Source organism: Bidens hawaiensis, unplaced genomic scaffold (assembly GCF_021521415.1).
Source record: "Bidens hawaiensis isolate Kalapana, Puna unplaced genomic scaffold, B.hawaiensis_p1.1 tig00007257_1, whole genome shotgun sequence".
Classification (NCBI taxonomy): Eukaryota; Viridiplantae; Streptophyta; class Magnoliopsida; order Asterales; family Asteraceae; genus Bidens; species Bidens hawaiensis.
The window spans coordinates 552,804-624,892 of NW_027491501.1; the positions used below are offsets into that span (position 1 = coordinate 552,804).

The window sequence follows — 72,089 nt, forward strand, 5'->3', positions numbered from 1 at the left end:
TGTTCTTTGGGCTGATAGAACAACACCAAAGAATGCAACAGGTCAAACACCCTTCTCATTGGTGTTTGGCTCAGAAGCTGTAATCCCTACGGAGATGGTGGTTCCTACTGCCAGAACAAGCATCCGTGATCCTCACGCCAACAATGAAATCCTTCTCCAAGATCTGGATACTGTTGATGAGCTCAGAGACCTAGCTAAGATCAGAATGGCAGCATATCAACAAAGGGTAGCTGGGGCATACAACAAAAAATCAGGATTCGAAGATTTCAAGAAGGAGATCTAGTTTTTGAGGAAAGCCTTCCAAAACACAACTAATCCAGCAGATGGAAAGCTAGCACCTAAGTGGGAAGGCCCCTACTTGGTCGAGTCAGAAGCCGAAAAGGGGGCATATCACCTGCTGACTATGGAAGGCAACAGGTTACCAAGAGCATGGAATGCTATTCATCTCAAGAAATACTTTTTCTAATCAGGATCAAGTATCCTCAGAAGGATCAAGGATCCTGAAATTGGTAATATCTAACCGATCACTTATTCATTTCATATTCTTATTAATTTAAGGTAATATATTTTTAACGTTTGTCTTTTTCCAAGTTTTAAATAACAATGCATATTTCAATAAGAGATTCAATGTCTAAGAGGTTGGCCACATCTCCCTCACACTTAAGGTACTTTACTATTTCCCTTGGCCTAGCCCACGATTAAGGTATGACCCCCGATGGTCATATCTTCCAAGGTTTAAAGGTTTTCACCTTTATTATAAATTAGAGTTTCTACACTCTCGCCTAGAGCGCACGCTATCCAATGTATAGTCCAGGGCAGCGGGACCAGTACACGTTTAATGGCTGACAATTTCGTTGTCTTCGGCTATATGGAGGATCCTACGATTTATGGTACACGTACCATACCACCGATTTATAACGTTTTCACGTTATCTCACGTTTGGGCTAAATCCCGGTTTGGGCGAGTCCCCAGTTAACATCCGTATCTTTGGGCAAGTCCCCAGATTGGGCTTGTCCCCAGTTTTTTGGGCTTGTCCCCAGTTACACGGTCTTGTCCCCAGTTGCACGGGCTTGTCCCCAGTTTGTTGGGTTTAATCCCAGTTAATATCATAAGTTATTTGCATCAGGTATCCTAAGTTCAATTACAAGGATCACAGAAGGATCAACACTTATGGTAACTTAATGGTGTTGGATATACAGTCGGAAGGGAAGTTCCCAAGGAAACTCCATTGATATATGACAATTATATCCAGCTTGTCAAATTCCATCTGTTTTGCAGGAAGTTTGATTTCAAAGGCAAAATGACAGCTGTGATCTTATCACAACCGCCATTTTGGGGGCAATTGTTAGTACACGGAAATTTGACACTGTGGATATGTTATCCTGGCATATAATCTGGATCAATTATCCTTAGAATATGTAGCAGATCCTGTTAGGATCAATGATCCTCAGTACTTATTATTTATTAACGATTTTCCTTTGTTATGTTGATATTTTTGGTAGGTACAAAGGCTAATGACCAAGTCAAAGCTGTAATCTCCCAATCAAATTAATATACCGCGTGGATAATGAAGGAAATAATCACAATTAAGGAATGGCTTGATTGGTGGCTAAAAATAGGAATATTTGTTATATTATTTTTGCATAAATTGAAGCTTGATCAGCTAGGACAAACACACTCTGCTCTCTACGAAATTAGCATTATACACACACTTAGACATCATTGTAATTGCTGATCATAGCTTCCAACCCTTGTAACACCCTTTTAGATTAATAAAGTGGTGATAGACGATTTGTCATCACCCGAGGTTTTTATGCCGACGATCCGACCAAGATCAAGGGCTTTTCCTCATAACAAATCACAGTGTTCATCTATATTTCGTTCATATATTCATTATTATCATCATAGCACTAATCCTCACATAACAAATTTGGATACATTATCCTTAGTAGATTTGTTTCCAAAACAGTAGCAGCGGTGACCTTTGAGCCTTGGAAGACAGGAGTTTGCTTCTTGCTCCCGGCAGCACTGGTCCTTTGTACCCCACGGGTGGATGAGGTAATGGAAATGTGGTTTTTAATGAGAGAGAAAGTGATGAAGGCACGGTGAATAGAAGCAGAAGATTTTTGAGAGGCCATTGGTAATAGTATAGGTATAAAAGGTTGAAAATTGATGAGAAATATTCTGGATTAAAGCACCAATTGCCCCACGGTGGGCGCCAAATTGTTTTGGTCAAAAATCGGTTTAAGAATAATGTAACAAACTTTGTTAGGTGAGGTATAGTGCTTGTATAACAATGGTGAATAGGTAAATGAAATAAGGATGAACAAAGAGATTTGTTGCGAGGAAAAGCCCTTGATCGGATTAAGGATCGCCGACACAAAAACCCCGGGTGATGACAAATCGTCTATCACCACTTTATTAATCAAAAAAGGTGTTACAATGGTAGAGCTTAAGATCAGTTACAATAAAGCTAAGTGTGAACAAGTGAAAACTAGAACAATCTCTGCGAGCGAGCTGTGATGATTGTATGTAAACAGTGTGTAGGTTGTGTGTTTTTCCTAAGCCGATCATAAGCTCAATATATACAAAAATATAAGCTAACTATAAGTCCTATAATCTCGCCACTTCTCCATGATCCATTGCAGCTCTTTGACCACGTGCAAAAATTCATGGACTAGCGGATAAATAGGTGGACTGAGTCTTTAAAATGTTAAACCTGTTAATCACAACACCATTCAAATAATACAATTGTTAGTAAACAATTAATACCGAAGATCCTTGATCCTGCACAACCTGGAACATATCCTAAGGATATGTGATCCGAAAGTTATATAAGGATAACGTATCCTCGGCATAAAAATACATGCCCTAACACTACTCACTGCAACTAAACACAAAAGTAGCATTAGGCAAACCTATTATGAATTTCAGTTGGAAAGATACAACATGAATTTGTACAAAAATCATGAATAATAAAAGGTAACTGAAGCATAATTGAGTGCTTGAACTAAACAACACCGTTATAGTCGTCCACCTCCCCTCCTTCCAATACTCCGCATTGGCGTCCACCACCTCTTGAAATCAAGTTTTTATGCCGCCATGAACCACACAGTGCCATCGTCTGTGTTTTTTTTCGAAGCACAGGAAGTTGTGGTCGTCTAAAAATGACCACATACGGGTCGTTATCAGGTATAGGTTTGGAAGTTTACCTTAGCCATTGAGATCCTCATGGAAAAGGACATGCATCTTCCAGTTGCAAAAACAAACACTAAATCAGCAATTGCAACTTCAGCAGCAAACGTAATAATCAGTAACTTCAAACCCAAATTTTGACACTTAGAAATTTTCCCCGGTTGATTAATAATTTGATCATCTACGTTTGATAATATAATGAAAAATGAACTTACTTGTATGTGGCACCCGTCTCATTGATTATTTCTCTGCAAACTCTCAAATTAAAATTAACTCCTACAACACTGAACAACCAACCAAATAAACTAACAAAAGTTGTATAGTATATATAAGAGTTTATTCGTTTTTTTATCTGTAGATATATATTTTTCTAACCATTAATTTCTCATGTTAGTCACAATGATATATATCCAAGAAAAATAAGTAAATACCATTGTTAGGGCACATATTTTTGTGCTGAGGATATTTTATCCTTATGTGACTTATGGATCAGTTATCCTTAAGATATGAGTTCCAGGTTACGCAGGATCAAGGATCCTCAGTACTAAATGTTCACTAACGGTTTTATTCTTTGAATGGTTTTGTATTTAGCAGGTATAACGGCTAAGACCAAGTCTACCCACTAATTTGAAGTTCAATGGAAATAGCACGTGGTCAAAGTGGATGCAACGTTTCTATGGAGTAGTGGCGAATTTGTAAGGATGTTAGTTAGCTTATTTTTTGTATTTATATTGAGCTATATCGGTTTTAGGTAACACACAATTTTCACAGTATACTCGCATATATTATTCTAGCTACAATTACTCACACTTAGCTTTGTTGTATTAACCGATCATTAGCTCCACCATTGTAACATTTTTACTTGATTAATATAGTGGTGATAGACAATTGTCATCACCCGAGGTTTTTGTGCTGGCGATCCTATTACTATCAAGGGCTTTTCCTCGTAACAAATCTCTGTGTTCATCCTTAATTCGTTGTAACATCACGAAAATATCGGATCAAAAATGCCAAGTTTTTAAAGTACAAGGACCAAAATTGAAAAATCTGATTTCTTAACATATTGAGATACGCGATACCCAAGACACAATGTCATCGCGTATCACGATGACGTGGTATAACAGGCGATGGCACGTGTCTCCACGTGGCACCCGGTTACACGACAAGCCTAGTTGCTGTTAGGACTGATATTTTCAATAATGAGTATATGTTATCCTTAAAGATGTGTTTGGATCAGTTATCCTCTTGAAGAGTTCCAGAGCCATGTCAAAGATCAAGGATTCTCAGAGGTTGGTATTATTAACAATTATTTCATGTGTGTAGGTTATTTATTATTCAACAGAAAATAACGACTCTATGACTTAGTCTACCTTAACTTTCGCTACTGGAAGCTCCCAGCACATGGTCAAATGAACGTTAGAGGAGTTATGGAAGAGTGGCGGATAGTTACGAGTTATAGTTATTTGTAATTTCTTTTATAAAATCGAGATAATGATCGATTAGAGGACACTTGATTTCACACACACTTAGAGCAGAACTCATAATTCTCTCTATACACTAGCATTTCATTGTAACATCGATCGTAATCTCCAAACACGTGTAACCTTTTTTGTGATTAATAAATTGGTGATTGACGAGTTGTCATCACCCGGGGTTTTTTTCCTTTGATCTGAACAAGATCAAGGGGTTTTTCCTCGCAAAAAATCATGTTGTTCATTCCATTTTTACTCATACACCCGTTGTTATTAGCATAGCACTATACCTCAATTTTACGGATTTGGATACATTATCCTTAACATATTTTTATCCAAACCAGTCGCGATACGCGATGTCCTCCAGATAGGCCCATCGCGTATCGCTATCTAACATAACATAATAAAAAGATCTTTTAATCCATCGCTATACGCGATGGATCCTTTGCAAGACCTATAGCGTATCGCGATGGGACATCTCATCAACGGCTATAAATAAGGACACTAGCCTTCATTTCTTACTCACAATCATCACTCTCTCACTAGAAAACTTTCGCGCTCTACCTCGTAAAGCGTGCCACCAAGACGACGTTCTAACCTCGTAATATGTGCCCAAAACTGACGTTGTCTCATAGTATGTGCCACCCCAGGACGAACCGACACTCCGCCTCGAAGTGCGTGCCAACAAAGCCCGAATAACGGCGTGCCTCGATTTACGTGCAAGAAGGTGTTGATTAAGATTATTCAAGAAACGTGAAAGCGTTGAAGTGCTTCTCGAGAATCTAGGGAATATAACCTAACCAAGGAAGGGATAATGCCCGAATAAAATATTAATGTAATATTAAAAGGCTTAGACCCTAGTCGAGAGTATACTCGATACCTCGAGAATAAACAAAAGAAAATATAAAATAAAGAAATATAAATATGAAGTAATTCTTTGTTATTAATATTAATTAAGTTTCTCAAATAATAAGTAAAGAAATTAAGTATGCGTTTCTTCGAGAAGAAGAAACGTAGTGTTTAGAAAAGTTAACAAGTTAAACTAAAGGTTTTAAACTTGTAAAATAAAGGAAAGATGTTTTGAACTAAAGGTTCATAAAGAAAATATAACCGAGGTAAAGATTATATAAAAAGAGACTAAAGGTCTTAAGCTAGATTAAAGATCTAGTAATAACAAAAGGTTATACTCGTACTATAGGTCCGAGATAGCAAAGACGACCCGATTAGTGAAGTGAAGATGATCCTTTTTAAAGGTGAATACGCCCCAAACTTGTATAACTTGTTTAATCGAGTCAAATTAAATTTATTTCACGAGATTACGTATCTATAAAACATTATGAACAAAAGTAATCGCTGGCCCTTAGGCAGTCGTGTACGTTTGTTTGGATCCTTACATATGTGGTTAGACGGTGGGCACACCGCGCCACACCTGGTTATATACCTCCACCACGATGGGCCATACCTAATTTGTGTCCGAGAGTGGGTAATCATGTGTATATTGATGGTAGCTAAGTAATCTCGAACGCTGCGGTGTTTGCTGAGCGGTTTCGAGTAGAGCTTAAGTTTGTAATTGTGATTTAGTTTTAACTGGATTATTCCTAAGCTACGATGGGTCGAGACCTAAGTTATGTCTTAAGGTGTAGTTAAGTAAATAAAATATTTTTATGCGTCAGCTTATTAACCAGCATGTGTTGCTTACGTCTTTTCAAACTGTTTTACAGGTAACGAAGATTAAGTGCTTGAAGAATCGAAGTCTTCGATAGGCGATTTGATGGCTTAGATCATTTTGTTAAAACATTAAATATGTAAATGGTGGTTTGTTAAACAAGTAATCTTTTGTAAATATTAACCAGGAATTTTTAAAACCGTGTTTTGATGATATGTAAATATTAATATTTTAATCCATGCTAATATATTTCCGCATCAACCCGTAACTCTGATTTATTTACAAAAACGATACCAACTGTTGGTCACACGCCTAGGCCTAAGATGGGGTTGTGACATTCGTTTACATAATTACCGTTGTTATACAAGAACTCTACCTCACAAATACAAATTTGGTTACATTATCCTTAAACCGATTTTTTACCAAAACAATTTGGCGCCCACCGTGGGGCAAGTGGTGCTTTAATCCAGAAGATTTATCATCAATTTCAACCTTTTCAACCTATATCATTACCTATGGCCTCTCAACAAACCTCCGCTTCAACTACCATGCCTTCATCACTTTCTCTCTCATCAAAAACCTCATTGCCAAAGCCTCCTTCACCCGCTGGAGTACAGAGGACCAACGTTGTTGGGAGCAAGATGCAAACTCCAGCCTCCCAAGGCTCCAAGTCCTCTGCTGCCACTTATGTTGTAACTTCTAATAATGATGTTTCTGCTATGTTTTCACATGTTAAGGCGTACATGGAGTAGCAGAATAGGACCAACCAAAAGATCTTGCGCGAAATTGAAGATCTTAAGAAGACAAAGAGACTAATGGAGGATCAGACTCCCTTGATGCCTAGGATGTTGGACTTTACCACTCCAGGATCCGTGGCTCAACATGCTTAAGGATCCTCCATCCTTTAACAAGGATCATCAATCTTCTAACTAAGATCCTCTATCCTTCAACCAGGATCCATGGGTCAGCACACTCAAGGATCTTCTATCTTCCAACCAGGATCCTCTATCCTTCAACCAGGATCCATGGGTCAGCACACTCAAGGATCCTCAATCTTCCAATTGGGATCCTCTATCCTTCAACCAGGATCCATGGGTCGACACGCTCAACAATCCTCGATCCTCCAGCAAGGATCATCCATCCTTCAATCATGATCCATGGGTCAACACGATCAAGGATCCTCGATCCTCCAGCATTCAGCCATGATCCTCTATCCTTCAACCATGATCCTCTGGATTATTTCATCAAGGATCCTTCAACTTTCAGCCTCAAGGATCCTTCATGCAAAGTCAAGGATCCTATGGACTTCAACATCAAAGGTCGTTCGAAGACCATGAGGGAGATTTCATCCCTATGCAGACTATTGCCTCCGGTGGACCAACTATTATATCTGACACTTCTTATCCTAGATACTCTTCTGGGATACCAACATTTAATCAACAAAGAGGTAACCTTTATAATCATATATCTTTAGACACTAACCTTGGTTCTACGCAGGATACAGGTATCAATCTAGCCATGGCCAAGGAACTACAGAAACTGAAGGATATGATATCTAGTGTTCCAGGAGTGGTTCAACCCATTCCTGAGATTCCGGAAGGAAGTCATAGGCTATCAAGGTTTGCTCCACCAATATGTGATGTTGAGATCCCGAAGCACTTCCAAACCCCCAATATGAAGGTTTACGATGGCTCAACCGATCCAGAGGAACATGTGGCTCAATACAAGGAAAGAATGGAAATCAATCACATTCCGGAAAGACTTAAGGAAGCATGCTTGTGCAAGTGTTTTGGATCCACGTTAACTGGATCCGCTCTCAAATGGCTGCTAATTCGTTCTCCTTATTATGTTACGTCATTTTCACACTTAGTTAATTTGTTCAATAGCCAGTTTTCTTATAGTAGAAAATTTGGGAAATTAACTAGTGATTTATATCGTGTTGTCCAACCTCGTGATGATTCCTTAAGGGTTAAGGGATTTTGTCACCAAGTCTGGAAGGGAGGCCTTAGAAATCCCAAATCCTGACATGGCTATTGTTGTTGAGGCATTCAAGATGGGGTTACAAAATGACTCCCCATTTTATGGTGATTTTGTTATGACCCCATGCAGGACATTATATGAAGTCAGGAACACGGCGCCTAGATTCATAAGACAGGAGGATGATAAAAGTATCCAAGAACGATTGGCTACTCCAACAAAACAGGAGTCACCCGACAAAAAAAAGGATCCTTCTACATAAACAACAATCCCAAGCCGTATTCAAAGTTCAACAACCAAAATGTTCGTGCGGTCGAAGAAGACAAAGATGATGATGAGGATTATCCAAGAATTTCTGAATATTGCTTTTCTGTTGATACTCATGGCTTAATATGTGCCATGAAAGATCTTGGAGAAAAAGCAAGATGGAATTGGAAGAATGAGAAGTCAACATCCTTCAAGGATAAGTCCAAATGGTGTGCATTCCACGAAGTCTTCGGCCACATGACCGATGACTGTATCGGTCTAAGGAGGGAAATTGGGTATCTTTTAAGCAAGGGTCACTTCAAGGAGCTGATGTGAAGAAAGAAATCAAGGATCCTAAAGATATCCCGCAGAAAGCAGCTCCACCACCACCTGATGCACATATTATAAATTTTATCTCCGGGGGTTCGGACATCTGTGGAATCTCATTCTCCTCGGCGAAACGACATGCCAAGGAAACCAAATTGGACAATGGTGAAAGACCCATCAGGACTACCATTTTAACCTATCAAAGGATCATATCCTTCGACGAGGAGGATCACATGCACCTTCAGGATCCTCACCAAGACAGTTTGATTATCACTTTATTTATTGCTAACCACTATGTTCGCAGGATACTCGTAGATGGCGGGAGTCAGTGAACATCATTTAGGCGGGCGTACCTAGGAAAATGAATATCCCCGAAATAGAGATGACACCGAGATTGTCTGTCCTCATTGGTTTTAGTGGAGAAACCAAAAACACATTGGGGGACATCAAGCTTCCTATTTACATTGAGAGAGTCAATTCTTTCCAAATGTTTTTTGTTATATTAACTTGTCGTGTTGTAATGTGATTCTTGGAGGCCCTTGATACACGAGATGAAAGAAGTAGCCTCTACCTACCATCAATGCATCAAACTTCCAACCCCTTGGGGAGTAGTGAAGATTGACAGTGACCAAGCGGATGCAAGGAACTACGATACTTCCTCTATGAAGCCAACTACAAAGCAAACTATCGCATAACAATCAAAGCACAATTCACGAGAGGTGTTGGAAGCCCGGGAAAAAATATTTAAAAGAAGTATCCTTGGACCCTGAGAATCCAGATGTAAAGGTGTATATAGGACCCAATATCCTCAGTAACATTGAAGAGGATTTGCTATCCTTACTTAAACAAAGGATGTCCATATTTGCCTTTAAACACTCAGATATGACAGGTATATCTAAAAAAATTATTACACATAAGTTAGGGATAGATACTTCTATCAGGCCTGCCCACCAAAAACGGAGGAAATTTGCGCCTGAAAGAAATATCATTATCCAAGAAGAAGTCGAAAAACTTCTCAAATCAGGTATGATAAAAGAGGTAAAGTATCCAAGATGGTTAGCTAATGTAGTGGTATTTTCTAAGAAAAATGGAAAGTGGATGGTATGTGTCGATTTTACTGAGTTAAACAAGGCATGTCCCAAGGATCATTTCCCCTTACCACACATTGACTCCATGGTGGATGCTACAGAAGGACATGAAATGCTCACTTTTATCGATGTTTCTATGGATTTCAACAAACTCAGATGGAACCATATGATCAAGAATATACAACATTCATGACTCCTACATGCATATATTGTTATATTGCTATGCCGTTCGGATTAAGAAATGCAGGGGCAACATACCAAAGATTGGTCAACATGATCTTCAAGGATCAGCTAGGAAAGACCATGGAAGTCTACATAGATGACATGGTATTGAAGTCAAAGAAAGCTGAGGATCATCTCAAAGATCTTGAAGAAGCATTCAACATCCTAGGATATATGGTGACTAAAAGGGGAATAGAAGCAAGTCCTGAGTAGCTTATAATTAATTCTTGCTTTAATTATGGCTTCAACCAAGTTAAGACATTGTTTTGAAACACATATTATTAATTTAAGGACTAACTATCCTGTTAAGAATATGCTTAGAAAACCAGAATTGTCAAGAAGGATGGCCAAGTGGGCTGTGAAGCTGAGCGCATATGATATTCAGTATGAGCCTAGAACAACCATTAAGTCACAAGACTTTGTGGCTGATTTCAGTAGTGACATGCAAAAGGAAGCTGATTTAGAGGTTCAGCAACTAGAAGAAACCAAGGATCCTTGGATCCTCTTCCCAGACGGAGCATCCAACGTAAGAGGAACAGGATTGAGTATACTACTTAAGGGTAATCTCTTACTATAGGAATGTCTTCAATCTTTTGCCCTTCAGCTTTCGTATCCACAACGTTTACCAAAAATGCTGGATAACCCTTGCGTTACATCTTGCGTGTCTTCATAATACTGGTAAGCTTAAGTTCTGAGTTACCTTGCTCTCCTTGAATAGTCAATGTTTCACCACTTGGGAGTGGTAAGCGGATCAACTTTTCTGAGCAAACGATTTCGGCTTGATTCTTGGATAACCAGTCCATTCCCACAATGACATCAAAACTTCCTAACTCGACAGGTAATAGATCGATACTGAACGTGTGGTTTGCTAAGAGGATACTACAATTTCGCACGACTTCATTGGTTTCAATCGTCTTCCCGTTAACTAAATCTATAGAATATTTTATATCTAACTTACTGGTTCTATTCCAAGGAGGGGTTCAAATTGTTTGGAAACGAAACTTAAATCGGCTCCGGTATCGAATAATACATAAGCGTAGTGTTTATTAATAAGAAACATACCGGTAACTACTGAGGGATCTTTCCTGGCTTTCTTCGCATTTATCTCGAAGGCTCTACCTTTCACGTTCTGATTTCTGAGCTTCGGACAGTCCTTTCGATAGTGCCCCATGTTTCCACACTCAAAGCATCCGGTATTCGGTTTTCCTGAACCGGACGGAGAGTCTTTACTGAAACAGTACTGAGTCTGGTGTCCAAACCGATTACACTTATGACATTTCCAACATTCCCCACTGTGACTCTTTCCACACCCGTTGCATTGATTCGCGCCTTTACTCGTGTTAGCCGTAAACATTCTCCCGGAATTTGGTTTCTTTCGGAATTGCCCTCCGGAGTTATTGATCCATTTCCTTTTCTGGTCGGCTGGCTTTGGAATTGCTCCAGAATCCTTTTTATCCAGAATGGAATCTGCCAGCTTCTTACCCGTAACTTTCAACGTTCTCATTCGTACGGCATCATCGGTTAGAGTCTTTGCTAATTCTCGGGCAGATTGGATGGTGGTTGGCTTCGAGGAAGTAACCATGCCTCGAATTTCAGGCGCTAAAACCCAAATGTATCTCTCGACTCGAACATACTCTGGCGTAACCAGTCGTGGTACCAGTCTTTCCAGTGCATTGAACAGAGAAGTATACGTTCCGATATCTGCACCTTCCATCTTTAGTGTCCAAAACTCATATTCGATCTTTTGAAGTTCGTTTCTAGGACAATATTCTTTTAGCAACAATTCTTTCAACTCATTCTAAGTTAAATTATAAGCTGCATCTTCTCCCATGTTTTGAATTAGTGAATTCCACCATTCCAAGACTTCGTCCTCGAATGAACATACTCCGTACATGATTCATTGTGCGGGTGTGCAATCACTAATTTTCATAACCGACTCCATCTTTTCTATCCATCTTACTATTTCTTGAAAAGTTTTATAAGTGCACCCGGGCACGGGATTTCCTGTTTTAATATGGTTTGCTAATTATTTTACTAGTTAAAATGGAAATTTTTATAAAAAATTTTCGTCCTTTACAAAAACAATTGTACCGCTTTGCGTTCCAGTTCCAACATCGTTTCGGATATTTCGGTCAGCGGTTCGGTTCATGTTTTGTTGTTCGAGCGCCGCATTGACATGTTGCACGATAAGTTGCGCCAACCCCTCTTGTGATGTTGGCATTCCGGTTGCTTGGCTAGTAGCGATTCCCCTTGTATGTGGCGCCATGATTCTTTTACATAAATAAAATAATTTAGTTTACAACATAATACTTAAACATGATTAAAATGTTAAACAACCATAATGTCCCAAAAGACTAAGGTGGGGTACCTATTAATATTACACATAACAAATTGGTATAATATCTATTATACCTAATACTCTTGGTTTCCCCTACCAAATAAAAGTCTACAAGTCTTAATAACATACATCAACAAAACATTCATGACAACAGGCAACAATAACAACCCTATTGGGGGGGGGGGGGGGGGGTCTCATAAGGTAATTAACTTGAGGCTCCAACGCCCCAATCCTAGCTTCCAATACCGACATCTTTCGCTCTAGATCCCTCATACGGTTATCCATGTTGCACACGAATTTTGACAACTCGTCGATTGCCCAACCATTGTCCACCCCTTTTTGTTCCGCGTAAAACAAACGAGTATCGTGGTTGCACAATTTCACTTCGTGCACAGCCACTTTCTTGTCTCGTGAGACGTTTTGTTCATCTACAGTCAACTCTTTCCCCATTCCATAGGGCGGTGGGGGCGTCTCTATGGCGAGCGGAACATTAAAGGCGGGATCCATCACATAGTCATCCATAGACATTTTTCGGAGCTCTCACCATGGTGTGGGCCCTGAAAGATGGGTATGGGATGAGACAAACCAATAGGCGGTGAGGGATCGGTCGGGGCTACGGGTGCTCCATGGGTTCCGCTCTCTGAATCGGGGACATCAACGGCGTGAGGTGAAGTCATATGTAATATAAAGTCCATACTTAGTAATATAAATATATAATCAATTAAATAAATATACACATATATATACTTACACTTTTACCTTGTTTCGCGAGACGGGATCGAGCGTGTGTTTGAATATTTAGTTATAGTTTAGAAATTTTTAATTTTTCTAATTCACTATAACGATTGGCTCTGTTACCAACCTCTGTCACACCCCAAAAATCTCATAATAATAATTTCAGCAGAAGTCTTTACAACTAAACAAATTTTCGGGCGGTGACAGTTGTTGTAACGAATAGCCAATCATAAAACACAACGTTTAATATATATTATATTAAACATATTATTTAAATATCAGAGTACACATAGTTTTTATTATTTAAAAAAACAACCATAATGGCCCCACACAACACTTTTATTCAAACACCGACGCCTCGCTCCACGCCTTCACACGAAACCGTCATTTACCTGCAAAACATTATCAAATAATATTTGGGTCAACACGAATGTTGGTGAGTTATTCCCGAGAAAAACTTATAATATAAATATAGACAATTTATATATAAACAACACATGAATATAATAGTGTACGGCCATTATACTCCCAACAATACCGATCTTTACACGGCACAATACAATAACGAAACCCGCATTTTACCTTTTAGCACAAAAAGCGTTAGTTGTAAACTAGCTAAGATTACAACGCGTGTATGACTACCAATTTGATAACTCGAAACGTACCATACTCGAAATATTCCCACTTTTAACCCAACGTGAATGGAAGTGGAGGGCGTCACCCCGATAGATCTACCAACATTTCTGTGCCCTCTATTCGGTTAACAGTTATTTAACCAAATTGATTCATCCCACAATAACGACAATTTGTAAAGTATAATGTGCTTTCAAAACATATATATATAAATACGAAAATAAGTATACAATATGCTTTTCGGAGAAAGAACTCACCTTTGAATCCGATGTTTGTATAAACGCTCGTGTCCTATATTAGTACACGTTCGTTAATTTTAAGTTCGAGTTTGACCAAAACTGATTAACTATATATATGTTTAACCAATATATATATATATATATATATATATATATATATATATATATATATTATTCTAAAAACCCACACAAGCACACAACACATAAAGTTTACTACTTATAATTCTATAAATACACACTTAAAAATATACAAAGTAATAATCAACTAATAATTGTTTTATTTAATAATTTAAATTAATTATTAAAATTTATAAAAATTATTACCTTTAGTTGCTGGAGTGTATTGGAAAATTTAAGTTATTATTTTATTTAAAATTTTGACTCTATTATAATCGGTTTTGTCGGTTTTGCCGGTTTCGTCGGTTTTGAGCTTAAAAACGAACCGGTTGTTATATTGTGAAAACTTTTAGTTTTAAATTATCTAAAACACTTTTTATATAGTTTTTAGTCAAGTTTTATTGGTTTTTCAATAAAAATGTTATGGTTTTTATTTTATTGCCAATTTCTTAAAATTTCCAATTTTTAACGTTTTCGTGTCGGTTTTTGTGACACGAACCGGGTTGGTTTAAGTTTTGCTATTCTTGACTTTTCTTATACTTTAAATTATGTTAAATATAAGAATATTATGACTTTAGGAGCTGTTTTAGTTCAGTTCCAAATATTCATGTCAGTTCACTTTAAAAGTCGAACTTTCCGACCGTTAAAGTCACCGACAAGCTATTTAAGTCACAATGTCAAAACCAAACCATTTGGTACAGCAAATATACATATAATAACAAGTAATATATCATCACATCCATGTTTGATCATCTAGCACCAAGTATGCACAAAAAACAAATATTTAACTACACATGCTCAAGCCTTAGCTTAAGTTTTCAACTATACAATAAACATGTTATTTCTACAATCTCTACAAGGTGTTTATGTACCAAAATTTTCAGATCTTAATAGCCCATATTAACCTCTTATTTCAACCCATTATCATCCTTTAAACAAACACATTCTTGATTCTTTAACAACAAAGTTTCTATTACTAGCAAGTAGCAATTTTTAACAACCTTATTATCATACCAACAATCTTTACAATAGAGTTTACTAAAGTAATCCTAATAACAAGTCTTTAATTATACACACAAGATTATGTTTACTTATCAAATCATCTTACAAAATATCTTGTACAATTTACAAAGTTTCTTTTATTAGTAAGTTTAACACAAACTCTTGTTTATCTAAGTTATCATGTTTCATGCATCCTAGTACTTCTATTAGATTTTATTCTTTTCCATATGTCCCATTCAATCACTTAGTTTGTCATTTTCAATCCATATCGAAATCAATACAAGACAAGTATGGGCTTTATGATCAAAAATCAAATTTTTGTATTACTTGCATGTGTAAGTAACTTTTCAAAATAATCAAATCTCTACACTTTTGTAAACCCTTTTTCCAGGATCCTTTTTTTACCTTTTCAAAACCATTATTAGTATTACTTACAACTTTTCAAGTAATCTTTAATAAATCAACCAAGTGGGTTTTCAAAATTATCATTTATTTTTAACCATTTTAACATTTAATCAAGTTAACAACCTCAATCCAACACCCAAACCAAAACCCACGGTTATAGTGGGTGTTTTTACCCATAACCCATTTCCAATCTTTTGACCATTTACATATTTACTTCCATTATTAAAACAATACTTAACCCATTTGTTAAACAAACTTAAGTAACATCAATATGGACAATCTATACAAGCTAAAATACAACCATAACAAGTCCTATAATCAACAAAACCCATCTTATACATCCACATGCAAACTCACGGTCACACACATGCATGCATACATCCATATTATATTTGCATGCACACTATCAAGCATACTAAAATCAAGCTTTAAACATCAAATAACAACTAATATACACAAATCTTGAAGTGGGTTACCTTGGATTTTCGGATTTGGTGTCTAAGGAGGTGATAATATGGCCTTAAGTTAGTCTATGACTCCTTCTTTAGCTTCCTAAACTCCTATTTTGCTTAAGCTTCCATCAAGAACTCCTAATCTTCAACAATGGTGGGTATAATAATTTGAAAAGGTGAGATGGTGAATTGATGGTGGTGATATACGTATATATGGAGAGAGAGAGGAGTATAGGATTCATGAATTGTATCCTAGGGTGTTGTGTTGGAGTGTTATAGTTCTTACAAGTAACCTAGTAATCATTAGGTGTTTTTGAATAAAACAATGCAAGTGGGTTGGGGTTTGTGTGTGGGTGGGTCGGCTGGAACAAAAGGGGAATTGGAAGAGTTTGGTGGTTAATAATATTATATGTGGTATTGTTTAGGTGATAAGGTTTAACGTGTCTCGTAATTTATCTAGCCAAACGACTTCTGTATCTAATAATATTTATCATACGTTGAGCGGAATTAGATTACAGTCAATGTCTGCCTAAAAACATAATTTTCTGAGAAACTTGATGTCGGGTCCTTACGGTGTCCTCTACTGGCTTTCGGTTACTTATTTTCTAATTTTCGCGATTCGAACCTTCTAAAATTAAGTTTATATACTATCTCTAATATTCTAACATAAAATTAAATTTTTCGAGGTCATCTTGACAGGTTTATGAATTTATCTGTTTCGAGATATTACCCGGTATCAATCTGTACAGTGTCAGCTACACGACAAAATTTAACTTTTTTGGGTTCCATATTTTAAAACTCAACTAAAATCAAAGACTTTAGGTAAAAATATTATTCCTATATATTTATCTTACTAATTAATACGCGATTACGGTTAAGATAATTACCAGATTAGTCTAATTTTTGGCGGTTGTCACATCCTTCATCCTCTCCAAAAGTTGGATTTTGGATCCTTCCAATCAAGAAATTCCTCCAAGATGGAGATATCCCTACAGAGGAAAACTCTAAAGCCTTCAGAATAAGGGTGTCACAATTCATTATTTTACAAGATACTGTATATAGAAAGTCTCTTGCAGGTTCCTACTTGTGATGCATTGAGGATCCTGAAATACAAGAGGTGCTTCAAGACTTCCACGAAGGTGATTGCGGCAGCCCTACAGGGGGAAGAGCATTATTCTCCAGGATTCTTAGGACTGGATACTTCTGGCAAACGATGAAGAAAGATGCTATGGAGTACTCAAGGAAGTGTTATGCATGCCAAAAACATGGAATATTCTTCACCAACCAGTGGAACCTATGTATCATATATCCTTTTCATGGCCTTTTATGAAATGGGGAATGGATAGTGTAGGCAAGCTACCCAAGGCACCAGGTAGAAAGGTCTTTATGCTTGCTATTACAAACTACTTCTCTAAATGGATTGAGGCAGAAGCATTCGTGCAAGTCCAAGAAAGGGAAGTTATATCCTTCATTAAAAGAAATATTATAACTAGATTTAGTATCCCATCTGAACTTGTTTGTGATAATGGATCCCAATTTATTGGGAAAAGAAGTACTAACTTTTGTGATAGTTGGGGTATCAAAATGATCACTTCTACACCAGTTCATCCTCAAGCCAATGGTTAAGCAGAGTCAAGCAACAAGATTATCATCAACAACTTGAAGAAGAAGCTAGGATCCAAGAAAGGCAAGTGGGCTGAGGAACTTCTTTATGTTCTTTCGGTTGATAGAACAACACCCAAGAATGCAACAGGCCAAACACCCTTCTCATTGGTGTTTGGAGTAGAAGGGTATGCTATGTATTGCAATAATCGATCACAACCCGGTCAACACACTGGTTTTCCACATCCAAACTTGCAAAATCTTATAAATAAAACTGAAATCATGATAGACATATAAACCATAGAAATTAGAGAGATAATATTACCAGTGATGAATTGCTAATAGTTTGATGAAGACAACAAAATGTTGTTTTAATATCAAGATTATTATTATAAGTTGTGTTAATTAATTTTCTGGAATTAAAACTTAGGAACCCTAATTATAATTGGGGAAGATGAAGTGATAAAAGTGATAATATATAGTTTAGCTTGTATAGCTATACCAAACACTAACTTAGTTCAACTGGTTGTTTTGGTGGATTGTTAAACCGGAGGTCTCGGGTTCGAATCCCGGCATTTACATGGTTTTTGGATGATTAGAGAAATCTGCTATTTGACTCCCTGGAAAATAACGTCGCGATATGGAATAACCATTGAAAAAGAATTTGCGAACTGTGGACCACTGTGAAATTTGGGCGGGTCAGTCTGTGCCCATCCGTTAAATGTTTCCGTTAAAGGCCGTTGATTTGGAGGGTATTTTAGACTTTTTACAAATATAAATTTGGCCGGTCACATTTGTGCCCCTCTGTATGTTATTTTTTTTAAAAGCTTGAAAAAACCAGCTTGCCGGGAAAAATGACAGTCCGACCACCGGGTATTATCTTCTTCCTCCTTCCTCCATACTCTTTCCCCTTTCTCCACCTCTCATTCCTCCATCTTTCCTTCCTTCGTTCCTTACCCAACACCATCACCAACATTTTCTCCACATTTTCCCCACTTTATCTATATATATACACCACACCATCACCATCACTCGAATACCAACACCATCACCGACGCAATAACCAACACCATCACCGCGCCATCTCCATCACCATCACCGACGCACACATCACCATCACCAACACCGACCGACTCCGCCACCACCGACGCCGAGCCGACACCGCCATCCACATCCGACGCCGCCATCACCGATGCCACAACCGCCGTACAATGGTTTTGGTGTTCTTTATTCGGTTCAATTGTTTAATCGGAGTCCCACTTGGATTGAGTCTCTGAATCCGGTTTCGGATTCGGAGAATTTCCATCCGTGTTGTTGTTACTTTCGCCGGTCAAGCCCGGTTGGCCTTCCGTAGAACGTGGAATCTTGACCCACTTCTCCTACCGTAGTGTATAGGGTCGGGGTCGGCGCGTAAAATCCCGAAGATTATAATTCGGGTGTTTTGATATATGTGTTTATGTATTGTGTTTATGTTTATGTGTTTATATATTGTGTAATATATATAAAAGAATGGTTGTGTTCATTGTGTGTTCGGGCTCGGGTTTGGGGTTAACTAAAAAACGAGTCTGTTCGGTGTTTTCGGGCGTATAGTTTACTAGAAAACGGCCCGTTTCGTCGTTTTTGAGCTAAAATTTAAATAAAAAACGGCCCGTTTCGTCGATTTTGAGCTAAAATTACAATAAAAAACGATCCGTTTCGTCGATTTTGAACTAAAATTACAATAAAAAAACGGCCCGTTTCGTCGTTTTTGAGCTAAAATTACAATAAAAAACGAGCCGTTTCGTCGTGTTTGAGCTAAATTAAAATAAAAAACGGACCGTTTCGTTGTTTTTGAGCTAAAATTAAAATAAAAAACAGCCCGTTTCGTCGTTTTCGGACGAAAAGTTTACTAAAAAACGAGCCGTTTCGTCGTTTTTGAACGAAAAGTTTTCTAAAAAACTAGTCGTTTCGTCGTTTTCGGACGAAAAGTTTACTAAAAAACTAGTCGTGTCGTCGTTTTCGGACGAAAAGTTTACTAAAAAACGGCCCGTTTCATCGTATTCGGACGAAAAGTTTACTAAAAAACTAGTCGTGTCGTCGTTTTCGGACGAAAAGTTTACTAAAAAACGGACCGTTTCGTCGTATTCGGACGAAAAGTTTACTAAAAAACTAGTCGTGTCGTCGTTTTCGGACGAAAAGTTTACTAAAAAACGAGTCGTTTCGTCGTTTTCGGACGAAAAGTTTACTAAAAAACTAGTCGTGTCGTCGTTTTCGGACAAAAAGTTTACTAAAAAACGGCTCGTTTCGTCGTATTCGGACGAAAAGTTTACTAAAAAACGAGTCGTTTCGTCGTTTAAAAAAACGTTTAAAAACGGGCCGACTCGTTTGATTTTTTAGAAAAAAGTGGCCGTTTAAAAAAACTCGATCCTTGTAATCATGTTTCAAGTTTAAAAAAAACGATACAAGAAACATGCATATATATACAGCATATATATACAGAATATATATATATACAGGAAATAGTTTCAATTCAAATGCTTAATATATATTACATATTGTGTAGTTTTATTAAATGTTAATTCAGTTCAACTGGTTGGTCTTGTGTGTTATTAAACTAGGGGTCGGGGGTTCGAACCCCACCCTTTAATCGATATTTTGGTATTTAGTTTTAGGATTAATTATAGGCTCAGGGGTAAAACGGTAATTTCAATGTTTTTTGGTCAGTCAACTCACGGTCAACTGACGCCAAGGAGACAGACTGACCCGCCCAAATTTCACAGTGGTCCACAGTTCGCAAAATCTTTTCAGGGGTAAACCCATCACGCGACGATATAAACCAGGGAGACAAAATGCAGATTTCTCGGATGATTATTTTAAAATTAATTAAAGGCTTAGGGGTAAAAACGTAATTTCAAAATTTTTAACAGGTCAATGCTTGGTCAACTGACGGAAGGGCACAGACTGAGCCGCCAAAATATCACAGACGTGCAAAAAGCGCAAATTCGTTTTCAGTGGTTATTCCATGTCCCGCCGATATATTCCAGGGAGGCAAATTACATATTTCTCTAATTAAATTAATGAACTTCCTGTTGAATAGTTCATGAGCGTTTGGTTTGTTTACAGATCTATTTATATTATTATTAGATCATGTATAAATTCATTGCGACTATCATTTTCATTTCAGCAGATGATATTCAATTTGAAGCTTCCCTCAAAATTGTGACGTAACCAGATCCCACATTGAGGGCAAAGAACCATCTTGTTGTTATATTTGATGAGAACTTAAAGAAGTTAGTAGACGAGATGTTTAAGGTAATGTACAAGTTCTCTTTTCTGTGTATCTGCAGTGTTGTATTTTCACATGGATTATGTGGTGGATTGTTGACTATTAGTTGTTGATTACATAGCAAAATAAAAACTGTTAAAGTGTTAATCCAGTTACAAAACGCGGAGTTGGAAATGCATGAACCATCATGACTATTCCAACAACAACTAAAGAAATCATCGAAACATTTTAAATTCCCAAGATGTATTAAAAATTGAAGGAGCTGAAATATCTACGATCCAAAGCGTGATTCCAACTAAATAACGAAATCTAACAAGAATGAAAATGGATTGTTGTGGTACCCACGAACCACCGCAGGTTTTCACCAACAATCACGCAAATGCCATTAGATAATAGTGAAAATAAAATTCCAATTAAATCACCATCGGAATTCAATGAAATTCATTTTTTTATTTATAGTGAAAATTAACTTAAAGAATGGAAAATAAAATTCTATAGTGGAAATAATTTTGTTTAAATAATAACAAGTTCAATTAATAATAGGACTATAACATTTCAGTTTCAACGATAAAAATTTATAAGATGAAAGGTAAATTGTAATGCATGAGATCAATAAATACACGACATACAAAAATGTTAAAAATCAAAGTTGAGAGTAGAAATTGACACGTTGTTAATAATTTAATAAGCAAACAAGGTAAATGAGAAAATACAAATTGAATAGTATGGTCAACTAATAACTGACTGTCAAAATTGTGTCTTTGAGAAAAAAAATTGTTTCGATTTATGAGGATCTAAATATTTTGATCAGTTGACGAAATGTTAATGAACCAAATCCTATAATTTTTGATTAAGTAAAACCAAACGTATAGATAAGTACGGCAACCAACAATATTGATCTTTGGAAAGATAAGAAAAATTTTATTGTATGCGAAAAAGATACTTAAAATGATGGATTTTCCAAGTTGGGTTTGTTCCAAAATAACTAATTTAGACAAATAATCGTTTAAGGTATAATTGAATACAAAATACGTTTAGACGAAAATGATGAAGACGATAAAAATCTTCTTTGTGAAAACATAACTACGATTGGTTTAATTCAAAACACCTTTGTTAATTGAGCTTATAAAAACTTAAATAATTGAGATCGAATGATTTGGGGTACCTTGAATAGGTTTGTGAAAATGAGGTTTGACTAAGGTAAGCTTGATGAAATTAAGTCTTGCGGGTCTAGAATCGAATAAGCGAAAACGACCTTGTTACATGAAGAAAGCCTGAAAGGCATCGAGTTGATAGGTTTAAGCTAAATGAGCATGGGTAGTACGGTACGGTGCCGGTATAATTTGAACTCGGCGTGAATTAGTAAAGAACAATGCGTTGTTATGAGGGTGAGTAAGGGTAAATGAATAGAAATTTCTCTGAAAGAAATTAGTGAACAAGATTAAATTGATTGCATTAGCGTTTTGAGTTAGAATATATACCCTAGAGATTTTAGGAGCTATCTCTTTGACATTACTTGTGGTCATAAAGCGGGTGTAGAAAATATATGATCTATATTGTTTGATGTAGAAATCCTTCTATAATTATGTAAATTGAAATTAAATGAGTATAAATAATAATTTGTGTAAATTTCTTATTAATTATTAAGGAAATAGTGATATTTGACATAAATTGTGCTAGCGTTAATCATGACTTAAGGATAAGTCAGAATTTAAATGAGATCATCTATACGACAATTTGTTAAGCAGATGATATAATCAACGAGGTGATTTGATATGAGATGTTTGTTTGATGTTGAGAAAACAGTCTATTATTAATAAAGATGTGATTTAATGGAAAGATTGGATAGTAATGTAGATTTCAGATGAGTTATTGTGTAAAACGAAACTTAAATGTGTTATGCTGATGTTTATTCATAACTTAAGGATAAGTTAGAATACAATTTGAAAATCAATGAGTTAATTGATGAGTGAATAATTTTTATCAAAGTTTAATATGTTTTTAACAAATTAGAATTTGAGGTTGAATGCTTGAAATATGTTTAATAAGTTATACATGTGATACCATGAGTATAAGAAAGCCATTTTATTCTTAAATTGTGCGATAATATTTAAATTAATTGAGGTATTGATATTATAATAATGTGATAAGATGAATAGGTGAAACCGATTTCAATGAGTGTAAATTATTTTGTTTGGGTCGTGATAACCGAATCCAGATAAACAAAGAATTTGTATCCGATCAGGGAATAAAAAATGTGTTGAGTGTATGGGTAGATCGAATCAATAAATCTTGATTCAAAAATGATTTAGTAAATAAGGAATTGAATAATTTAATAATAGAATAATAGGATAATTGGATATTTAAATCAAATCATAAATTGTTTCGTATAAAATTAAACAAATAAAACAATTAACGAATGTTCTTCGGGGTGTTGGGTTTCCCATGAGCTTTCTATGGCATTTTGTTTCCCTAACTTATTAGCAAACCAAAACCAAAACAAATGAGTGAGTTGGCCTCCCGTGAGCGTTACATGGCAATTTGAATCCAACTCAATTAACGCATTAACGAATCAATTAAGTTTGTCGGCCCATGAGCGTTACATGGCGATTTGACCGACCAAACTAAATAACGAATAAACGAACTCAAGCATAAGTAGTTGAAGCATCTAGTGTATCACCATGGATGATAATGTTCCAACAAAATATCGCAAATATAAAAAATTGTGCAAATGTACAGTCGGCGTGTCCATGGCGTCCCATGGGTTTTACACCCGACTATACATTTTAAAAATAATAAAACACAATAAAAGGGTGTAACCGTTTAGCCGGTTACGTTAAACGCTTAAAGTGTCGGTCGCCTGACAATTCCCACAATGGCAGGGAATCTTGTCACACTCCCTAGTTCTAAAAAAAAGAGCAAATACAAAGCTAAGAAATTCTCAAGAAAGTTTCCAACAATAAAAGTCAATTTAATAAATTTAAATAGAAAAATTCTGAGGTTGAGCAGCCTCAGAGTTATAAAATATATTTTGAGAATGAGACATAGTCTCGGAGCAATAAAATATTTTGAGAGTGAAGCATAGCTTCGGATTTGTGTGTGCATGACAATAAAGTAAACAATTAACTAAGCAGTTAAATAAGTATTTAATCTAACAAGTAATTATGTAAGCTGTAAACAATCAAATAGAATACATCAGGTAAACAAATAAGCACGTATGGGGTTCCTAAGAATGTTACTAAGGCACCACTAACGACCTATCTTAAACCTTCGGCTCTGATACCAATCTGTCACACCCCAACCTAAGGCGGAAATGTCGGGGCGTGATCTGATTGTCACAGCTCACAAGGTTACTATCATGCAACACTATAAAGCGACAATATCTAATTAATTTATTTATTATCAAACAACATTCATATACAACATAAAATAAAGAAAACTACAAATACAAAACCAACTATTCTTGTATATGTTTTATCCTAAAGTCATCTCTATGTGAGCTTCAGTTCGATAAGCAATCCAAATCTATAACCTGCAAATACGTACAAAATATATGTTTGTCAACAACACATGTTAAGTGAGTAGATCACTATTTTTGACACAAACAAAGATGGTAAAATATATAATGATATAAGTGGATAAAATAGGCAAAACTGTTATCTGTGAGTATAACCAATTAAACCATAGCACATACATAAACAATCAACCATAAAGAAAGGGCTAAACCGTTGCCATGCGAATGGGCATTGGTTACCAAAAATGAGGTGTCGGTGAAACCATTGCCAATGCGATCGGGCTCCGGCCACTACGACGGCCGTATGATCATACTATAATGAGATTATGTTGGGCCTCTCCGAATGCGATTCAAGTAAGCAAATAGCAAGTAACAGGCAATCATTCAATTGATACACAACACAAAGATCACAGTTTGCGTTTGCGAAATAATAAGATAAATAATATGATAAATGGTACGCAAGTGTCCCCAAAACATTTAAAAACAAGTAAAATAGGGAAGTGCTTACTCACCTGATCGGATGAACGGAGTACAAATGAGGATCATGTGAGAAAGATAAATACTTCGGGATATACCGTCAAGGATTCCTAATTAAAATAATATAATATTAAGAATTGATTAATAATGAGATAACATGAGTTGATGAATTAAGATTTCGATGTGATTTAAGTTATTATTGGGATTATAATATTATAGATTTGAACGATTGATCTCTACAGTTATTGTTATTGCGTAAACAAAATTATTATTCACCCTTTATATATTATTATTATTATTGTTATTATTAAGATTTAAGATTATAAAGTATAAACAATATATGATAAAACAAATACTTAAACAATTAATCATACGTTGATAAATTATATAATAATGTTTGATTTAAATATTTAATTTAAATACTTACCGAACTCTCGCTAATAAGATTGATAAATATATTAAATACGCTTATTATGATTGTTGTATTTTCGTTTAAAAAGAATACATATATATAAACGTATACACACACACATGAAAACTTGACGAAATTGATCGAAAAGAATCAACGACTTAAAGATGTTTGTTTAATAAAAACAAAGTATATTTAATATTAATTATAATGTATATAAACCATTAAAACAAACAAAAACACTTAAAACTTAAAGATAACAACACCGCTACGGTAGGGAGTCAAACTCGCGACGTCCGGCTCAACGAATTAACGCACACCCACAACCAACTGGGCTGGAGTGTCAGGTGTTAATCAGACAAGAAATATTTATTATATAAAATTACCCAGTTCATCCTTAACCCTAAATAAAACCCTAGATTTTAAACCCGTAAATCCGCTAACTTTTGATTGAATTATTGTTAGGGCTTTAGTATTACGGCTTAAAACGAGTACGATGGATGTAAGAATTACCAAATATGATGATGCTTTGACGGAGAACGAAGAACCCACATCGCCGGCTGAACACGGACACTAACGGGGTATTGTCGGCCAGAAATAATGTAATTAACTATAGGGTTACGAATCGCGAGGTTTAGAGGAGGCTGCATATGGGTTTAATTGAGTTATGATCACCTGTAAATGGTATCTCGATAATTTTATTAAGGTCGATTACGTTAATATGGTGCACGAGATTAATTTTGGTTATTTTCTTTAATTACATCGTCGGTGGAGTCGATTTACCATGTATAACGATAGGCATTGATCAATTTCCATGTTTACAAGAAGATTGTGGTCCAAGATTGACGATTTGGTAAACGGGTTTGTTGATCAAGTCGGGTTTGGATATGGGTAAATGGGTTAGGGTCATAATTGAATTATAATACAATTTAAATCTTTTTTTAATTTGCACATTGGTCCTTATAGTTTAGGTATGGATATAAAATAGGTTAAAACTTTAAGTTTAGAGTAAAAGTGTTATTCATTGAAAGTTATTTATTGTTAAGTAAGTATATATAATGAAATATTAATAATTCGATAAGTGCGATAATTTATTAATTAAAAGTTTCCCGAAAATAAAAACGGGTCGGGTAACAGATATAAAATAATGATATAAAAATCCGAGTTGTTACACAGACATGCTTTTATAAAATTATGATAGCATAGTACGTTAGTAATCTACCATCAGTAACAACCGCTCTAGGGATGGAAAAAGGTTGTTGGCTTGGTGGTGGCGGCGGCATGAGTGATGAAGATGAAAACTAGTTGACCTGGATAGGGTTAGATAAATAAAAGAAGAGTTTAGGGGCGACTAGATATGAATCGGTGGTCGATTAATCGGTATTCATTCAATGATTCAACAGAAATCCAACAAAGAAGAGGTGGTTGATCTAGGTGACAATGGTGGTTGATGTATAAGTGGGGAGGTTGACAATGGTGGGTGGTAATCGAAAGTAAACCGGTGATAGAGAGGGTGGACCAGTGAAGAAGAATATGAAGAGAAGATAAATTAAATTATGGTTTAATGATGAAAAATTTTCATAAATAAATGAAATGTTATAACCCGTTTAAGGGATGCCCGGGTTTGGTGAAACCCATTGCTCACGAAAATTATTGTTTAATGATAAAATAGTTTCACAAATAAATGAGATGTTATAGCACATTTAGTGAAACCTTTGACCCACTTGTTTTCTTCAACTTAAAAGGATCAAATGAACAAACACCATTTAGGCTTGAACCAATCTGATGGCATGATAAAAGGAGGAGGGAGCGACACACATAATTTCATGTATGTAGTGTGAGGAAGATTTTAAATTTTAACTTCTTTTTATTTAAAATGACGAGGGTGTGAGGCTGCTGGTTATGATAAAAGTCATAAAACCCTCAAATTCCTCTTATCAAATTATCCAACACAACACAGGAGGCTAAACCCTGTTAATGTTTATTTACCCAACCAAACCAAGTATGTGCCAATAACTCGATAAGGTTTGTAAGAATGGCTTACACATATGGCTTCTGCTCTTCACCTTCCATTTCCTTCACTCCAACAACCTTAACCTTCACTCACCCAATCCTTCTTCAATCCAGAACCACCCCTCAACTCCGAATCACTCAAATTTCACTACAAGATTCAGTATCAGACCCTCAAACTTCAAAAAAGAACAAAAATTACATCTGGGTTAACCCCAATAGCCCCAAAGCTTCAATCTTTAAGCAAAAATCTTACGACACAAGGTACACTAATCTTACCCATGTAGCACAAGCCTTGAATTCTTGTTTACCGGTTCAAGAAGAGGTTTTTAATGTCCTGGATAGGAATTTAAATGGTAGGTTAGTTGAGCAAGATGGTGTTATTATTCTTAATAATATGTCCAACCCGAAAACCGCCAGGTTTGTGGTTAAGTATTTCCAGGATAGGTGTGACTTGAGTAGGGAGACTGTGCTTTATAATGTCATGTTGAAGGTTTTTAGGAAGAGTAAAGATTTGGATGGTGCCGAGAAGGTATTTGATGAAATGCTTGAAAGAGGTGTGAAGCCAGATAATGTTACGTTTTCGACGATTATTGGGTGTTCGAGGATGAGGTCTTTGCCCGGTAAGGCGGTCGAGTGGTTTGAGAAGATGCCTGTGTTTGGGGTTCAGCCGGATGATGTGACCTACGCGGTGATGATTGATTGTTATGGGAGGGTTGGGAATGTTGAAATGGCGTTGAGGTTGTATGACAGGTCGAGAACGGAAAAATGGCGGCTTGATGCGGTGACGTTTACGACGGTAATTAAGATTTATGGGACGAGTGGGAATTTTGACGGGTGTTTGACGGTTTTTGAAGAAATGAAGGCTCTTGGTGTTAAACCGAACTTGGTTTGTTACAATACTTTGTTGGATGCTATGGGACGAGCTAAAAGACCGTGGCAGGTGAAGTTGATTTATCAGCAAATTTTGAGTAGTGGGTTGACGCCCGGTTGGGCCACGTATGCGGCACTTATACACGCGTATGCTAAAGCGCGATATGGTGATGATGCGATGAATGTGTACAAAGAAATGAGAGCAAAAGGGATGAACTTGAATAATGTTCTTTATAACACTCTTTTGTCTATGTGTGCGGATATAGGGTTTGTAGATGAAGCGGTTGAGTTGCTTGAGGACATGAAGACGAGTAATGACTGTAAGCCCGACACCTGGACGTACTCATCGATGATCACAATATTCTCATGTTGTGGGAAAGTTATCGAAGCAGAAGCCATGTTAAAAGAAATGATGGAAGCCGGTGTTGAGCCGAATATATACGTTTTAACCTCGCTAATTCAATGCTATGGGAAAGCCAACCAAACAAACGACGTGGTGAAGACGTTTGACCGGATTGTGGACCTTGGTATCACGCCAGACGAGCGGACGTGTGGATGTCTTCTTAACGTGATGACACAAACGCCCCGTGAAGAGCTTGGTAAACTTATTAGGTGCGTTCAAAAAGCTAACCCAAAGCTTGGTAACTTAATTGAGGTTGTAATGCATGCCAATATTGAAGATGAAGCTTTCAAGAATGAAGCTAAAGAAGTAATTAGTGAAGTTGGATTGGATGTAAGAAAAGCATATTGCAATTGTTTGATTGATTTGTGTATAAATCTTGATCAATTGGAAAAAGCTTGTGAATTGTTGGCTTTGGGGATTAATCTTGATATATATAGTGATATACAGTCGAAAACACCTACAAATTGGTCTTTGCATTTGAAGAGCCTTTCGTTAGGGGCAGCATTGACCGCGTTACATATATGGATCAACGATTTGACCAAGGCTTTAGAAGAAGGGGAAGAGCTTCCACCGTTGCTCGGGATCAATACGGGCCATGGGAAACATAAGTATTCGGATAAGGGTTTGGCGGGCAGGCTTGAGGCCCATTTGAAGGAGCTAAATGCTCCTTTTCATGAGGCTCCTGAAAAGGCGGGATGGTTTTTGACCACGAAAGTTGCTGCCAAGTCATGGTTACAAGTTAGACGTGATGATGCGGCGGTTGCTTCATGAGTGTTGGCTAAACCGAGTGTGATGTATTCTATTTCTTAACTAGCTTAAGTTCTGAATGATTGTACCGTTGAGATTTATTTTTTATTAGTGGATGTTTATTGAGGTTCATATTGGTGGATGGTCTTATAATTAATAATCTTATTAAGTGTTTAAAGTGGTGTTTAAATTTGCAGATTAATAATCTTTGATTATTTTACTATTGAGGTTTTTTTCTTTATTCTTGTAACTAGGGGTGTAAACAAGTCGAACAAAAGCTTGAGCTCGGATCGGTTCGAGATCTATTTCTAAAGCTCGAGCTCGGCTCGTTTATTATTTATTAATTTATTTATATACGTTTATAATTATTAATATGTATATTTTGATTATAACTTTTATATGTGCATATTATTTAGTTATATTTATCATACTTTTATATATAATAATTACTATATAAATATATATTTAATAAATTAAATAAAATTTATATAAATACTAGGCTTGTATAGGCCGGCTCGAGGTCTGTTAATCTCAGCTCATTTCGAGAGTAGCTCATGAGCGGTTTGGCTAGTTTACACCCCTAATTGTAAATTATAGTTACATTTAGAAGATACATCCATACGCCCCCTAATTTTGATTAGTGATTGTAATTTCTTAGGCAAATTCCAGTTAAACTGTGACACTAAAAGCATATTATACCTTGATGATAGACCGCCCAAACATAGATAGTTTGCTTGCTTCATGTTTGACTTTCAATATATTGAAGTACCCTTTATATGAAGTCAACCTATATATAATAGCCTGGTGATTGACTTGTGTTTAAAAGATATATAAAGTCAAGAGAAATTAAAAGTAAACATTTTTTATATTCTTAAACCAACCCCATGCGAGCGAGCTTCATATGACTTTGACTCATGAAAGTCAACCTTATCCTTGAAAATTAAATAGCTAGGAGTCAGACTGAAATTACTAAACTATTTGCAAGATGCTCTGCACGTTTGTTGCCTTGAGCTTTGACCTCTTTGCTATATATATACATATATATCAAGCAAGGGTTTTTGAGGTGTAGCATCAGTTTTGCATCATGGGTAATTGCATTAATCTTATGCAATCTTCACAAAAGAAACTTAGTGTTCTTGAGTCTGATGGAGGAGAAGAATATATAAATCTTGATATACAATCGACGAAATCAGAGGTTAAACACGTTGGATGTAGGGAACGAAAGAAAGTTAAGGTTGTGATTACTAAGAAGCAGTTAGAATTTCTTATAAGAAATGCAAAGGGTTTCCACATCAACAAGATCAATCCTCGATCTTCTAGGCGTAGAGACGGGTATCAAAGGTGGCAACCGTCTCTAGCTACTATTCAAGAGTAGATCTTCTTTGTTAATCATTTAGAATTAGAAAGTGGGTTGTTTAGAAATAAGAAATCTTTTTGTAGTCGGTTACAACTTAAAAGTGTCATCATGTTTTTATGAGATGAAATTAATACTCTGTTTTTTTCCTCTGTTTTTCATTTAGATATGATCATGTTGTTTGAAATATCAAAACACATTTAAGGATAAGGAAAATACCAAACATCATAAATTAACTCACTCCAAATTACGAAACAACCACCTTAAATGTTCAAATAATATATACATATTATTTCCATATAACATGGATTGTTATAACTTATAACTTATAATCTGATGGCAATATGCATAGGGTATAATTATCACAATAAGTCTTCAAGCCCCAATGAGTATCCCTTCACACTAACTTTCAAGATGCTTTTGCTGCCCTGAAACTGAAGTACAGTGAATACTCAATTTGTGTATAATTATTTAAATGATAAAAAGTTATTTTTTAATCGCACTCAACGACTAATCATACCTCTTGGAAGCGTTTAAGTTCCTGACTGGTGTCTGTTCATCTGTCTTTATGGACGCTGCATTCTTATCTTTTGTGGCTGCTTCTCTTTTCCATTTCTTTGACTCTACTTCTAGTGTTTTTAGCAAGTTTTCAACCTTCTTCATCAGCACCTGTTTTTTTGTTTTTTTTAGAGATTTTATGTCCATTACGTAACACTAAATCATTGCGTAAACAAACAAAAAAAAAAGTAAAAGCAAACCTAAATCGTTTAATTATTTGATCAACGGTTCAATATTTTTCAAACTTTCTACTTTTTAAATACAAATTTGTATGTTATACGCCTAAAAGAAGTACTATCAAACTAACTTGTTCATATGTATTTTAAAGTTTTTAACTGTATGCCTACTCGTGTATAGATATGCGTAGGTAATATAACCTGCACGTTACTTAACACGTGTTGTTTCTATATATAAACGAGAAATTTGTTCACAGAGAGAGAGAGAGTAACTACCTTGTTTTCCTCATCTTTTGCATTCAAGTTGGTGTCTTTCATCTCACAAAACTTCCTTAAACTAATCACCTCTTTCTGAAGTTTATCATACAAAAACCCTGAAACAACATCATCACCATCATCTGTGAAAGATTTGGCGGCTATCCTGTCTTCATCCTTGAACTTGTCAAACTTCAAACCACTAGTATTTTCAACAACCATTTCATTGTTTTCCTTTTCATCTCTGTCAACAACCTTACTTCTAGAAGCCCATAAACCTTTTCTAACCATATTATTATTATTATTATTAATATTATTATTATTATTATTATTATTATTATTATTATTATTATTATTATTATTATTAACATGTTTTGTTTCAGACTTAGCATCCGGTTTTCGTGAGCTCAACGATGAACCCCGTGGCTGTGATGTTGATCTCTTTCTTCCACCGTTGCTTGACAAGATCCCGAACATTTGAGTTGACTTTTCGACTCTTGGTGATCCACAAGTTGACTGCTTTAATCCATCTTCAAGTGTTTTGAGTCTTAGCTTCACTTTTTCTTTAAGTTGTGCTTCACTCTTTGCGGTTCTTTCTGATATCGTCAATTTGTCCCTTAACCGTTGCATTTCCGCCTGAATGAAACCGAAATAACTTATCTGTAAGACTTTTCCATTCTTAAAATATTTAATTTAATATAAAATAATAGTTTGGTATGTACCTGCATAAGCCTCCTTTCTTCCAACCATTGCTTTACAGGCATAACTTTATCTTTCTCATCTTTCCATTCATTAGCAACTGTAGTTGCAACGCGATTGGCCGAAACATTTGCTCTTGCTAACTCCCTTTCCAATGTTCTTTTCTCCTCCTAAATTAAAAAATAAGAAAACTCGTGATAATAAGTTAGATAATCTAAAGGTAAGTAAGTTTGTCACGTTTCTATCAAGTAAATGTTATTACTTGAAGTTCTGAAATCTGACGCTTGAAGTCACGAATAGTGTTTGCAGCCGCTCCGCCTGCAAGAATAGCTTCCTCGAGTTCTTTGATCGTTTCACTCAGTTTTTCGACCTCTAAAACTTTTTGGCGGTTTGCTTTTTCTAAGATCTTGTTTTCCTCCTGTATATATAGATAATGGATATTAAAACTTTCTCCGTATACGACCAAATAAGCTTTATTTACAACTAGAAGTTGCGTATCTCTTCTTTGTTTTACATATCAACCTTTTTATCAAGCAAACCATTTATAATTTCTTAATCCCTTATGTCAGTTTTATGTTAGACCACTTCTGGCTTTGGTCAACAAAAGTCAAAACCGGTTTTTGTTGGAAAGAATATCAAATTTCTTAGCATTCTTAGCAAAACTATTCTGAGTTGACCCGACCCAAAGTTTTGACCCGTTGCGTTTAATAAAAATTAATCATTGCCTGGCAAATCTCGATTCGTCTTTGCAGCTCAATATTCTGATTCTGAACCTCTTCAACAATCAAAGCTCTTTCCAAAGCACTTCTTAGTATTCTCTCAGCTTCAAGCAAGGCTGCTTCTTTTGAATTTGTATGTCTTTCAAGTGTCTTTTTATCCTCCTGTAGCACTGCAATCTAGTACAACAAAACAGAAACCTTATATAAAACAAAACAAAAGACAACGGCTACGGCTATATTTATTTGTTTTATATGAAGTATGTAACTTGTTGTACCTCGTGTTTGTACATTCTAATATCGGCCTCTAGAGGAGCGATAATGGATTCGATTGGCACTGAGTCGTCATCCTTTTGATTCGCGTGCACCCTACGAAGAGTTGCTTCGGCTGCAAATTGTGCTGCCAGTGCTTCTTTCTTCTCTGTTACTAGTTTCTTGATATCTAAATTCTGAATATTTTTCTAGAGTAATGTAATTTAGTTGATTATGTAGTTTTAAATGCATCAAACAAAGATGGTAATAATAATAATAATAATAATAATAATAATAATAATAATAATAATTCACCTTTTGCTCAAGAAGGTTTTCGGTGTTCCGAATCTTGTTGTCTAGTTTTTCTACCATATTTCCCATCTGCAAAAAACACAAGTATTTGGACCATGTTATATATTACTTATAAGTGTTCATAAATCATTGAAACCGCCCAGTTTGAGATTTATGCAGTTCGATTTATGGTTCGGTTTTGATTTTTTGACTGTTCTTAACTAGTCGTTTAAGCCTTTTTATAAAATTAAAAAAAAAAAAAAAACTTTTTATCATTTTTGGGATATACAACTATTTATATGTATTATATTCATTAAACACTATTATTAAATTTTAATACAAACTAATATTTTTGAAACAAATTCAATTCAAACCACCATAACGGACTTGTCAAAACTGCTAAAACCAGCCGGTCCTACCAACCCAACATGTTGGGTTGTTCTTTAGGAATTGTTATCATTTTTAAATTTTTATTACAAACTAACAATTTTATTGGTTAAAAAAAGTAATAAAGTTTGGGAGCTGTTAAAAAAGTATTTTATACAAAATTTCGTAATTCAAATATTTTAGTTTGAAGGTATAAAAATGAATTAAATTCATAAATAACAAAAAAATTAAGCCACAATTTTTTTTATTTTGGACCAAATTTATTTCGACCCAAAACTTTAAAGCCCAAAGAGAAAAACCGAAAAATAATTTGGACCCAAAACAAACCCAAACGATGTTCAAAAACTTAAAAAACGAATTTTTAATTTTCTGTTTGGTTGTGCTTAAAACCGACCTAAGCGCACCCCTAGTCTAAACCGACCCCTCAAAGAGCCACCGCCCCACCCAACCCAACATGTTTGTTTATCGTTTTCCGAAACCATATTTAGCAGTCCGTCCTATAACTTTCGTCAAAACTAGCCAAACTAGACCATGAACAAACGCTCAAACTCATTCGCACCTCTTCGAGTGATTTTTCTTTCGAGACATCAGCAGCTTTCATGGCCTTGATTTCACTATAAGCGCACCCCAACTCCCTATCCTTCTCTGCAAACACAAACCAACCGAAAAAACATCATTTGGCAATCGTAATTCTCGACCAACTTTTCTAAACAAAAGAACCAAAACACCATGAACTCACCTTTAAGCAAGTTTAGCAACCTGTTAAGTTCCAACACAACAGGGTCAGGTTGAGCAAGTGGCACACGTTCATGACCAAACTCTTCAAATCCCACCATTTTTATTATTATTTTTTTGTTTGTTCAAAAAGTATAAAATGCAAGAGAATATTTTGATATGTTTTATGAAAGAAAGAGTTGGGTTTTGTAAGGAAGAGAAAGTAAGGATGATATTTTGCCATAGTTTGAAGCAAAGGCCATGAAAGGAACAAACCATGAAAGCCGGCTGGCTGGCACCTTGATGGTAACCATTGTGGTGTATCCATTTGTTTCATTTTCACCATCTCTTTATTATTTTAATGTTAATTACTTTATAATTAACTTTTTTTTATATGTTGTTAACATATTATCTGTATGATGAACTGGAAGTGTGAAAGAAAGAAATAATAATATCCAGTTCATTTCATCTAAGGTAAAACGCTATTTTTGTGCCGGATAGGATAGGGTGACTCCATCATCAATTTGCCGGCAATGTATAGTTGAACTTACAATAGGCTTTTGCATACTTTGACTAAACATATATATAACAACCATGTAAATACAAAGCTAAATCTCCTATAGTTGTGGAGATGATATCAATATTAATCATATTTATATAAGTATGATTTGTATAATTATCGTCCATTAGAATTGAACATGGTATATGTTAAAATATTAGTTAAAGAATCACGTTACTCTTACGTAGATATTGTGACTTTTAATAGCTCACCCTTAACTAAGGCGTTGTGGTTTAACTAAAAATCAATTGTTTCGTAATTATTGTTTTCAGTTTTAATTTAAATTGATTTTTTTATTAAAAAATAATATTTTTATCATCACCATCATTGTCATTGGACTCCTAATTCAACCATAGATGTTCTGCTAAATCCGATCGAAGATTTAAATGTGTGTTCATGTGTCGTATGTTCGTCAGAATACCTAGTTTCTCATCGTCATTTAGTTGTTTAGTCGGCGATTTGACATCAATGTAATGGCCTTGAAAAATGGATTTGTCTGAGTCCTCAAATATCATATTATATAAAATAATGCAGTTATAAATAATGTTTCTTAATCTTTTCTTTTGTTGTATATGTGTTGGTCGAGCAATGATACTCCATTTCTTTAATACCTCGACTGACCGTTCGATATCCTTTCTTGCCGATTTGTGTTTTTTTCTTGAAATATATACGTTAATCATCATCCCAGCATGAAAAACTACTCACCAATGTAGACCACTCTGGATAAATACCATCGACTAGATAATATTTGTAAACTTAGGGGCTGTTTGTTTACATCTGAATGAAACCATTCAGATGCAAACATCTGATTCATTCAGACTGTTTGGTTTCAAACAGAAAAACATCTGAATGGTTAAAATTATGTCTGAATCATTCAGACTTGTTGTTGCTGCTAAATGGGACAGAGGCTCATTCAGATCTGACTCATTCAGATCTGAATGAACCAAACAGCCCCTAGTCTACATCATTTGTATTGGATGCCTCAAATACAACTTTGTATGTTTTCAAACACATGATGTTTGTATAACAACAAGATCACTGTTTTCGTCAGCCATACCAAAATGTGCATATCAAATCTAAAGATCATATGATGCAACTGCTTCAAGTATTAGCGATTGAGCCTGATGATCACCCCAATGATGACCTTTCCACCTATTGGAAAGACGGCCCACTCCTAGTGTGTGCGATCAAGGTTACCAAATATCTCGGGAAAATCGTGTTCTTGTGATGAACCTCATATATATTTTGTGTCTTTGAAGGTTAGATTCTCAAATATCTTTTTCTATAGGGATCAATAACACTTACTAGTAAAAATAGTAATGATAATGCATTCACACAAACATTGAAGACTTTCTTTGGACACCTTAGTCCGGCATCTTTAACTACTTGTTTGTTGTGTCGCTTGAAGTGTCGTATACCAGCTGACAAATTGCGACCATGCATATTTGCAAATCAGAAAGTCCTAGTTTATGTCTAGTATCCTTCTTTTGTTGTATTGATGACCCAACCAGAACACAAGTTTTTTTATTACAATGTTGTCTTTTATCATTTGATTTGAATCGACTAACCTGAATACTTTAACACCGAGTTTATATTGATGTGAGTGTCGAGAAAAACTAACAACAAATAAATATATAAATAAACAAATAAAAATTAAGCTCCGCCTGCTGTCACCTTAGCAGCATGTCACCATTTAAACTATTTACATACTAAATAAAAAGATCTAGTAAAATCAACTCATAGCAAAATCATCATCTTTACTAGTCACACCTTATATAATTTGTTTAATAAAATTAGTTGCTAGATTTTCTTAGTTTATTTTATAAATTAGAAAGAAAAAAAAAGGTAACTTTTATAATCTGTTTGGGTATACTTAAGGATTAAATCCAAAAATAGATTCACGTGACCCAATAAAAATCCTCAAATATAGGATTGACTAGTATGAAAGTGTTAGAAATTTGATCCCCATCACTATCATCAACTACCAAATTACTGTTTTTACTTTTGACACGTTGAAAAAGTTGTTCCTAAACGCAAGCTATTGAAAACGCTAACCTTGACACGGTTTCTTAAAGTCGATATTGATTATTAACACTAATCCAAGTGCGCACAGATTAGAGTCTTGCACCATCTTTCTTGCAAATGCAAAGTTGAATTCGTCAAGAGCACATGATTAATAAAATTTAAAGAATCAATAATTTACGGGCCAAAATGCAAGGAATAATAGGTGTATAGCTGTGTAAGCAAAGTTAGATTAAGCTTTAGGTTTAAGTAGATTAGTATTAGATTTCATATTTTCAAATTCAAGATAGGATGATGATAAATTTTATTTGGACCAAGTAAAATAAATAAACCTGGAAATAGATCAATCTGAATCGGATATTATTTGAGTTAGGCTATGATTACTTGGCCCATAAGTAATGAGAAGAAACGTTTTAACATTTTGGAATCATGTGTCAGCTTAAAAATTTGATTCATATGGTAATTGACAGTTTTAGATTAGTCACTGAGTACATAAACGTCTTAACTGATAGAATTAAATGGCCATTGTCATTGGAATAAAAGTAGATTAAAATTGGGATTGCCTCGAATCGAAATCAATCATCTAGAGCAGCCATACAATGATTTTCCCCAATTTTACTTATTTTTCATTATATCTTCTTTTCAATATTTCATTTTATGTAAAAATGTGAGTCTTAATCAATATACGTATATTTAGAAAGTCGATTTAATTATTATGTTTTTTCAAAAATTTTCTTGGCTTGTGAAGTTTAAACTTACCCTATAAAAGAGAGTATGACGAAAAAAAAAATCTTGTCATAATCTAGTTAAGTCAAATCAATTTTTCTAATTCGATTTTCTTTCAAACTCATTCATTTTCGAAAACTCAATTCAAGAAAATCGATTCAAATAACAACAAAAAAACTCCAAAATTCACTATACTCAAAAGAGTCCTTTTACAGGTTGAGACTAAGTATTTGATAAATTAATTATGGAATTTAAGAACTGGTAAATCAAAACGAAATTATTGTTGATGGAAAGCTCTTTTTGTTTGCTTAACCAATAAACCCTCCTAGTGGTAGGAACCCATCTTTCAAACTAAATAATTACGTGTAAGTAAGTATTCAAAAATAAAATACAAATATTACGAAATATATTTAATTTAATGAAGTGGCTTGAAAGAACAAAGTTATATTAATTCAAGATAACATTTTGATCACATCATCTTTGCTTGAAAGCCATGATGAAAAATATGAAAACTATTGAAATAATTGTATAATTAAATTCAAGCCGTGACTGGATTACTATCTTGGAATCTTGATTAGTGACTAATAATGGACAAAATACTCCACATCCTTACCAACACCACCAAACACCAAATCCATTTGGACCATATACCATTATCCACTATAACACCGATCATCACGCTTTAATACTTTATATGTATTCTTAGGTTTCGTGATGGTTTTGAGTGGGTTGATATATTTATCCATAAACATGTGGTTGGATTTTGATGCTTAATGAGAAAAATTATCATATAAAAGATCCACTGATCCATATATAAGATGATAGTTCCTAATATAATGGGAGCGTGGAACAAATGACGGACCTAGAAGTTTATTTCATGGGAGTCGGAACTTTATTGAGGGGGTCGGGCCTTATTAAAAGGAGGATAATCAAACTAAATTTCATAATCGAGAAAAGTACATTAAATGTTATTATAAATGCAAAACGATAATATAATATATTTAAAGTTCTCTAAAAGTTTTTATTTTATGAAATCTAGTTATAACATCATCTTTCTCTACAGAGTGGTGAGGGGTCACTGGGTCACGCAAACAAAAATCATAAGGCACCGTCGAAGTGATGGTTGCCGGCGATCTAAAATCAGAAGGTGCCGCGGGGGTTGTTAAAAGAAGGTATTACACGATATCTAATAAATTGTGTTTAGGGTAAAGTTAAAATACAAAGGACAATAAAAATGAAAAGGGTAAGAAGGAATATAATCCATTGATCTTAGATTTGGATGGTGGAGATTAATTCAAGAATAAAAATTAAATAAAAATAGATGAAAATGGCATGAAGGTAATAACCCACTTATGAAGACTTTCTCTCTCCACATGCAAGACACATGTTAATTCCCCCATCATTTTAAAATGTCTATAACTTTTTCATAAGACATTTTTTTTAATTTTTTTTTATCATAATAACAAGCGTTTTTTTATGTTTAATATGAATATCATATTGTTATATAAAAATAAAAAAAAATTTGGTGGGTTTTTTTATATTGTGTTATTTGGTTGTCCATTGTGTTTTTAATTGGGTTTTTCTATGCATTGTGTTATAAATTTTGGTTATTGTGTTTTTCAATTGATACTCATATTAAACATAAAAATTAACACAAAGATTACGTCATTGTGTCTTTCGTGCGCCATTGTGTCTTTGAGAATGTGTCTTTATACTTATCTTTATGCTTTAGTCATTGTGTTCAATATTCACTTAATTTGAGAAAAATGGTATTATGTTGTTTGTGTATTACGTTCAAGGCATTGTGTAATATATAGATTTCATTGTGTTTTATATTTCAAGACATTGTATTATATGTATTTACCATTGTGTCTTACGTTTCAGGCCATTGTGTTATATTATTTACCATTGTCTTACGTTTCTGGCCATTGTGTTACATTTATTTACCATTGTGTCTTACGTTTCATGTCATTGTGTTATATTATTTACCATTATGTCTTACGTTTCTGGCCTATTTACCATTATGTCTTACGTTTCAGGCCATTGTGTTATATTATTTATCATTGTGTCTTACGTTTTTGGCCATTGTGTTATACGTATTTACCATTGTGTCTTACGTTTCACGCCTTTGTGTTATATTATTTACCATTATGTCTTACGTTTATGGCCATTGTGTTATATGTATCTACCATTGTGTCTTACGTTTCAGGCCATTGTGTTATATTTATTTACCATTGTGTCTTACGTTTCTGGCCATTGTGTTATATGTATTTACCATTGTGTCTTATGTTTCAGGTCATTGTGTTATATGTATTTACCATTGTGTCTTACGTTTCAGGCCATTGTGTTGTTATATGTATTCATTATTGTGTTTTACGTTTCAGGTTATTGTGTAATATGTATTCATCATTGTGTTTTATGTATTAGATAATTTGTTGGTATTTTTCATTATATATATATATACTATTACACAACGGTGTTATTAGTATTTAAAAAAACACAATGATTAGATGAAAGACACAATGGCGAAAAAATACAATAACAAATACAAAGACACAATGACGAAAAAAGACACAATGGTACGCAAAAAGACACAATGGCGTAAATTACTTTTTATTATTATATAACAAAATTATACTCATATTAAAGGTAAAAAATGCTTGTTATTATGGTGAATTTTATTTTTTAAAAAAATATCATATGAAAAGGTTATAGACGTTTAAAAATGATGGGGGAATCAACATGTGACTTACATGTGGAGAGAGAAAATGTGTAATATTACTTTTATACCCTTTTTTCTTTAGTCCATACTTGACACATGTCAATTAATTATGGCTTCTAATCGTTCTCATTTTTGTTCCCCTTTGTAGAATAATTTGACCCGTGTGTTTAAAGGTAAAGTTATACGTATTATAATTGTGTTGGATTCATACGCCCGAGTTTTCTTATCTATACTATATATAATGCATGAAACATGGGCAAATTAAGACTCCAATATTTTAAGTAATTCACAACTTGTAAAGCTTAAGGTACACCTTCTATAGCATGTAAGATAGGGACAAACTTGTCCATTAGAAAATATACATGAAAAAAGTTACAACATTGCCCCCTTATCTTTACTCAACTTTTGTAAATTTAAATTACAACTTTGAACCTTCATCTTTACCTATGTATTATTTTTTATTTTAATTGTAACCAACTTCCCACCAACGATTTTCCAATGGCTGTAACTTTTTCATATGTTAATACATTTTTTTAAAAATTACACCATAAAAACGAGCATTTTATTGTCTTTAATTTGGGTATGGTATTGTTAAAGTTTTTTTCAATTAAAAAAATTAACATGTTACATATAGGCGTTCACAATTCAGTTTTAACGAATTATAAGTTAAATGGTGAGCTAAACCATTGGTTTGATTTTTTTTTATTGAAAACGAAAACTAAAGCGTCGAAAATTTAAACTGAATCGTTACTAATGGTTTGGTTTCGCGCATTGAGTTTCACTAATAAGTTTACAGTCCGATTCGGTTTTATATGGCCTATTTTTTGTATAAACTGTAAACCGAACTGTTTTATATGGTTTGAACATTCAGAAACCAGCTAATCAAAAGTGGCAATTGGTTTAAACGTTTTCAAGATTTCAAACGAACTTCGAACATCCGTAATTGTTACATGATTACTAGGATTTTGGTTTCCCGCAGCATCGCGCGGGCACCCGTCTAGTAAAATAATATATAGATTACAAAATATGTTTTTATTTATTTCTTGGCCAGCTTCACACCATAAACTGAACCGTAACGGTCTAATGGGCCATTTTATCTCAGTTTAAACTATTTTTGAACAGAATTTATTATTGTTTGCTTAAAGCTATAAAACACCTTTTCCATCATAGTATCATACAAGATATTAGATATGTAATATGTTCAATCTCTAGATGGTCAGCATTGGTGTCACGTGCAGAATAAGACTGAGGCAACGTGTCAAGATTCTAACATTCTTGTACTTGACTCTATGACCACATATGACGTATTTGTATGTTTTTTAGAATAAGTTTAAATTACCAGCTTAATTTTATTTAATCAATATATCATTAATTTATCATATAACCCTTAATTAAACCATAAAGTACTAATGCTATAAGAAGTACTAATGAATTAAACTATTAAAATCACTATTGAACTATGATAGTATGATGGTATTAAAAATGTATAAGCTAACTAAATTTTCTATCATAACATTTTAAAGGGTGTCTGTCCAACGCAAACGACGATCTATTGAAGTATATCAGTTAATCTATACTGATCTCATGTGAGAGTTTTTCGATGACGGTTCGCGTGGTTAAAAAGAAAATGTATAATTTCAACTGAAATGATACACTAAGAGGTTATTGTTACAATTTGTGTGGTTATATCAAAACATCCTAAAGAAGTAGATGAAAAGAGGAATTCACATTTCATACATATAGCATATTTAGTTATTTACAAATAGATAGTTGGGTAAAATTTGTAAATAAATAACGGTGTCCATGGGAGTTTCCAACATGAGAAATACATTTTCATGTAGAGAATAAGAATAATGGAGGTTGAGAGGCCAAATGACTATTTTGTCAAAGATAAATAACAGGGCGGTTAATTTTAATAAGTGCTTATATTTAATTGCTTAAAGGAGGTCGTCAACACTATACAACAACAACACTCATACCCAATATTTCTCACAGATAGCTTAAGCTATTAGTAGAGTCGGGAAAGAATGGGATGTAGACAAACCTTACCTCTATCTCTAAGGATAGAGAGGTTGCTTTCGACGAGACCCCCAACTCAAAAGTAAATAGATAAACAAATAAAATAAAATAAAATAAATAAAATTATACAAGATAAAATAAAAGAATAGCAGTAAATAATAAACTAAAACAATATGATTTTAGTACGTTTCAAGTAACATTTCATTTTAGATAGACTAACACAATACTAAGGTAAACTTTACAACAACAACAAAGGCCATAACAAGAAATAACCCCTCCTCCTAAAGGTCGTTAATCTTAATTCTACGTCTCCATGAACTCTTGTCCTCAATCATGTCCTCAGAGAGGTGCAAGTCTAGCAAATCACGCATAATCCTCTCATCCTAATTCAATTTGGGTCTACCTCTACCCCCCCTTCCCCTCTATAATAAGAGTTTCCACTGATCTAACGGGGAGCTGTTGTCTGCCTCCTCTTTGCATGTCCAAATCATCTCAGTCAGTCTTTCCTTATCTGATATACTAGTCACCCCTAGTTTTCCTAAAAAACCTCGTTTCTTATTCGGTCTAACCTTGTGTGCTCATGCATCAACCTTGGCATCCTCATCTCTGCTGCCTCCAACTTACGCATGTGTGTCTTCTTGATGCCTAACAATTTGTTCCGTATAGCATCGCAGGTCTAATCGCAACCCTATAAAACTTTCCCTTTAATCTAGTTGGAAACCTCTTGTCACACAGTACCTCTGTGGCAACTCTCCATTTACACCATCCTTCTTAGACACGATGTGCTACATCACTATCTAGAACACGCTTGAACACGATGTGCTACATCACTATATAATGGAATAGAATTTTGAAGAATTAGCTGAAGAAACACTAACCGGACCCCGGGCAAGTTACTGGTAACCTGGGGGTTAGATAGATGTTTCCCACGAGGGGTTAGACCCTGAGAAGATGGTTCTTCTGATAACCTGCAAAACAGACACCGTGAGCTTGTCACTGAGAAGGGGGGGGGGGGGTTCCTCCTTGTGACCACCCTCCGGCGTGAGAATCAGACTAGATTGCTCTTTAAATATAAGTGTATATTAAGAGATTGCTAGAGCAGATATCAGGTATAATATGATGATATAAGATAAGATATGATGGTCATACCATTTGTGGTATTTATAGCCGAAGGTAGGTTTCCAAGGAGGTGTGGCCGGCTGCAACAGTGTTCCTGTTCCACCAACAGTGGCCTACGCACGTGCCCTGCTAGTAGTTGGTGGGTAGGCAGCGGCTGATAGTGACCAGGCCTGCTGTGTACTATTCCTTTTCCACCAACTGCCGGCTACGCACGTGGTATGGCAGTAGTTGGTGAGTAGGCAGCGGCTAATAGTGACACAGTACAGGAGCATGCTGCTCGCCATACTGTGTCAGTAAGTTGTCGTCTCTTTAGTCAGATCTTTTTCCCATACCTCGTCAGGTACAGTACAGAAGATCTTCCCGTATCGTACGGACTGGCTTATTTGGGCGGGAGTATTCCCCCTCCTGCCCTTGTGCGGGATTGTTCCCGGCTTTGCTCATTCCTTCAGGTGACACTGAGTGATTGAGAGCTAAGTGCCTTGTGCGTGTAGCCTTGCTGCGCGGGTGGCCTTCCCTGATGGCTTGTATCCGAGGCTGCGGGGACAGGCGGAGTCCTTCACCATTGGGAGGCATTTCCTGCGGGACCAGCTTGCGTACTGCGCGTAAGGACGTCACGTCTCTGAGCATGGTTGGTCCTGCGGATCCAGTTGGTTTCTGCGCAGACGTTCCTCTTCAAGGTGAGTCTTGCGGGTCCAACTGGGCTCTGCTGGGACCTACCTCTTCAAGTCCCCCCAGTCCAATGTTCTTCTCATGAGTGTTTAATAAAGTGAGGTGAACTTTTGGACTTAAGCAAAGGGTTTTTGAAAAGGGTTTTTTAAGGTTTTCCATGGGGATTCCTCCCGCGGAAGTCCTTGTCACTTGCAGAAATTCCCGAGTTTCCTGCTTGGTCTTTGGGTATGATGCGCGCAGGTCTGTAACCTCCTCGCAAGTCAGGAGCGTTGAGTCCCACTTGTGTGGATTCTCCATGAGGTTTTGGTAGTTTTGAACATAGTGATCAATTATGTTAAAACCACCAATTCCATCCTGGAGCTTCAAACAACGTAGTTCTCGACGTTCCCGCTATGCGGGGATGTTATTTCCGTTTCCGCAAGCATTGCCCAGAAGATCCTTCTTGGTTTCAATTCCCAGCGGAGCGCTAGGTATGTGAAGGGTTTTGCCTTAACACTGTACCTGCGCTCGTCTTACGGTTACTTTACTTCCAAGGTATTCCTGGCGTCAATTCCCTGCGGGTGCTAGGTATGTGAAGGGTTTTGCCTTTACATTGTACCCGCACCCGTCTTATAGTTACTTGGTTGCCGAGGTACTTGGCTTCAATTCCCTGCGGGTGCTAGGTATGTGAAGGGTTTTGCCTTAACACTGTACCCGCATCCGTCTTACGGTTACTTGTTCGCCAAGGTTTTCTTGGCTTCAATTCCCTGCGGGTGCTAGGTATGTGAAGGGTTTTCCCTCATTCTGTACCCGCATCCGTCTTACGGTTACTTGTTCGCCAAGGTTTTCTTGGCTTCAATTCTCTGCGGGTGCTAGGTATGTGAAGGGTTTTGCCTTAACACTGTACCCGCATCCGTCTTACGGTTACTTGTTTGCCAAGGTTTTCTTGGCTTCAATTCCCTGCGGGTGCTAGGTATGTGAAGGGTTTTGCCTTAACACTGTACCCGCATCCGTCTTACGGTTACTTGTTTGCCAAGGTAAGGGGTATTTTCCCGCCTACTTTTTGATCTTTTTGAATTTTGAATTTTGAAATTCGAAGAGTTGGTGGAAAGAAGAACAGTCCAAAACTCTGAAACGTCGTGCGACGGTTTCTTCTGACTGTATCAGATCGTGCAGGAAGTTATGGTGACGTGACAGTACATGGTCATTCCAGACGCTTTTTCAGGCGCGTGGGTGCGATTTTTCGGGCGCGTGGCCGCGAAATTAATGGTATGCGTCCTGTCAACAGCTGTTGCCAGCTTGCTTTTTGCCACGTGTCATAGTTTCATTGCACCTTCGTTTTCTCTCTCTTCCGCATTAATTTCATCGCATTAATTGCGATTAGTATATAAAGGGGTAGAGGGCTCTTTGTAATCCACACTTTCACTCTTCTCTTCATCTTCTTTGCGATTTCCGGCGAATACTCACCTTTTCAGGCAAGCATTCTCCCGAAATCGTTTTCTTCTTCTTTTACAAGATGTCTCGTGATCTCGAATCTGCAGTCGATGACAAGAGTACTGCTGGCGAGTGCCAGTGTGCTCTGCCTGGCGATCTGTATCGGTACGTCGTCAGGAAGTTCATGCTCGAGTCTCTCGAGCCTGAGTTTCCTGAACCCCACCACACGGTGTACGATGCCCCCAGAGGCAAGATCGGGGTATATGCTGCATTCTTTGTCTATGGGAATCTTAGGTTCCCATTGACAAAGTTTGTTTACCGTGTCCTTGAGAGGCATGGTGTTCATTTGACCGAGTTTCACCCCATGGCGATCGCCAAGATTCGCCACTTCGAGTGGGTGTGCCGGATTTTGGGCGTTGAGCCCTATGTTGACCGCCTGATGACCTTCTATACTTGGAGGTGCATCCAGGGGTGGTACACATTGACAACCCGGATTAAGGGTTTAAAGATCTGCGCGACCGAGCGCAGTCTTCGCTCGTGGAAGCGGGAGTTCTTCTTCATATCCGCTCGCGCCATCCCCATTGCCATGAAGTTTAAGAATGGGCAAGCTCTCCCAAGCCTTCACGCCTCCAGCTACCAGGAGGCGGAATGGTTCTCGAAGATATCTCGGGTCCAATCTCCGGTTTACCGGTTTGCGGAGTCCGGGATGGTGATGCTGGGGATGAGCCGGGTGTGGAAGGCTGCCGATGCGCAAAAGATCCCAATCGTCCTCGAATACGGTTCGAACTCTGTTCCTTACGGTATGCTTTCATTCTTTTTGTTGATTTAGAATTTCTTCTAACTTTTTTCCTGTTTATTTCAGAGGGGAACGACTTGCAGTCGCTCCTGAACCCGCGGGAGGCTGACGGTCCCGCACGGATGGGTACTCGCGCTCTAGATGAGAACGAGTTGCCCATCCTAGAACAAACGGCAGATCGGTTCGTGGAGGTTTATCCGCTAGGCCATGAGATCCTTAGCGCCCGTCGGCCAGGTAAGGCGCTCTTCGACCCTCGACCCCTCAATGTTGAAACCTCGGCTGGAATTACTCTAATCGTATGTTCTGATGAGGAATCCGCAGATGGTCCTCCGTTGGTGCGGAAGAAGAAGGCTGCCGGCGGGAAGGGGAAGGAGAAGGTGGCCTCCACAGCCGATCCAGCGCCTCGGTCTGACTCGGAGACCGAGAGCGAAGAGGTGGCGGGGAATCCCGGTGGTGACAAGATCACCATTCCGGAGGCTGTGACAACTGTCACCGAAGAGCCCAGGATGACAACGGTGACCGGCGTGAAGAGGCCGGCTCCATCGGGTTCATCCCCGCCCGTCCGTACTTTCAGGCTCAAGAAAACCCGTAAGTACAAATTTCCTTTAGCTTTTATCTTCATAGCTTAATATCATTTAACACTTATCTTCTTTGTGCAGGCATGGATGTTGACGCATTCCAGGGTGGAGCGCAGAGTGGTACCTCCCCGCCAATGACGGTAGGCTTGGTCAGCCTACCTGAGGCGTCGACCCAGGCGCCTGCGCCTGCTTCCGCTGGTTCAGTTGCTCACTCCTTTGAGCCGACTGTTCCAGCTGAGATGACGTCACCGCCGGCTGTGAGTGCGATTTTTACTGCATCTTACACTGAGCCGGCGGTTACTATTGCTGCGGATTCCGCGGCGGCGACCGCGGCGGCTGCTACCATGCCCCCGTCATCGGCAAAGACGGCCGATCCATCAGGTACGCATGGGGCTTCTCGCCAATCTCTGCCACCTTCCCATCTGCCTGACCTCTTGGATGGATTTCCCTTGGGTTCAGGTGATGGGTTCGGCGGCTATCGGCCTGTAATTGACCCTACAGGTGCGTAGGGTTCTTTTGGCCCTTTTTATATATTTTTTCCTTATCATCTTTTCCTAACTGCTTTGTGTTTTTGCAGTGTCGGATTCCAATGAAGTGTATGTTCCACGATGGAACATTCGCCGAGGAACAACCCTTCGTACCCCTGTGGAGTGCGTGGAATGGGCTCGTCACGCTGCTCCCAGTGGTGCGTTGGGGGAAGCCATGGCTAGCTACCAGGAGGGTAGGCTTAGCAATGAGCTTCGGGTTCTCCTGTCCCGGATGCAGCCGCGCGTCGAGCTGCTTTGTCGTGAAAACGACAAGTTAAAAGCAGCTCGCGTTAAGGAAGTAGCTCAGGCGCGGGCTGTCCGGGAGGAGAACCAAAAACTTACCGCAGTGGCTGCGGAGAAGGAGAAGGCCTTCAAGGCCCTCGAGGTTGAAGTTCAGGCACGACTCGAGGCCCGTTCCAAGGCTGCCCAAGCTGTTAATGAACAGCTTCGGCTGGCCAAGGAAACTGCGAGGAACGCAACTGAGAGGGCCACCAAGGCTGAAGCTGTTGCTGAGCCTCTACGCGTGGAGAATGAAGAACTTAAAGCCAAATTAGAGGCTCTCCAGCAGGCTCATGATGCCTTGGCGATGGAAGACGCCAAAAAGCTCCAGGAGATCTTGGACCAGAGGGGGGTGCTTGACCATACTGAGCGGAAGCTAAAGGGCGTCGAAGAGGCTGCGGCTAAAGAAGTGTTGCTTGCCAACCTCAACAAGAGTGAAGCCGAACGCGCCCGTAACGAAGCTCAAGCTGCCCCCCAAGAAGCTCTGGTTGCCAAGGAATGGCTTCTTCGAGAAGCGTTGTCTCAGGTATGTTTTTCATGTCTTTACGCTTTTCTTTGTAAACAGAAAAGGTTTTGACACTTGTATATTTTCTTGTAGGTTGTGCATCGGGTCTTTGCTGAGACCTCTTACGATGATGCTATGAGCGCAGCCCTCAACGCTTCTCACGAGGATGGGGAAAAGGTCGGCTTCCTGCTTGGTCTAGGGTTCGTTGAGAAAGGCATCCCGCCTTCCAACTTCCCTTTGTACATTGTTGATACTGAAGCTGTTTACGACCAAGCAGTGAATCAGTACGCCGCCTTCCCGCATCCGGTGGTGGAGAAGGTGAATCAAGTTGCTGCTGCTGATGATGGGTTAGCTATCCTTAAAGCTTTCCTTGAACTGCCACGATCTACTGATGGTGCTGGTCCAAGTGGAAGTGGCCCTGAAGCCTGATCCCGAAGATCCCTTCCCACTGCTAGGATAGACTTAGCTTGTATAGATTTATCTTCTTGTAGGCGGGTAGTTACCCGGCCATTCTTGTAATGAATACTTATGAAATATAAATCTTTGTGCGGGTAAGACGGCTTCTTTTATTGGATTCCTTGCTTTATAAACGTTATATGACTTGCATACTTTAGTTTAAATTAGCAATTTTCCAAGTGTTTAGAATAAGTTAACCTTTGAACGTGGTAGATAGGTGTGAAGTTTTGCTTCCTCTTCCGTGATTGTGCGGGTAGGACCGTCACTTGCACGTAGTAGGATGGCTAAACTTTACCTATATCTGACCTGCGTGTAGGTTTTCCTCATCCTTTTGAGGATAAGTTAACCTTTGAACGTGGTAGATAATAGGTGTGAAGTTTTGCTTCCTCTTTCGTGATTGTGCGGGTAGGACCGTCACTTGCACGTAGTAGGATGGCTAAACTTTACCATCTGACCTGCGTGTAGGTTTTCCTCATCCTTTTGTTAGAAATTCTGTTTTGAACCGTTCGACGCGCGGTTGTCAATAGGTTAGTGTTCAGTTCCCTTTTTCATGATTCATGCGGATAGACCGGCACTTTCATTTAATGGGAGGACTGAACTTTTCCCCTTCGACTGACTTGCATGAAGGTTTGTCGTTTTTTGGGTTTATGCGGGTTTTTCCGCCTTCCCCACGCAACGACTTTCCACGTATTTATGCGGTGAAAACCGGCATATCCGTGTTGAATAAATTAACCGTTCGACGCGCGGTTGTCAATAGGTTAGTGTTCAGTTCCCTTTTTCATGATTCATGCGGATAGACCGGCACTTTCATTTAATTGGAGGACTGAACTTTTCCCCTTCGACTGACCTGCGTGAAGGTTTGTCGTTTTTTGGGTTTATGCGGGTTTTGCCTCCTTCCCCACGCAACGACTTTCACACTTATGTATGCGGTGAAAACCGGCATTAGTGTTGATAGTTCATAAAAGTATAAATGTAAAATCATCAGCGTCGATGTTTTAAGGAGAATCATTTCCATTAGAAGTGGCTCTTGGCCTTTTCTTTACATATTTGGAATTGATTTACATGCAAACTGTGTAAATGAGCTCCCTTCCATGTTGTTGGGATGGGAGTGCCATCGAGCCGATACGCACCTGGTTCGGGATCTCGTTCTTTACGCAGCATGTAGTCTCCATATTGAAGCTGGAATTTTATTCGTGTTTTCCTCAGCTGGGGTTCTACACGCATCAGCCTGCTCAGCGTTCATTGCGCCACGAGGTGCGCGAGCGTCCCATCTCTGACGAATGCCTCGACCATGTCCTTCACGTCTATGCATTCTTCGGTGTTGTGGCCTTTTGTCCTGTGAAATTCACAGTATTTGCTCCGATCAGCATTGTGGCGATGTCGGATTATTTGAGGCTTTGGCCATGGGAGCTCCTCGGTGGCGAATATCTCGGTGACGCTTTTAGTGAACGGCGTCCATCTGGAGTTCTTATTTGACTGTACGTTTTCCCTTCCGCCTAACCGATGCTGCAAGCCGGATGAGGTGTCAAAGTTTACCCTTGACTGCCAAATGCCTAGCTTCCGCTTTTTGTTTAATCGGGCGGTGAGAACGTTGTCTTCTCTTGTTTTTTGGGTGTAGAGGTTTGTGCTCTGTGGGAGATCTCTACCCAGTTGCTTCTCCGTTTCCGCAAAGCGTTTAGCTGCTCTCATGATGGCATCCCATGTGGACGGCATGCCATCTTTACCCGTTAAGGTGCGGATGAGCTCTGGGTCGTTTGCGCCCTGAATAAAAGCAGCGCGAACAAGATCTTCGCTAATGTTACCCAGACTTAGCTTCTTCGAGTTGAAGCGAGTTATGAAGTCTAGCAAAGATTCATCTTTTTCTCGAATGCAGTTGAGGATTGTCCATTGCTCCTCGGTATACTTTCTTTGCTGGCTGAAGTGTTGGCTAAACTTCTGTTGGAAGTCAGCCCAGTCGTAGATGTGGTTGACCGGTAGACGATCGAACCACGCTCTAGCAGCCCCGACCAGTGTCATTTGGAACATGTAACACCATGTAGGTTCCGTCCAACTACTGACGGTTGCCCCCGCTATGAATCTGTTCAAATGATCATCTGGGTCGGATATACCATCATATGTGCCTATGCTGGACATTTGTTTGGCACTTTTAGGGGCGATTGCTTCCGCAATGTCCCTTGCAAATTTGGATGTTCCCGCATTTGCAACGTTTGGTCTGAATGTTTTGGAGAAGTCTCGTGGACTTCCACCTGTGCTTCTTGGTTCGAAGGCTTGTCCAAAATGCCTTCTCGGTTGGGAATCCGTTTCCTTACGCTTCCCTTTTGCCCTATGGCGAGGGTTCGCGTCGGAGTCGGATTCCTCCGAGTCATCGAAGTAATCTTCGAATTCGTCAGCCTGTTGGACGGAACGCAAGCGTTCGTCCAACTCAGCTTGGAATTCCCTCTGACGTGCCTCCGCCCATGCCTTAACTTCATCGAGTGTTTGGCGGGGGAGTCTTGTTCGTTTCTCTAACTGGGTATCGGTGATTCCCAGTGAGCGATTATTTACTGCACTTGCCCCAGCTTGGGTAACTGGGGTAGTGTTCGTAAAATTTACTTCACTTGCCCCGGCTTGGGTAGCCGGGGTAGTGTTTGTAAAAACTGTGTTGCCGGTATTCCCCCCAGTAGCTGGGGTTGTGGTTACCGGAGTTTCTTTAACCATCTTAAAAGTTTGAAAAAACTGGAGAAAAATAAAGTTCTAGCTTTATGCACGGATGGCGCCAATGAAGAAACACTAACCGGACCCCGGGCAAGTTACTGGTAACCTGGGGGTTAGATAGATGTTTCCCACGAGGGGTTAGACCCTGAGAAGATGGTTCTTCTGATAACCTGCAAAACAGACACCGTGAGCTTGTCACTGAGAAGGGGGGGGGTTCCTCCTTGTGACCACCCTCCGGCGTGAGAATCGGACTAGATTGCTCTTTAAATATAAGTGTATATTAAGAGATTGCTAGAGCAGATATCAGGTATAATATGATGATATAAGATAAGATATGATGGTCATACCATTTGTGGTATTTATAGCCGAAGGTAGGTTTCCAAGGAGGTGTGGCCGGCTGCAACAGTGTTCCTGTTCCACCAACAGTGGCCTACGCACGTGCCCTGCTAGTAGTTGGTGGGTAGGCAGCGACTGATAGTGACCAGGCCTGCTGTGTACTATTCCTTTTCCACCAACTGCCGGCTACGCATGTGGTATGGCAGTAGTTGGTGAGTAGGCAGCGGCTAATAGTGACACAGTACAGGAGCATGCTGCTCGCCATACTGTGTCAGTAAGCTGTCGTCTCTTTAGTCAGATCTTTTTCCCATACCTCGTCAGGTACTGTACAGAAGATCTTCCCGTATCGTACGGACTGGCTTATTTGGGCGGGAGTATTCCCCCTCCCGCCCTTGTGCGGGATTGTTCCCGGCTTTGCTCATTCCTTCAGGTGACACTGAGTGATTGAGAGCTAAGTGCCTTGTGCGTGTAGCCTTGCTGCGCGGGTGGCCTTCCCTGATGGCTTGTATCCGAGGCTGCGGGGACAGGCGGAGTCCTTCACCATTGGGAGGCATTTCCTGCGGGACCAGCTTGCGTACTGCGCGTAAGGACGTCACGTCTCTGAGCATGGTTGGTCCTGCGGATCCAGTTGGTTTCTGCGCAGACGTTCCTCTTCAAGGTGAGTCTTGCGGGTCCAACTGGGCTCTGCTGGGACCTACCTCTTCATTAGCCAACTCTGAAAATGCTCAATTTTTTATTGAACTTGACCACAGTATGAGTTTGACTACTTAGAACAACAGTTACACTAAATACGATTCTGATTAATCTAAAATGTGTATTGGCATATTGCATGCTTTGTAAAGACATGTCAGTGAATTTGGTCAATTGACATTTGACCTGTCAATATTAAATATATCAACATACGGATCAGAAATGTTGATTATAAGTATTAATATATTAGTTACTAGTCAACAAAAACTGACATTTTTATGCAAGCTCAATAAGATTGATCAATCTGAAAAATTACAAAGCAATTTGATGCAATAAGTAACATAAAGCATAGCCAATAGGCCCAATATCAATAGTGAAATGTATTCAATACTTAGTCAAAAAGTAAATAGAACTTGATATCGGATAATTTTGCTAACTGAACATACCATAAGCAAATAAAAAACTGTACAATAACAGATGTGTCTATCATGTTAGACTCTGGGTGTACATACTAAAAAGTTAACGTCCGAAATAAAATTTGGAATGTGCGAGATACCATCCTAATTAAACCAAAGATCAATGTGGTAGGTCCAATAAATGTGAATACAATCTTTGACACCCAAGTTGAAGATGAACTATCAAGGTTGGACGGACATGTTGCACTCACATGTTCAGAGCCTATCACATCGGCCCTTGAATTTGTATTATTGGTTGGAATGCAACATCATACAGTCAACGCTTGGTCAAACCGGTCAAGTTAATTCATATAAACAGATTTTGAACACCCACTATCTTCGCATACTCAAATGACGGATAAACAAGTGTTAAAAGTTGACTAAATAATGAAAACATCAAACTTGTAATATAAACCCTTACAGTAGTAAAACACTCCACTAATATCTGCAACTAACTACATTTCATGTTCCTGTTTGATTCGAGTTAAAACTTATGCTCCAAAATTCAAACTGAAAACCAAACATTAGATTCAGTTATCATGAAATAAAACCCAAATTTCAATTCTTGAAATTGAATTGTCTGCTTCAGCTTGCTTTCCAATTATCCGAAACTGCTAATCATGTTGGAACCTGTGAGACCTGCAGCCAGCCACCAGTAAATAATAGATAACCAGCCATACTGATATATTTATACAGTTAAGTCCATGCAGATGTTACCTTGCTAAGCTTTTCAAGATAGATCAAATTCACTTCTTTGCAAAGGCCTTCCACATCAGCTGCATACTCTTTTCTATTCTCCTCTTGCTGCAATTGATGTCTCGTTCTTTCTAGTGCTCCATCTAGTCCACAGAATCCATCAACAACAAGAGGTTCAGCTGATTTCAGCTTCAAAAGATTCTTCACAGTAACAAGTACCTAATATATACTAAAGCAATTCGTTACCTATTACACACACACATATAAAGGTATGGTTTCTAAAGGCGTCAAAATCATAAAAGATGTAAGGAGACATCAAGAGGCGACACGTGTATACGCGTCATGCGTGAGTTTTAGGGGCGAAGGGTATTGGGTCCATAACTCCATTTATGTATGCAAGTTTCTGGCAACAATATACGTAAGTTGGATGCACTATTGTAATGACTAGATGGTAGAAACTCATTACAACATTGAATCAACACTAACAGTTAGACGCAACATTGCAATCAACGGTGCATCAAACATTTAAATATTTTCAATATTATACTCAAATTGAAGAGAACAGATTTCTGGATTTTATCGTAAATAAAAAAATAATAATGAAACATATAAAGTTATTTAACATTAAAGAAAAATGATGGAACTAGATATACATGAAAAGTTATATATAGAGTGAGTTTCAATCAAAACACTAAATTATCTAAAGAACAAACCTAAATCATTTTTTTTTATCAGTTGTTAATATTTTTTATATTTAATTTCTTACATATGTGATGTGCATAAAAAATCATTAAAGTGTTAAACTATATATTTCGTGTGTTTTTAATTTTTTAAACGCCTACCTACACATGACCAGCATACATGTAGCCTATATAGGTCCTATAAATAATGAAATTTGTTTGTTTTTTTATTGAGTGATGAATAAACATTGCATTTCAACTATTTTCTTGTACTTAAAAATAATTTAAGATTGAAAAAATGAACAATTTATTTTGTTTTTATGTTCTCGCAAAAAACTTTATGTATGTGTGTGTGTAGAGAGAGAGAGAGACAGAACCTTCTCCTGAAGATCCAAATCATCTGATATTATCAAATCAAGGACCAGAGTAACCAGTGCACAACTGCTGAAGAAAGGAGGCTCGGGTCTGCTACTATATTCCAATTGATGTTCAGCCAAATCACCAACAAGTGACACTGATCTCCTATGTAGTCTAACATCAGCAGAAGCATTGCTCAAAACACCCTACACAAAACAAACTTTTAACACCAATTAAACAAAAACTTAAAAAATCCTATTTTCTCAATCAAACTCCCCACCTAAATTACCTGAATCATCGAGTCTCCACCTTCTGAGTAGAACAACTCAATGCCATTCTGATTGTTTCCAATAACTGATGAAACAGCATACAATGCTTTTATGGCTTCCTCTATGAAACTAGATTTCACCATTGTTATTAGTGTCGGTAGTGCTCCCAATTCAAGAACCTAAAATTCACACATATAGTTACTGCATCACCCACTGTTACTGAGTTGGTAAACATAAAACGACCTTCTAGAAGCTACTCATGAGCAACTCGACATCGGTTTCTAGAAGCTCGAATAGGTTGTTTAATAAACGAGCCCAATCATGAGCCACTTATCGAGCTCGAGCGGGCTTGCAAGCCTCAACGAGCTTATTATTTATATATGTTTATGTAATATTAATATACATTTATATAATAATAACTAGGGGAAGGTTAACGTACAAATAAAATTAACGTGCTAAACGTGAGAATCAAGTAGAGTAACTATATATACAAGTAGAGTAATTATGTAATTACATCATAGAGTAATTATCATAGAATTATCATAGAGTAATTACATAATTACTCTACTTGCATATATAATTACTCTACTTGATTCTCACGTTTAGCACGTTAATTTCATTTGTATATGATCCAAATCCATAATAACTATTACTATACTTAAAACTATGATAAAAGTAACTAAAATATATATGCTATGTTACATATATAATTTACATTTTACAATTACATATGTCTAAAAAGTTATTATAAAGACAAATTAACTAACAAATAATAAACAAGTCGATCCCACGCCAAACTCAAGCTTGAAAAACTACTCACAAGCCAAGCTCAAGCTTGAAAAAATACTCACAAGCCAAGCTCGAGCTTAACATATAGAACTCGAAGCAAACCGAGCACAAGCTCAAGCTCTCGTAAGTTAAACGAGCGGAGCTCAAGCCTAGTCTCGCTCGGATCGGTTCGTTTACACCCCTATGAACTTCAGATTTCACGAGTAAGAAATAAGGAAATATGTACCTGCGCCTGAATTACCAATAACCCATGCACAAGCCGTCCTTATCCCTGAATCTGAGTTAGTAAGTTCTCTTATAACCACAGAAAGACCTCCTATTTTGTGAAAATCTGAAAGTGTTGAAAATGAGGTTTATAGTTAAAAGTTAAAACAGCAGACAGTGTGATATGAATATTAAGAAAGCATGTACCGTTAGCGTTATCAATTGCCTCAACAAGTATCAAAAGTTCCTTTAATGCACGGTGATGGTCTTCCAAGGTCAAAGATGAATTGTTCAAGTCATCAATTGCAATTTTCATCAGTTTTGCATCAGATGGCATTCACCAGTTCCTAATGTTGAAAACAAGCACATGGATAGCATTTTCATAAATGCTCAAGACCACACTTCCGGTCACCACGTTAAACCCACACCTCAACACTTGCAATAGCGAGTACGTTGCGGCCACCGCCTTCACCACTACCAAAAACCTAAGAAAAATATCAAGAAAGAATGTAATAAGGTCACGTGTCTAGCACAAACTTAATTTACCTGATTTGACTAGATAAAATAAAAAAAAAAACAAAAATATTAAAAATAAGCTTACACAAGGGCTTTCATGTCAGTAAATTTGGCTTTTTTCTGGATGGTAAAGATTTCTTGGACTTGTGAATTAGTAGCAACGAGAAGAACCGAAACAAGAGTTAGAACACAGACAACACACCGTAAAATCAACTCGGCCAGCCTCACCTTCCGATCAACATCCTTCAAATCGGTACCGTGATAAACCGGAACGTTACCGGGGCTTACACCAACACCCAAATAACTCATATTTGGTGACTGGTGACCACTAGTACTTGGTTATATTACGTGTTTATGTCACAATAAGTTTGAAGGTGGTGGAGAAGAAGATGACAAGTGGCAAAGAGAAATTCATATGAGAATGAGCAAAAGGTACACATCAAGTCTCGTACTTAAATACCCAACCAACCACATTTAACATATTCCATGTAGAGTTAGTTGTTTATTTTTCTTACGTGTATTCTTAGTATAATAGCATTAAATACAATGTTTTATACGATAAGGACGTATTCAAGTATTCAACCGATAACCAAATTATGTAAGAAGAGATTTACAAAAGTAGAAAATATAATATGTAACTAGTAGCGATCAACTCTGCACGTTGTGGCGGGAATTTGGTTGTTATCAGTAGATTCAATATGGTACTGGCATTTACTATGACAATTGACAACCGATAGTCTATAAATGAACCGAACGAAAACGTGCATGTTCATGTTTGTTCATTAACTTTAAACACGAACATATATGAGCAAAGGTAAACGAACACAAACAAACATAAAAGAGCACATCTAAACGGACACATACGAATAATATAAAATATTAAGTATATATTCATACAAATCATATTTAGCTATTTTGTATTAATATGTCAACGGACATAAATAAACGATCATAAAGGAACATAAATGAACGAAGATAAATGAACGTTCACGAACGTACATGGAAGAAACATGTGTTCAAGTTCGTTCATTTAATTAAAAGAACACAATTTTTTTGTTCATGTTTGTTCGCTTATTAATTAAACGGACATAAACAAACTTTTCACCGAACGATTCACGAGCAGTATATTGAATGTTTGGTTCATTTACAGGCCATTGATTTTGTTCGTTTACAAGTCAATGATTTTGAGTTGTATTTATAATTTATTTATTTGGCTACTTTCTTTTTCTTTATATTTATCCACAACGATCGATTTTATATCCGTTGTCAACGTAGAATTTATTTTGTTAAAAACTTAAAATTATACATGGTTCGGACCTTACCTTACCTGGACCAGTTCTAGTGGCTATTGAATCTCACCCCTTGTATCTTGGTCCGGTTCGATTCGGCCCATTTGTGCACCACTAAGTAGAGATAGAAAAAACCCAAATATGGAACTAGACACGAAAAAAAACCCGCAACCGATTTTTTATACTCGGTTTTTTAATACTCGATCCTACCCGTAGGGCACGGATAGAGTATGCATTTCAGTACCAAAACCCGTACTCAGAACTGGACCCGATTTTTACCGAGTAATACCCGAAAACCGGAATCGGATCCATACCTGGAACCTGCTTTTTCCAATACCCCAGAACAGATCCATACCTGGAACCAGCTTTGATAGATAGCTCTGATTTGTTACTAGCTATAGCTGCCAACATACACAAAAGCAACATATATTGGAAAGGCATGTTTATGTAGTTCCTGGTTACGGTTATAAAGATATATTGTCTCAGTTGATGATGAAACTTTCCCCCTAAATAGAGTTTCCTTGAATCACCCCCTCGCTTTCTGATTGACCGTTATTTTGTAGTCGGCTGCTCTCACGTCTTGTTGTGTTTGTACGAAGTTGGGTGCATGGCTGTTATTTGGAACCCGGTAATTGAAGAGCTTGCGAGGTTGTTGTGCCTAATGTCGAGTTATATGCTACCGTTTTAGATTTTGGGGTTTGTTGCCAGACTAATGACCTTAAGATTGTCAAGATTACATATGATAATAATTCAAAACTGTAAATACCATGCCTTGTCAAGCTGAGTTGTTTAGATTAAGCGCAATGGCTTGGAGAATTCTGTATCTTAATCTCCCTCGTAAATTGGTTCACTTTTGTAATCTGACCTGCATCAATTATTCAATAGTTATGGATGGATTTGTATATTGGTTTGTTGTCGACAGGATTACCAAGTGTAAGTTCATTATTTCATTTGATGTAACAAGTGAAGAATTTGGAGAAGTAAATCTCCCAAATACGTTAGCCCGGTCCCAACATATTCTTCAAATGTCTAAGCTAACGGAGTCTCTTGTTGTGATTGAATAGGACTCCAATAAAACGGGATGCAATGAATGGGTGATGGAGGGTGGTGTGTCAAAGTCGTTTACAAAGTTGTTAGCCTTCAGTGTTAACTCACTATATTGGTCATTGGTAAGGCCATTCATAATGGGCGACAAGGAGGACGATTTTGGGGCGATAAGGGGCGGGGGCGGGAGAGAATTGTCACCGGAAGGGGGGGACAAATATTATTATTTTAATAATAATACCGTTGGGCAACGGTAAAAAAAAATTAATTAAAGCAATGTGTGTGTGTGTGTGTGTATATATATAAACATACACATTCTTCTCTATTTCATACATAATTCATACCCAAATTCTTCTAAAAATCTAGCAAAATGAATCCTAGAAACAACCCGAACCAACCGAATCCTGTGGAACTCACCGCTACTATAAGAGAAATCATCAAAAAACACGAAATGTTTGCCGAGGAACTCAACGATACCATGACAGAAACCAACAAACAACACGAAAAGATTGCCGCTATGTTGAAATTGCGGGAAATGAGTAAAGAATACGAATATCCTTCAAAGAAGCCGGGTTACACGAAGAGGCCGCATTATTGGAACGACGACGAATTGAAAAAAGGCGCGAATATTATGGATATTAGCTTTTTTTAGTTATGTATTTTTTTTATTTTTAGTAATGTATTTTTTTTGTATTCATTTTTATTTTATTATTTATTTTTCTTGGTTTTTATTTGTTTAGTTTAATTATAAAAAGAAAATAATAAAAAAAATACTGTGGGCCCAGTTTGTAGCCTCTACACCATTACATCACAAAAACAAATTTCACCCCTTTCTGACTGGGCGCCACGTGTCGCAATTCGTCCCAATTTATAGCCCCCACTACGCATAGCCTAAGGGGATTTAGACAAAGTGGTGTACGTACCTATACTTCACTTATACGGTGGACTTGTTTATGAGCCGCACTCAAAGCACATAGTTGATCTTGGGTTTGATGGTAAGGGGTTTACATCGTCTGTGGAGCCCTACATTAAAACACTATTTCTTCATGATAAGCCGAATATTATTACTGAAGTGGTTCAAGATAATTGGTGAAATTGTAGTATGTTACTATGACAAGTAATAAGAGTTTTTAATTCAAGTCTACATGAGTTGATATATGCCATGGTATTGGTTTGTGATCTCACACCACAGCCATATATACAGATTCTTAAGCTTTTTGCTTACCTGCGTATGTTGCATTATGCTTGTTAACAGTTAGTGAATGAGTTCTGTTAGTTCTGCACACTTTGTATTAGTGAATGATTTCTGTTAGTTCTGCACACTTTGTAGCAAATATATATTTAAAAAATATATTTTATATCCAGGTTATAAAATCAGTTATTGAAAACAATCAGTTATTGAAAACATAATGATTGCATAGTTTTTATTTCTTTACAAAGAAGCTAGGGGTGCACAACATTGCTTCATAGTCAATGATCCAAGTTGCTTGTTACAGTATACAGCAAAACTAAAACAAGCAGGGAGGGTTGCATATCCAAAACAATAACCAATATTTATAAAAAAAAGGTTAGTATCAATCAGTTATATTTATAAAAAGTTGGCTCAAATTTAATAACATTTTAGAAATTTTTGAAAATCATGTTATGTGACAAGGAATTTGCATAACAATACACACTTTACTCAAACATTTTAGACAACTATTTCACTAGTTACGTTGTAATGTGTACTTAGTTGTATAATATACACCCAACTAGCTTATTGGTGACGAAATAAACGCAATTTTAGCTTTTGAGTCTTACGGGCCCTCGAAAGACAACACCATGACAACACGCTACTTAATACTTTTTTTTGAACGACCGACAAAATAAGATAAAGAAAAAAGGCACTATAGCAAGAAGCTAGAACACCCACACCAATGTACAGCCAACGATTCACACGAGCAAAGACAAAAACAACTACACAAGCTTTACATGTTAACCCTACGCCAATCGTCCAAAGTAAGCCCTCTCTTTCTTCCCCTATGCTTTATCCAAAGGAAGCCCAACACTTTTATCTCCTCCACCAATATTCCCGCGACTTGCGTCGGGATCCCCTTATAAACAAGCGCACTCCATTTTTTTTTCCATCAAAACCATGCCGCAATTAGGCATACCACATGAAGAACATCCACTTTTTCTTTCTCAAACCTCGTAAATCTATGCAATAATTTATGTATTAATTTATTATATATTTAATCAAGTATTTTACTAATTACTTGGTTACATAGTTTTCACTTACCACACTTTGATCAAAAACATAATCAATGCTTCTTCACGGGTAAGGGCTTGCCATTTAAAAAGGGTCAAAAATCAATTGTAACGATTTGAAATTAACCAGCCTCTGCTTCAAAATCTCTAACCAGGTCCATATATAATTATAACCTATGATTTTATCAGCTAAACAATGGTTTTTACTAAAAGGGTTATGGTTTCGGTTGTAACATGTTATGGTTCGGTTAACCGGTTTTGCATCTCAATTAATCATTAACTAATTCCAAGAGATGATGTGTTGAACAGTGTAAGCTCATTTTCAGCCCACTTTAACTTATCCGAATTATGTATTCCAACACAGTACGTAACCAATTAAAAGCATATTAGGGTTTGGCCGGCTTAACCAAAAGGCTTCCTGTCAGGTCATTGATTCGGTCACGGGCCGTCTCGAAGACATGGAAGTCTGTCATTGGCAGCTCTGATTTCGTTGCAAGTTATAGCACACGTACGCAACATCATATGTATGTAAGATATAGTTATCCTGGTTATGAAGAAAGATTTGTCTCAGTTGTTGATGATGATACTTTCCCGCTTAATATAGTTTCCCTGAATCCTCCCCCTCACTTTTCAGTTGGAGATTTTTATTGCATAGTCGGCTGCTCTCACGGCTTGTTGTGTTACTATGTCGCTTCTCTAGATCGGGGCATGGCTGCTGTTATTTGGAATCCATCTATTAGAAGAGATTTTGATGTTGCTGTGCCCAGTGTGGAAAATAAGGGGTTCCGAACCGTTTTAGGTTTTGGTGTTTGTCGGGAAACTAATGACCCTAAGATTGTCAAAATTAATTTTGATGATCGTTGGAACGCTTTTAAAGACGCTACTTACTTCCCTTGTCAAGTTGATGTGTTTACATTAAGTACATCGACTTGGAGAAGCCTACACGACAATCTCCCTAGTAAGTCGGTTCACTTTCGTTATATGGACCATAACAATTATTCAGTAGATATGGATGGCGTTGTTTATTGGCTTGCTGTCGATTGGAGTAGAGTGGATGATGGAGGTAATGATCTTTGTCTTATCATTTCATTTGATGTCACAAGTGAAGAATTTGGAGAAGTAGACCTACGAAATAGGTTATCCCGGACTCCCCGTTTTCTTACCATGTCTAAGCTAAGAGAGTCTCTTGTTCTGCTTGAAAATGTTGAAGAGGCCAACAAACTGGCGTGCAATGTGTGGAGGATGGAGGGTGGTGCTACAAAATCATTTACAAAGCTATTCACTTTTGATATTATTACACAAGTTGATGAAATAATAGTAATGGGATTTACACAAAGAAGCGAGCCTATAGTTCAACTAGTAGAAGACGATGATAGTGCACAACTCGTTGTTTACAAGCGACACTCAAGGCAGATAGATAATCTTGTTGGGTTTGATGGAGCGGGTCGAAGAATTTCCGTGCATCCATACATGGAAACACTATTTCTTCACGATCAACTGAATCTTACTCAAGTAGTTCAAATTTAATTTGGTTTCATAAGGTACATCATTTCATATTAGATATATATGCCCTTTGATCACCCCATGCTTCAGACACTGAGCAATTTTATTTACCGATTTAACCACAAATCTTTTGCGATTAACTATAATGTAATTAGGTGCTCGAGACCACAAGTCTACTTTCTTATCATGTCTAAATCCAAAACAAGCAATATTTACATTCTAGTATTTTTTCTATAATATTATAAATTATAACCTACCAAAAATTCACTTTGTTTTTATTAAATATATAAACATCTTAAATTTACTCGAAACAAAAATTAAATTTTGAAACATATTTGAAAACAACGTACCTGCAGTATCTCTGCCAAATTTCAAAGCCTTTTTTATATTTTATTTTTATTTATTTATTTACAGAATCAACATCTATGTCAACTGATATTTGGTAATAAATTGTGGGCTATGCTAAACCAATAACATGGACCAGTTTGTTCTACTTGTGCCTTTATGCCAACTGATATTCGACAAAGTAAAAAAAGAAAATAAGAAATAAAAAAACATATCTCGGATGATTTTTGCAGTCTCTTCTAGTCTTTTGGGCAACAGGTTGTTGGTATAGCGAAACAAAGCGCGAATTATCCAAGATTTTTGTGCGCCTCAAAGTAGGGTAGTCTAGTTGTTTTGACATTTAAAGAATTTTTAGTGAGATTAAATACTTAGGCTAAAATTACATATCCACCATATGTCTGCATTGTTAGAATATTGAGTATTGTTGGGTATAAACGTTCAGACGGCGGAATTTGGGTTTTGAAACTGATTTTAGTAACGTTTTTTAATGTTTAAGTACGCGTATTTTGCTTCTAGAGTATTGCATAATTAAAGGTAAGACACTGTAGTTTTTTGATGATCAGTCTCATAAGTTTATAAGTTTATGCTTGTTGCATGTCACACCTCGACCAAAGGCGGAACATGTCGGGGCGTAATGTATTGATTGGACAATAGCTCAAAAGACACTAATTAAAGCGGCAATAATTATTTAATTTCATTAATATTAAAAAAAGTACACAAATTCAATATACAAAATAAATACATCATACGTTTTGGGTTTAGAATAAATATCCTAAGGTAAAAACTAATATCTTCAATCTTGATCAATGTAAATTACTTGTACATGTAACATGTATAAAAATAGAATTTGTCAACACAAATGTTGGTGAGAATACATAAGTTTTAGTTGAGATACATATGTAGATAAAACCACAATTCATATGTTAATGTTGAGCATCACAATTTCTATGAAAATGTAAACAACTAAATAGATGTGGTCCATATCCTATTGATTCGGAATCAAAGTACTTTGGTAAGTGTTTAATCATACTAGATGAGTATAGATGAGAATGAGATAACAACCACCAAACATAAAATAAACAATTAAACATATAGAGCATTATCATAGAGCATGCTATAATCACACATAAACATATGTTGAATTGTGTTATGAATAGATAAAAATGAGTAATTTAAATAGAGTATACATGCCACCCCCAAAATTTAAAAGATGAAAAAGGGGATATGTAAACTCACCTTAGAGAATAAGCAAATGAATAAATACGTTAAGATTGGTTAGAGAATAAGCGTCGCGCTCGAGAGGTAGCAAAGTCAAAACCCAACAAGTGTAATAACAGGAAATACTACATATGAACAATTGGACTAAGAGAGAAACGAGATATGAACGGGTATTGGGAGTATAGCATATTTTATTTAAAATTTATGATTAATAAAGATTACTTATAAATTAATATTGCATATAATATTATCTATATTATATTATTAAGCATAAGTGATGGACGAAATAGTCATTTCACAATTAAAGCACGAGAATGCAAACGTTATTTCATAATTGGGCAGAAAAAATAATTTGCCATTACATCGTTTCACGCTTCAAACGTCTCGTACAAGTTTACGAAGCATCATGTTTTGTGTATTAGTATTGTATCCTTTGTGGCTTATACTTTATGATTCATTTGTCATCCACCAAGTGATTCAATTAAATATATTTATTATCATAATAATTACTATCTACAGGTTACTTCATTAAATAAATATTAATGGTTACTTTGTTAAATAAATATTAATCTATTTTATATTATCTTATTAAACATGATAATTTTACAATTAGAGGACAAAGACAAAAATGACATATCACAATTAGGCAGAAAAAATAATTTGTCATTACATCATTTCGTTCTTAAAGCGTTTTGTACAACTTGATGAAGTTCCACCCTTTATGAAATTACTCTTCTTTTATCCTTTAGAATGCAAAAAGTTTATGTATGACATTAAGTTATTTGATGGCTCAATTAATTGCTTCATTTATTTGTGGATGCAAAAGGTTTATATTTAAGTGAATTAATTGCCGGAAAATTGGAAGATCCATATATAACTACATTACTTACGTTGGCATGATGACATCCAACCGACGTTCAATTGACTTCACTGCTCCATTCATATCTATTCATTGCTCCGCGACCTTAGCTATTCTCTTGAATACTATTTATCCTATTGAAGACGCCTCCTCAACCTTCATTCATCGGTTTGCTTTGGATGAAGACGTTGATTTCCTATTAGGTTTGTGCCTCCGTCACTCTCAAAAAATGGTTATGTCAGGGTTCCGTTGCAATCTCCACCGTCGTTCATTCAACTACCAGAACCAGCAGCAACGTCGCAACCAGTCTCTGTCGTCGTCATCCTTAGCCCACACCGTTGCCGTCTAAATTGTTTGTTGTATTAATAGCTTGTAAACTTTTTTTGTTCGATGTGCTCAACCATCTTTGTATACCTGTGACTGAAATTAGAATCCTTTGTGTGTTTAGATCTGTAGAAACAATATATGGTGTATTGCAGTTTTAATCCAACATATATATATGATTTATTATATGGAAACGTGTGTGAGTTTTTATTTATGATTTCGTTTATTCATGTATCTAACACTGGCTGCAGCTCGATCACCTCAGGTGGGAAATCTTGGTCATGTGATGCGTACTGTGAATAAAATGATCACCTCGGGTTAGGAAGTGCAGAGAGTTGCATACATACGCATATTCAGATTTGTTCTTTTTGTATGATTGGTTGCTTAAATTTCCCTAATTGTTTTAAGCATTTATTTATTTAAAACATGTTTATGTTATTAAAATAGCAAACGAATGGAGTGACAGACTACAATCTTACAAGAACGCAACATTGTTGATAATATTTATTAATGAGCTTGTGGGTAAGAAATGGTGAGGTTTGGTTATGATATTTTTATTGTTTTAATTAGAATTATAACTTGTTTAGCTATTTGTTAAATCACTGTTTTATGGTTTTTTAAGTTTTCTTATTTTAGTCGCCCAAGTGAATACGAATAGGGATACAGAACTGACGAACTTTAAGACAAATTGCTTATTTAGGTGAGGACTGTCACATATACATCATATTTTAGTTTCACTAACAGCTATTTCTGTAGCATATAAAGTTGCCAGTTAATTAGCATTTTTTTTCTATGATCACCTTGTTTACCATTGTCTTGTATCTGATAGCTACTGGTTTTGTTTTTTTATTTGTAGGTGAAAAGAAAAACGACCCATTGGCAATGCATGCATGGGATTTATGACTGAATGTTCTTGTAAACTTCTTAATTAACATCCAAATTTTATATATGGTTTAGTAACATTTAAATTTCAAATGCAGGTGAATGTGAATTTTGCTCGATTGCCGTCATTGGTTTTGCCATGTGGGCTTTGTTAAATAATGCCTTTTTCGTTGTCGTATTTGTGGATCTCTGGCCAACTTGTTGATGTCATGATTTTAATATTCTAACGTCGTCTTCAGTTTCATGAAGTAATTATTGATATTATATTGGTTAAACATGATTAGTATCTTAAATGGAGGAGAAATTGCCTATGGTGGGGGCATATGTTTGTCAGTTTGTGCAAGTTCCTTAAGGTTACAGTTCTGTACTTCTGTTCAACCATTAATAGCAGATGAATTTAAAAGCCAACGACAATGGTCTAAACTATATGTTCATTTATTAACTGTACATGTACATTTTTTTTTTACTTTTTTGAAACTATGTATTCATTCATTATAGAATTTAGGAAAATTTTGTTATGGTAAACCTAGAATTATTTATGTGAGTATGAACAGCTTATTAAGATCAGTTCTCTTCAAGAAAAGTGTTGAATTTTTCTTAAGAAAAGTGAAGAATGAGGATAACTAAATTATTCATAAAAGCAATTAAAATTTATTGAAGCATTCTAAACACGTCGATGGTGTGGTTCATGGTCTGATTTTTGTGGTTTCATGATTTAACCACACAAATCAAAATCTTGAACCATCCATGGAAGCTGAACTGATTTTAACAAAAATAAAAGTATTGGTTCAAACCGCAGGAGCTAAACAATTAAAAACGCGGTTGGTTTGTCATTTTCTATTGTTAAGCGCTGTTGTTAAAACGAGTTACGATGCTTATTGGTGTCAAATGTCCAGTGCTTTAAGTAAAATTGATGATAACTGGTTCTGCCTGTTAATTGAGATGGCAAATTTGGTTCCCTTTATGCAACTGTAGCAGTGACTTACTTTTTCAAGATTGGATCAAAATAGATATGTTTTTTAATAAAACCTTGCACGCTATATAGTTTATTATAGTTGACTAAGTTTCATTCTTGATTTAACATTCAGTGTCATTAGGGTTCTTGTTCGTCTCTTTGATTTCGTATCTCTGTAACGTGTGGCCTATTTGAGATAAAATCCAAATTAAAGGATATAAATTTGCACCTCTTGACTACTATGATCAAGTCTTTTATATTATATTGAATTTGTTTCCTTTATATTAAATAAAAGTATTATATTCCAAGATTCTGGCTTTTTGACATGCTAATGGCTATTTGAAATTTGGTCACATGTTAATGGCTTCTTCTACATTACAAGTATTACTTCTTATACATTACAAGTGGGTCAGCTACGTGTTGGATTGTTGGTCAAATCCAAGTAAACTTACTCAACTATAACACCAAGTAAACTTGTTTGAAAGCATGATTATAAAGAAGAATAAAATAATTTCATAAAATTTGAATGAAACTCAATATTCTCTTATCATTTTAACTCAACTAAGTCGAAGTTACATAAGATAAAATCCTGCCGGAACTCTCAAATACACTGGGACTCCATAACTATGTAACTAAACTTTTAATAGTGCATAAATACAACCATGTTGTTGTAGGCAAGCAAAACTCTTAAGGGCATTAATTAAAAAGGAGTTTGATTATTTGGTACCATCAAAATGTATTGTTACTATTTTAACGTGTAAAGTAATTATTTTCATAATGTTAACTTATTTGAGTTATTTGAGACTTGAGATTTGTAAAATTGTAAGGCAAATGATTTTGATGTCAAGGCCATGGGTGATTTATAGTGCGTGATTTCATGTCTAGGCTGCAGTGGCTCATTTGATAGAGGGTAGAAATTAAAACTCTGATACTATATGGGTGAATAAAAGTTATAATCCTAACATTTCTGTTTAATTAGAATAAAATTTTTGTTGGGGGTTAGTTCGTCGTAGGGTTGGTACATTAGTTTCAAAATTACATACTACGGCGAATGACATTACTGTAACGAACCAACATTCGTTAACTTAAAAGAACATTAAATATATATATTGACAATAAATTTGACTATGCGAAATGCCGACACCTTAACGGGCCAAACCCCTACCGACTGAATCTCCTTTGTGTCCCCTCCGCGAAGCGTGGACTCTTCCGCTAGTTTTTTTATAAAATATTCGTACTTATATTATTAAAGCAGTAACAACATATATTTATAAAAATGTTATTTGTTTATAAATTACTTAGCCAAATTATTATGTAAAATAATATTATATACCTTAATTTACGTATTCTAAATAAACAAAATCATTTTAAATATTTATTACAAAAACCCTTATAAACTCTTAATAACTTTTATACATATATACACACACACACACACACACACAGATATATGTATATATATCTAGTTCTAACCGAGATTCGAAAAACAACGAGTTAATATGTTGAATTTAATAAAATATAAATTATTTATCATTTATTAAGGTTTAAAACCATCAGAATTGATTAGTTTAAACAAAGACCAAAAATAAAGACAAAAACGGGGTGGCAGGGGGTCGAACCCGCGACCTCTGCCCCCAAACGTTCAAGTGTTACCAGCAGGCCATCAAGGCGACATGCGTTAGAGAAAAGTTTCCAAAATTATTATATAACAGTTGATTAAAACTGGTTTAATACATAAACCCTAGAAATCTAATTTGAACTAATCGTTTATAATTAATCAAAACAAGTTTGGGGCTTTTGATCCTTATGTAAACGCAATCAAAACCAAGATTTTAATTACCTCAAACGAAGATAAGAAGATGGGAAACGAGATCAAGACAGGGCCGGTTATAAGGAGGTTAAAAACGAAGATCAAGAGGTTGATATTGTATAATTAAGCATCGGGGTTTTGGTCGCGATAGCTTGAGTGAGCTGTGGACGAGTTTAATTGGATTAAGATTGTGTATTTAAAGCGTTTTGGTGTCGGTTTGGTCCGCGGTTTGTTAATGTGAGAATGGCTGTCATATGGTTGTCAATTAACACAATTAAGGTATGATTTGGACGCATTTTTGATCACTTAACGTTTGTACAAAAGTCAATGCCGTTAATTATGCCGAGTTTTCCGAAACAAGAAAGAAGGGGGGGGGGGGGCTGCTCGACGGGAAGAAGGAGAAAAAGGAAAAAAAATAACTTTTAAACATATTGCATAAAAGTCCCTAGGGTTTTGGTTAAGTTAAATATATTGTTAGAACAAAGTGAAAGGGGTTAAATTGCACAAGTTTGATAGTTATAAAATTTAATTCAACAAACGGTTTAGATTAACATATACATGACCAACAAATAACATTTCATACAAGGATCCGAAACAATAAGAGTAGTACTAATAATAATAATAATAATAATAATAATAATAATAATAATAATAATAATAATAATAATAATAATAACAATAATTTTAATTAGGTTGGGTTTTCGGGTTTCAAAAATAACGAATGTTACAATATTCACAACTTTTTGAAAATTTCATCTCGAAATTAAGGAAAAACCATAACATAAAAGAAGAAAAAAAAGGAATTTTTTATTTTATTTATTTATTTTTTACAAAAATAACATAGATCTTTGAATGACCCGAATAAAGCAACAAACGGAAAACTATGATAAGGACACTTATATATAGGATGTACCATCGGCGTATCCACCATGCCCTTATCACATTGATATTTGTATCGTTACCCAAAATCACCCTAGGTTCCGAGTTATGTCACACAACCGTATTCACCATGGGTTCCATGTGAGGACTTTGATAATTATGCGTGCACTCATAATTATTTAGATCGTCGCATGATGCGCATGGTTCGTTCCGTTGTGCAGGTTTGAAAATAAGGGTAAAAGAAAACTTTTTAAATCGATATTTAAATGGAAACATTTGATCAAGAGCAATTAACTAAAAATTGAATGAAAATTGATGAACATAATTAACTAGTAAAATAATCCTAAAAAAATGACGAAATTGTTGAAGTTAACCATCGAGAGTAATAACAACAAAATGAAATAAATAGATAGAGGAAAATTTTGAAATTATATAAGTAACTTACACATACGATGTAGAGAAAATACTTGAGATGACAAAATTCACACAATCATAAATAGGTTCACATCGATTTTATAATCTTGGTTTCAAACGAATCACATGACTTATGAATATAATAATAGATAAGGTTTGAAACCAAGATTATAAAATCGATGAGATGAGGTAAGAGTATCTTGAGAATGTGGTGAGTTTGGAGGGTTTGGGTGGTCATGTATTAAAAATATCGAAATAAAATTTGTACATGTGACTCCTATTAGATAACTATGTACAACACATGTTCATAGTCCCAATTTCTGAAACGTTTGTAGGAAATCGGTCATAGGTCGTTTATGATACATTTACAGTATAATTAGCTAACTATACACATCACCATGTACATAGTCTCGGTAAATAACCGGTCATAGACCACTTAAATCATGATAATAAATTGTGTAACAATAAATAGTGCAATAAACGAAAAGATAGGAATAAATGAGAGATTGAATACCATTATAAATAACCATAATTCTCATTCATAACAAAACTGGAGATTTAATGAAGTTAATACATTAGATTTAAATGAAAAGAACTAAATAAAATAAATGTCTTTTGCGTAGCATGTCTTCATAAAGGGTTTAGCTTAGACTTGGGAACCGTTGATGTAACACACTTGTCCTTGAGTAGCTTGGTCACTTGAGGTTGATTGGTGATGTGCGAAAATATATATATAAATAAAACACAAGTCGCAACTAAGCTTTAAAAACCAAACAATCTATCCTAGTTCACACAAACGGCAAGTGTACTGGTCGCGCATAGCACATATGAGGAAAGTCCGGATATCGAACTCGAAGACACGTGAAAACGTTTATAATCACTAAACTCTAACCAAGACTCACCAAAATATTTAATTGATATTTTTTTTAGATTTAATTTAACTACTTAACTTAACTAAATGAAAAATTTTAACAAAACTTCGGAAACTTTGACTGCAGTGATAAAAATATCTACCTAGGTAAGAATCATATTGAAGGAGATGACAAGACAATGGATTGAAAACTCTCACGACACCGGTTCTAAAGGATGACACAACTAAGGTTCGCTCAAGAAGGTCAGATCACCTCTCGGTCTCACTAACAAACACTAACTTATCTTAGTTGATTTTAAGAACAAACCGGGAAAACAAATTATTAACGTGTTCTAATACCGACTCACCTCTCGGTCTCACCGACACACTAGCCTAATGGAAACGAATACTACACAACCAAGGATAGAGGAACAATTCAACTTAGCTTAAACTAGACCAACTAATCGCTCAAACACTCAAACCCGACAAGAACAAAACCCGCTCTCGCGCGATCTTAATTCTAACAAGTAAAAGTAATGAGACGAGTTTACTTCTTATCACCTCTCGGTCTCTAATAA

At 36.5% G+C, this 72,089-nt stretch overlaps 2 protein-coding genes and 2 pseudogenes across 3 annotated transcripts; 1 reads left to right on the forward strand and 3 right to left on the reverse strand.

The window, feature by feature from the left end:
* The first annotated feature begins 27,388 nt into the window (after positions 1-27,388).
* LOC143634855 (pentatricopeptide repeat-containing protein At4g16390, chloroplastic pseudogene) lies at positions 27,389-29,605 on the forward strand (annotated as a pseudogene).
* Positions 29,606-31,103: 1,498 nt separating this feature from the next.
* Positions 31,104-34,938, reverse strand: LOC143634856 (microtubule-associated protein 70-5-like). Of its 2 annotated transcripts, none has more exons than XM_077102827.1 (10): positions 34,842-34,938; positions 34,662-34,747; positions 33,740-33,805; positions 33,451-33,621; positions 33,182-33,352; positions 32,719-32,874; positions 32,480-32,626; positions 31,779-32,393; positions 31,289-31,437; positions 31,104-31,202 (listed from the first exon to the last, which is right to left on the reverse strand). In XM_077102827.1, the coding sequence occupies exons 1-10, from the start codon at positions 34,936-34,938 to the stop codon at positions 31,178-31,180; spliced, it is 1,683 nt and encodes a 560-aa protein (XP_076958942.1). In that variant the 3' UTR covers positions 31,104-31,177. The 2 variants fall into 2 exon arrangements, with proteins under 2 accessions (XP_076958942.1, XP_076958943.1); XM_077102828.1 differs by having other exon boundaries at positions 31,152-31,196.
* Positions 34,939-53,762: 18,824 nt separating this feature from the next.
* LOC143634858 (uncharacterized) lies at positions 53,763-55,597 on the reverse strand. Its single transcript, XM_077102829.1, has 4 exons — positions 55,404-55,597; positions 55,135-55,320; positions 54,099-54,296; positions 53,763-54,020 (listed from the first exon to the last, which is right to left on the reverse strand). The coding sequence occupies exons 1-4, from the start codon at positions 55,524-55,526 to the stop codon at positions 54,000-54,002; spliced, it is 528 nt and encodes a 175-aa protein (XP_076958944.1). The 5' UTR covers positions 55,527-55,597; the 3' UTR covers positions 53,763-53,999.
* A 1,116-nt stretch (positions 55,598-56,713) lies between these two features.
* Positions 56,714-57,201, reverse strand: LOC143634851 (CASP-like protein 2B1 pseudogene; annotated as a pseudogene).
* Positions 57,202-72,089: the final 14,888 nt, after the last annotated feature.

Bases quoted from the DNA above. Each gene is read 5' to 3' on its own strand.
- LOC143634856 (XM_077102827.1), bottom strand. From the start codon at position 34,938: ATGGTGGGATTTGAAGAGTTTGGTCATGAACGTGTGCCACTTGCTCAA. The intron at 32,875-33,181 runs GCAATGATTAAT...CTATATATACAG, and splicing joins GACGAATCGAGATTTGCCAG to GAGGAAAACAAGATCTTAGA. The intron at 31,203-31,288 runs GTATGATTAGTC...ACTGTACTTCAG, and splicing joins AACTTAAACGCTTCCAAGAG to TTTCAGGGCAGCAAAAGCAT.
- LOC143634858 (XM_077102829.1), bottom strand. From the start codon at position 55,526: ATGGTGAAATCTAGTTTCATAGAGGAAGCCATAAAAGCATTGTATGCT. The intron at 54,297-55,134 runs GTTCTGTCTCTC...AGTATATATTAG, and splicing joins ATTTGGATCTTCAGGAGAAG to GTACTTGTTACTGTGAAGAA. The intron at 54,021-54,098 runs GTAACATCTGCA...GGCTGGCTGCAG, and splicing joins ATCTTGAAAAGCTTAGCAAG to GTCTCACAGGTTCCAACATG.